The sequence below is a fragment of the Peromyscus californicus genome, unplaced genomic scaffold, assembly GCF_007827085.1.
Source record: "Peromyscus californicus insignis strain IS unplaced genomic scaffold, ASM782708v3 Scaffold_14__1_contigs__length_90479793_seg_2, whole genome shotgun sequence".
Lineage (NCBI taxonomy): Eukaryota > Metazoa > Chordata > Mammalia > Rodentia > Cricetidae > Peromyscus > Peromyscus californicus.
Window position 1 is genome coordinate 57,096,149 of NW_026294436.1, and position 72,089 is coordinate 57,168,237.

The 72,089-nt window shown below is 42.5% G+C and overlaps 1 protein-coding gene across 1 annotated transcript; it reads left to right on the top strand.

The window, feature by feature from the left end:
- The first annotated feature begins 22,762 nt into the window (after positions 1-22,762).
- Slamf1 (signaling lymphocytic activation molecule family member 1) lies at positions 22,763-56,568 on the top strand. The gene is made up of 7 exons (XM_052736636.1): positions 22,763-22,838; positions 31,301-31,639; positions 33,428-33,700; positions 43,849-43,965; positions 47,960-48,033; positions 54,236-54,331; positions 55,599-56,568. Exons 1-7 carry the CDS (start codon positions 22,763-22,765, stop codon positions 55,647-55,649), a joined length of 1,026 nt encoding a protein of 341 aa, XP_052592596.1. The 3' UTR covers positions 55,650-56,568.
- The last annotated feature ends 15,521 nt before the right edge of the window (positions 56,569-72,089 follow it).

The following is a 72,089-nucleotide window of genomic DNA, read 5'->3' on the forward strand; positions in this document are numbered from 1 at the left end:
AGCTTCCCTCACAAATGAACATTTCTTCTACAAGGAGTTTTAAAATGTTGTTAACGGAGGGCCTTGTAAGATAGACCAGAGTGTAAAGGTGCTTGACATCAAGTCTAATGACTTGTGTTTGATTCCTGGGGCACACGTGACAAAAGGCAAGAACTGACTCCCACGAGTTGTTCTCTGACTACCATGTACACCAGGGCTAGTGCACACGTGAATAAATAAATTTATTTTTTTAATTATCAACTGAAATGTCAGAAAGTCAGTTTGGAGCCTTACTTGGGTAAAGTCTCTCTAGCTAACTTTTCTAATCAGAGATATCCCTTTGATGAGAAAACAAAGGTCATTCTCTATGAATAAAGCCACTCTTGACCTTTCTAAAGCTTTCCTGTTTTAGCCCATAAACTCAGTCTGCCCTGATCCATCAAGGAGGTCACCAGTGACATGACACACACATATTCTTTAGCCTGAGTATCTATTAAGAGCTTCTAATCTGGAAATACCCCCTCTCTCTGACACTCTTCATCTCCACTTCTTCATCAGAAAGGAATCAAAATGAAGAGTACGGAGAACCTTCTGTCAAGAGTACAAAGGAGGAAAGGATAAGAGAGTTTTTCTGGGACAAATGAAAACATAGAATAGACAGGATGTCTTAGTTAGGGTTTCTATTGCTGTGAAAGGACACCATGACCATGGCAACTCTTATAAAGGAGAACATTTACTTGAGTGTCTTACGTTTTCAGAGGTTTATTCCACTATTATCATGGTGAGACATGGCGACATGTAGGCAGACATGGTGCTGGAGCAGGAGCTGAGAGTTAATACATCTTGTGATTTTCAGAAAGTGGTCTGTCTCACTGGGAGTAGCTTGAGCATAGGAGACCTCAAAGCACACCCCCACAGTGACACACTTTTTCTAATGAGGCCACACCTACTCCATCAAAGCCACACCTCCTAGTAGTGCCATTCCCTATGAGCTTATGGGGGCCAATTATATTCAAACTACCACATAGGATATGCAAATAAACATGCTAATGGGACCTATATGTTATCAAGTCCAGACTCTGGTACCAGAAAAATTCCACAAAGGTCCTCACAGGGCCACTGGCTTCCAGGACACTTTTAGGAGCCCCAGGTTTACGGCAGTGATTTTTCTCTATCTTCCAGAAGCAATCAGCTATTGGTTGTGGAGAAGGTTTCTCACAATAGAAACAACTTTCAATCTCCCAGATGCAAGTTACCTTTGGGGCCTTCACAGGAAAGTGTCCTTCTTACACACAGTTAATGCCAGAAACCAAAAAGGCACTCTTCTGAACACTCTGAGGTGATGACTGAAACGCTCTTATTTCCAAGAGGTGGTTCTCAAATGATCAAGTCATACCCCACCCTAGGTACCAAACCTGTAATGAGTCTTACCTCAAAACCGTACTCTTTTTCCTTATTAGAGTTATGAGGCCAATAACAAGACTGAGCACTAATTGGACAGTGAAAAAGATGAAAAGTATCAGCTCAGGCCTGCCAAGGTCAAGTTCTCAGCACAAAGAAGATTTATTTGCCCCAGAGGGACAGAGGGTAGGGATAAGGACAAAGACAGGAGATAGAGGATGAGGGAAAAGGGGGTGAGAACAAGGGGGAGGGGGCAGGGGGATTTGTCCTGGAGGACAGAAGACCGTCTCTGGACAGAGGGGAGACAGATGTAGCACATAGGAAAACAGCAGTTTATAAAGGAACAAGAGGAAACCCCATGTTAGGATGAGGCATTTAATTTTAATTGGGCATGATAATTAGGTGAGACAAATGGAGCTTTTGATGGCTGAACTTCAATACTTTGATAGCTATACCTTGGTCGTTGGCCTCAGGAGGAGGAAGTAGCCAAATAAGGGAATAGACCTAATAATGGTTTTTAGCAAGGCAGAGGGAACGGGAGAGAAGGGCAAGGCCTGCCAGAGCCACATGCTATTGGGCTAGTGTCCCTTCAGAAGATGTTTATTCCTAGCCAAGAACAGGAGATGTCGAAGGCAAACGTATAAGTCAGCTTCTCCATTACTGTCATTCTTTATTGAAATATTACATACTGCAATAGTGACAGGAAGCTCCATTTTGTGCAAGGCACCCATTCTAAATTCCTGAAAGACAGTCTCCTGGCAGCTCTGACTCCTTGCCCTCCCCCAGGACTGTAAAACCATCATGAAATGATTAGCCAGAAGGACTTACACAAGCAAAGCCTTATGACGAGTTTTGGGAGTGTAGAGGGGGAATAGACTGTTGGTAAAGAGGAAAGCAACGTGGACTAAATGTGCCGGTGCCACTGGGGCAGGTGTAGAAGCACGCAGAGTGTCTGAAGGTGACCTGCAGCTTGTTACAATACTGAAATGCACGCCCTGACCAACTTGACACTGCCTGTTTTTCCTCTTTCAATTTAGCGACTATCCTAAATATTCACACCAAAGTTGTGGATAAAGGGCCATGATATACATAAAGTTCAATAGTTTAGGAAAAATATGCATATACCTTAGGATGATCAATCTTGATGATCAACTTTGTAGTATTTAGACAAAACCCCTGTGTCCTTGAGGGATTTACCAGTGGGCAACACCATCCTGTCTGGGATCCTGGACTAACCCAGAAAGAGAGAGTGAATGCAGTTTCAGTATTCATCTCTGTGTTTCCTGTCTGTGGATACAATGTAACCAGCTCCTTCATGCTACAGCTTCCTTAGCTGAGGCTCTCCTGCCACCATGCCTGCCCCAGGATGATGGACTGCACCCTTAAACTGGAAGCTCAAGTAAGTCCTTCTTTCAGGTTGTTTTTGTCAAGCCTTTTCTCACAGCAAAGGCAAAAGTAACTAAATGTATGTTTACACATGTATAAACATATACATATCCACATGCATGCGTAATATACAACAGAGAATTAAAATGAAACAAAGCATTAAAAAACAGGTATTCAGTCATAGCCAACTCACAGATTTGTAGATAGGTTATAAAGTGGACTTTTGCCGTTGTTGATTTTTTTTGTTTTTGATATTACTTAAAATGGGGTATTGAAATAAGGGTCTTATGTAGCTCCAGATAGCTTTAAATTTACTATAGCTGAAGCTGGACTTGAACTTCTGATCCTTGTGTCTTTACCTCTTAAGTGCTGGAATTACATGTGTGTGCCACCATGTCTTGGTGTAAGGGTGTTTTCTATGTAACTTTCTTAATATTCTCAAAGTTTGACATTATTTTTAAGTCAAAAGGTAGAAAGACAAACTCATGAATGATCTGTCTTGATGACTTCTCACTGATGAGCCTTTGAAATGAGGCTGTGTTCCCATGCACCATGGCCGCCTCTTTACCCATATAGGACTCTCCTTTTATAGACCCTTGGGCTCTCAGGACACGTAATCATCTCCAACTGAACACCCATTAAACCATCAACTAGGAGATGATAGATTAGTTTTCTGTTAATTCAGTCGAGCAAAGTCCGGGCATAGTGGCATGAGTCTGTGCCCTCATCTGTCCAAGAGGTGCAAGCAGAAGAATTACAGGCATGTGCCACCTGGATGACATAGGGAGAATCTTCCTCTGTTGGGGGAGGAGGTTAAGCTGGAACAAGGAGAGAAAGGGGAGAAGAGGGAAATGGAACAAAGCATCCACCAGTAGGAAGCTAGCAGGGTTGTCTGGAATGTGTGCATATTATAGAAAGGCTTCAAAATAGGGACTGAGATGTTCAACAATGGCTATCTGCATGCTGGAGAGGCTGAGAACCCAGGAGGTGCTCAGCCTGTGAGTATGGACTCCTCAGCAGTCCCAATCTGTTACTGAAGATTCCTGGATTGTCCTAATCTTCAGCCTATGTTGGAAGGCTGAAGAAGCTGGAGTCAGGTATTAGTTGGAAAATGGTGGTGGCAACAAGGAGAATAGACACACGAGCAAGGAGCAACGCCAGGCAAGCCAGCATGCACCAGGATTTCTTTTGCTGGACTTTTAAATATTCAAACCACTCACTGGAAGGTCCACCCATTCAAGGGAAGAGTCCTTTTCTTTCAGTTATTTCTTCTTGGAAATGCCTTGGAGATTGGTCCAGAGGGTTGGTTGATTCCAGATCTCATCAAGTTGACCGTCAAGATTAGCCACCAGAAGTAGCAAATAAACAAGGTTCTGCCCCATCTCTTTCCCTTCTAAAGAGCAGGAGCTCCTCTCTCAGCCTTGCCATCTCTGGCAGAGAGCAGGAACAGAGCAGAAGGACCTTTCTAAAGCACAGGTTCACTTACCACATGGTCATGCTTGAAACCTTGAGACATAAGTTCTTTAGAGAGCCTAAGCTTCCGACAGCTCCTTGCATGACTAGGCTTCTGTGGGTTTCTCCTTTCTCATTTCTAGCTTAGACCCTCCCTTTAACTAAATGCTGCGACTTTCCTGTGTTCGCAATTCCTTAGAACTCACATGTGCCTTTGTTCAAGCTTTTGCACTTCCAGGAATCCCCTCCTCCTCATTACCGATCTGATAAACTCTTACTCATTTGTTAAGACTCAAAGTAATTATTCTCCAAAACTGAGAAACATTTCTTAGGAGAAAGAGACTCACTTTCTCCGATACATCAACTTTTTATACCTATTATATGACAAAGATGACTGTTGAAGACAAGACTTGGAAATCAATAGGGAAGCCCACAAAATTTATATTTCTCTATATTTCCTTCAATCTTGGAAAACCATGACAGAGAAATGACTTGCCCAAGGCCATTAAGCTAGTTACCAGCAGAGCTGAGGCTAGAGGTCAAGGATAATTCCTCCTTTTACTGACACCCACTGGTCATCCCCTGAATCACAGGAGTACCCTGGATTCTCTTAAATCCTAGAACTTTATGGGGCTTGCTAGGATGACAAGATCGTCAAGTTCACTGGCTTCTTGAGAAAGCTCCAGAACAGGCACGTTGATCTCCAGGCTTATACCTAATGCTTGGAATGGTACTAGAAACCTCTAGGAGGTTGCATAACATAGACTCAATGGCATATAGGAGTCAGACAATTTGGTCTTTATCCTCCAAAACTGCCATTTACCAATTGTAAAACTAGGGGCAAAAAAACTTTCCTTGTGTGGAAAACATGTGAATGATCTTTTTATGGATCTTAAGTGGGAAGACCCCACTAAATCATGCAATGCAAGATCTAGCCTACAGCAAATGCTTAACTAGTATGTTGCCTTCTTCTATCCCAGACAGCTACTTTCTTTCTTCCTGGTTCAGGACTTCAATGTGACTAACTCAAGACGAGCTCCAAGTGAAAAATAAGACAGAATTGACTGCGTGATTTCTGTACCCCAAATCATTTCTTTCAATATTTTTGCTTTGATCAATCTTCCCAATCATATCAGAGGACTTAGCACAAAGCCCATGGTTGTGACCTGAACAACAGAGACATTGCTCTTAGAGGAAGTGGAGAGAGGTAAGATGCAAATTTGGTGGCTAAATTGGATTTCCCTGGGTCTGATGACTTCCACAATGCCTCTAAAATATAATTCCAGTGATGATGTTTATAGAAGGTACCAACCTTACCCACAAAGAATAGGTATGATTATTGCATCCATTTAACAAACACATTTAGCAATATTCTGTGTCAGACATTGTTACACTGGCAAACATAAAGATAAGTAGAAGAAAGGAGATAGAGAAAAGGGAACTTAACCAGGAGCTGGGTACACTTGGCTTAAACCCAAGAGATCTGGTTTCTGGTCACGACTTTGCAAAAAACAGACCTCGTGGTAAGTCCCTTAAAGGTATTAACATCAAGTCTTAGTTTTTTCAGAGTGAGATGGGAGAACTAAAAAAAAAAGTGAATTTTATGATTGTTGTATTTTTGGGGGTTGTTTCTAGATTATTCTTCTCCTCTTAAAGACAGTTTATATATGCAAATGCTTCTTGGAACCTTCCATCTAGACAAACTGTAAATACTTCCACTAAACATATCTCAAACTAACAACTGACCTTGTAGTCCCTGCTCCCAATTTTGCCCTAAACTTTTCTCTACTTCTACGTTTCCTTTCTCAGAGAAGGGCATCATCATTTGCCAGGAGACTAAACCTCACATCTAAAGATCATAGTGTTCAGGTTATCATCCTTCATGTTTAACACCCAAATAGACTTCAAATCCTGCTGCCAGATCCAAAGGAATCTCAAATTCCCCAAACTCTAAGAGGCAGTTCAAATGTCCAGAAATGAGCCCATGGACTATAGGAGGATTTCTGGTGGTTAGATGAAAGCAGGCATTCCTCAGGAACTGGTAAAGTTGGTTCCCATCAACCAAAAGGAATCATTTCCCTTACCTCTGGCAAAAAGGGGCATATGGCTCTCCAAATAACATATACCTGTAGCATCTATTAGAATATCGAGGTCCATGCTGGCTTCCAGACTCCCCAAGTCCCTACTCACAAGTTCTTGTCACACAGTTCAAAGCTCCCACACCGGTCTCCTGGACGTTCGCTCCCTGCAGCTACTCATTCTTCTTATAACCCTGCTATTCACACTATGGTTTCTCTGCGTTCCGCCCCTGCCTCTCTCACTATATGCCCTCTACTCTCTATACCCGACTCTTCTTCCCTCTCTCACAGATAGCCCTGGCCATGCCCAGTCTGCTGGCCATGTTCATTCTGCTTCATTCTCTCTCTGCTCTGGACTCTTCTAGATGCCTCTGGATATTTTCTCCCTCTTAGACACAATAAAAGCTCTCACCTTACCCATACCATGGAGTGGCCATGCCTGCAGTTTCCTTTCTGTGCTCCCTTGCATACACCTGCCAGGTCTACATACTAAAGAACTCTCTTGTGGACAGCTTCTCCCACCCAACGGCCACTTTTTGAGTTAGGTCAATAATTCTTCCAGTGTAGATAACATTATTTCTCCCGGATTTTAGTTCTATGTAAATCTCTATCACTGTAGCCAAAGTAATTTCTCTAAAGCAAAGTCATGTCCAAAGGAAACTCTTCTCCCCCAGATTCTGGTGGTTAGACAAAGGCCAGCACTGCTCAGGGACTGAGGGAGCTCATTCCCCTCTAACAAAGGAGCCAGTTCCCTGATCCCTGGCAGAAGGGACAAATGGCTGTCTGTGGTGCCTATTAGCACATCAATGCTCATGCTGGCCTCTGGTCCCCTGTGGTATCACAAGTACTTAGTTCTTCTCATCTCCTTCCCAGCTGTAAACCTCTCCAGCTCAGGAGCTCCTCTCCACCACAGCTACTCCTTATAACCCTGCTAACCCTAATAACCCTCTCTCTTTTGCTCCTCTATCTTAGTCCTTTTCTCTCTTTGTCTTCCTCTCTCATTCTCTCCCTCTCTCTTTCCTCTCTTGGCCAGGCTCAATCTGTTGGCCATGTACAGTCTACTACCTTCTCTCTCTGCTCTGGACTTTTCCAGATAGCTCTGGCTGTTCTCTCCCTCATAGTTACAATTTTAAAAAAAAAAAAAAAAAACCTTCCACTTAACCATACCTTGGGGCAGTCCTGTTGTCAGTTTATACATCTGGTGCTGAAACTTTCAGCTTATACAAAAATATGAACAAGTCACTCACCTGCTTAACCTTTTTGGTGGCTCCCACCAAGGAATGAATGGATTTTTGTTTTGTTTTTTGTTTTTTGGGTTTTGTTTGTTTGTTTGTTTGTTTGTTTGTTTGTTTTTGGTTTTGGGTTTTTTTTTTTTTTTTTGGTTTTTCGAGACAGGGTTTCTCTGTGTAGCTTTGCGCCTTTCCTGGAACTCACTTGGTAGTCCAGGCTGGCCTCGAGCTCACAGAGATCCGCCTGGCTCTGCCTCCCGAGTGCTGGGATTAAAGGCGTGCGCCACCACCGCCCGGCTTGGTTTTGGTTTTTTGAGACAGGGTTTCGCTGTGTAGCTTTGCGCCTTTCCTGGAACTCGCTTGGTAGCCCAGGCTGGCCTCAAACTCACAGAGATCCGCTTGCCTCTGCCTCCCAAGTTCTGGGATTAAAGGTGTGTGCTGTGTTGAACTATTTGTAAACAAAATAGAGTTTTGATCTGGTGTGAGAAAAAGACACTGCTTACCATGAGAAGACCTCTATCAAAAACAGAGACAAGGAAACTAGCAATAAAATGATGTATTTTATACACTGTTGGTTTAATACTTCTACCCCCAAACTATGTGCGATATCTTAGGCCACACTCTCAAACAATAGAGTCTGGAATGAAGATTTGTTCACGAATGATAGAGAACACAACTGCTCCAAGGTGTGGTGGAGGAGAAGATTTTTGTTGTAGATAAGAGGGACATCTGGACAGCCAGAGGCATCTGGAAGAGTCCGGAGCAGGGAGAAAAAGTGGTACTGAGCTGGGCCACATGAGGAGAGAGGGAAGGGAGAGAGAGGGGGCAAGAGAGAGAGAGAAACAGGGCAGGAGAGATGGGGGCAGGAGAGATGGGGCAGGAGAGATGGGGGCAAGCAGACCAAGAGAGCAAAGAGAACAAAGAGCCGAGGGAGCTCTTGACTGAAATAGCAGGGTTGTGTAGGAATGAGTAGCTGAGGGAAGGGAAGTGCCTGGGCTGGGGAGGTTTAGGGTAATGGGTGGATGAGAAGGGCTAAGAGGAGACAGGATGTCAGCAGCTTGAGCTCTGTATCAGGTACTTGCTATGCTGAAAGAGTCTGAGGCCAAACATGACAGTATGCAGGAAGTTTATTGAAGGATTGCTGGAAATCCAGCCACTGCCTGTGGTTTAAGAAGGAAGGCCTGAGCAGAAGTGGGATTTTGGATTCAGTCGCAGTAAAGGCTTCTGTTCACTTCCACATGTCTGCTCCAAACGGAGAGGACTAGACTTGTTTTATCCACCAACTGACTAGTTTCTAGATGTGGGTTGGTCTCAGTAAAGAACTGCTTGAAGGCATCCCTAGAGAAGGATTCAGCTGATAACTGTCAGTCACTGAGACTGCAGCATTGGGGAACATTTGTTTTGGTCCTGAGTGGGGTTCTGAGCAGCACATCCACTAGATGAGCTGATGTGTGCACCATTTCATAGGTAAGAAAACAGTCTCACACCAGCCCTGTGACTTAGCCTAGCTCACGCAAGTCCCTGGGCTCCTAATTTGTAGACATCTGCACGCTTTGGTGGCCACACTTACCTCTAAAATTGAAACTTTAGTAGTGTAAGTTTTTTATTACAAGGAGCACAAACTTAGACCTTCAGGTGCTTTGAGTGGCAATGTACATTTTCACCCACATTGATCACTCAAGGAACAATTAAAACTATACAAAGATCTCAAGGACTTTGTTTTTCTGTTGGTTTAGCAGCTGCACATGAATCTACTGATATCTTCATTATCGTCTGTGGTCCCACGGTCCCTCAGTCAGTGCCCTGCCAGCCATTCAGGCTGTGGTCTGGCGGGACTCTGGCCATGATATGTAGGTTTAAATTAAGTCTCTATCATTCTATTTATTGATAAGACTCAGGAGTCAAAGGCTGGGATAAAAAATGCTAGCCCAGAGAGGCTGAGTAGCAACTAGCTGACCTTGCTTTGACCAAAGACATCACAAGAGAAGCATCTCTTCCCTCGTCCTAGAACCAAGAGGAAGTCCAGACTCTAGTCTCTGCTCTTTCCTTCCTGTGTATCTTCTCTATCCAAATTGCTGGCTTCTTTATGGCCAATTCCAGTCAGCTAGTCACCGGCTCTGCCCTCTGATTCAAGGTATAACTTTATTAGGCAGTCTTGGGAGTGTCAGAGCACAACCAACATATCCCACAACAGGACTTTGGAAAACAGACAGTGGATGTAGGGTCTGTGGGCCTGTGACATGTAACCCAGGGCAAAGAGAGCAGGGTTATGTGAATGGCCCAAGATGTCTTCTTAGAAGACTATGAAATAGGCATCAGTTTCAGTCCTTGGCCAGTGACAAAACATGGCCTGAGAGGTTTTTCAAAGGACTTGGTGAGGCGAAGAAGAAAGAAGTGAGAGACAGCCTAAAGTCCGTATTATGTGCTTCCTACAAAGACAGGGAAGACTAAAAGAAATTGAGAGTCAAAAGATCCCCAATGATAAGTAGATTAGGACACAAGGCCCCGAGTCCAGAAAGGGCTGCGCTCGAACAAGAGCAGAGTCACAGCTGTTCTCTTACCCAGGGCTCCTAGCTGACCTTCTTGTCCCCAAACATCGAAGACCCTGATACTTCTCCTTGCGGCCTGTAGTCTAGGCCAGTTTGATAGGAAGTGGAAGAGTTTGTATCAAACTGCTGATGCTGATATTTATTTACTATATGATGTCAGGCAAGTTACCGAACCCTGTAAACCTCAGTTTGCTCGGCTATGAATTGGAGGTAACACATTTTAGACCCAGAGCAAGGCTAGGGGAAAAGATAGTCCTAATGAAGGAGGAGTTCTCATAGCCTTTTAGCCCTAGCACACCCGTGTGAGCAAAGACCCAAGATCTTATAATAGTCTTGTATTTTTCAGGACTCCATAAATAATATAGGAACCAATGTGATTGCCTGTCTTTTTTCCAGCCCTGTGTACCAGTGTATGGCTTTCCTCGTGTTTGATTCTACCTTCTAGGAGAAGTCAATGATTTGGGGTGTAGAAGGAATATCTGTGCAGAAATCTCCACAGGAGGGAAAGCCAAAAGACAGCTGGATCTCTAGGTGCCAAGTGAGTGCTTGGTATCTAATAGCCCAGACACCAGGGCCTAAATAAGAGGGCTCAACATTCCAGATGCCTTTATCCATGTTCTGTCATCAGACTTCAGGCCAATGGGACATCGTTCTTAACAACAATAAAACAGAAGAGATTTTGTTTTTCAGCTGGAAGGGAGGTAATGGTTGAAACAGTTCACACTATGAAGCTCTAACTGTCTGGGTACTCTCTATGTAGACCAGCCTAATCTAGAACTTGAAGTTATTCTCCTGCCTCTGCCCTGACCCCCCCACCCCAAGTGCTGGGATTATACAGGCATGTGTTACCACTCCAGGCTTGAGGCTTCTTAACTGATTCACTCCTAGAAACAGTTTTTGAGATAAGACCTCTTTCTGGTTACTTTGCTTTTATTATTTTTCTCAGTAAGACAAGGCTTAGGAAAATGTTTGAGTGTGATCTTTATTTAAAAAAAAAAAAAACTATAGTGAATATCTTCTATCACTTCATATTTACACAATTTCATGATCTTCATTTAATCCTCTTTCCAAAAGGATAATGAACATAATATTATGTTTTTCCTTGTTGAGGTAGGGTCTCATAAACTCATGATGGCCTTTATTTACACATCCAAGAACGACCTTGCACTTCTGATTCTCCTGCCTCTACCTTCAGAGTGCTGGGTTACAGGTGTGGGTGTGCTCCACCACCTCAAGTTTGTGGGGTGCTGAGGATCAAACCCCAGCTTTGTGAATGCTAGACAAGCACTTGCCAACTAGCTACATCTCCAATCCTGCACATAATCCTCTTTGAGATTTTTTTCATAAAACTAAGCAACAGCATGTAATACATTTTTGTGTGTGTTCTGCTAAATAAAATGAACATAAAAGTGTGTGTGCACAAGTTACAAATTATATAAACTGACAACGTGACCACTCCATGGTATGTTTAAGGGGAAGGTTTTTATTGTAGATATGAGAGAGAGAGAACAGCCAGAGGTATCTAGAAGAGTCCAGGAAAGAGAGCCAAAGAAGCAGACTGGATATGGCCAGGACTGTCTGTGAGAGAGAGGAAAATAGCAGGATGTAGTGGGTAGCCATTCCAACCTTGATCTGGAAGTTCCAACCCCCATTGATATGGTGGTATTTTATTTGTACTGAAATGTGATTTTAATTGTATGTTAATAAATAAAGTTGCCCAGGGGTCAGAGCTATTAGAGCCATAGCAAAAGCTGGGTGGTGGTGGTGCATGCCTTTAATCCCAGTACTTGGTAGGCAGAGCTAGGTAGATCTCTGTGTGTTCAAGGATACAGCCAACAGACAGTGACGAGGCAGTCATGTGGTTGGTTTTACAACCAATGAGAAGGCAGAACAGAAAGTCTATATAAAGACAAACAGACAGGAAGTAGGTCTCTTTTGGAGAGCTCTCTTGGCTGAAGAGGCTAGCTGCAGCAGGCGGGTAAGGCTCTTAGCTCTGATCTCTTGGCTTTCTTCTTTGCATTGGTTCTCTGTTTCTTATTTAATAAGACGGTCCATTACATCTACACATTGAGGCTTTGGTAACTGTCACGCCTACAAGGCAGGGCCAAGAGAGGACCCTAAAGACCCGAGATCCAGATGAGCTGTCTCTCTTGGTTCCTGGACCCTGGACGCTGGAGGTAGACTAAGCACAGTTCTCCAGAGAACACCGCCGGACGGTGCCACGCCTTTCCCAGACCCTGCAACCTACCTATCCCTTCATTTGTAAGTTATGCCACTAAATAAACCTCCCTTTTAACTACGTGGAGTGGCCTTAATAATTTCACCAATAGCAGGACATGGGCAATAGAGAGCAAACATCCTAAGAGAAGCAGAGCAGAGAGAGAACATAGTGAGAATAGCAGAGTTAGAAGGAGAATGAGTAGCTGCGAAGAGAGAAGCCTGTGAGCTGGAGAAAGTTCAGGCGAGGGGAGGTTAGACTTCCTTTTGGAGTTTGGGGAATTGGACTTTCCATTGGACCTAACTCAAATCTGTTTCTGGAATGAGTAGTACAGTGAGGTCTCCATCTCCTCAAGTGCTCCCTGGTAAGGGGTACTTCTTGCAAAGACTTTTACCCTAGCACTGGTATCTTGACTATGAATATTATTTAATGATAGAATAACTACCAGACATCTAATTATAATGATACAGGCCACATCCAAAAGGTACCCCATCTCCCCTCAAAAAAAGGAAGGCCCACTGACTCCATCCAAAATTGAGTCTAGGCCCAGCTCCACTTAGACTATAGGGAGATGGCTGGTGGTTAGATGACAGCCAGCATTCCTCAGGAGCTTGTGAAACTGGGTCTCATCCGCCAAAAGGAGGCATCCCCCTTACCTCTGGCAGAAAGGACATACGGCTCCACTGATATATTCCTGTGGCTATATATCAAAGCCCATGGTGGTCTCCAGGCTCCCTCAGTTCCTACCCACAAGTACTTGTTACATGCTTCAAAGTTCATGCTAGCTTCCTCAGGCTTCCCTCATCCCAGATACCCATCTGTCCCACCTATCTGTCCCCATCTATCTGTTCTCTTCATGATGTCAAGGGTTTTTTCCCCTCCCACTGCTATTCTCACTGATCTCTCTCTCTCTCTCTCTCTCTCTCTCTCTCTCTCTCTCTCTCTCTCTCTCTCCCTCCCCTCCCCCCACTCTTGCTCTCTTGCTTGCTATCCCATATTCTCTGGCTATTCTCCCTTTTCCCACAGATAGCCCTGGCCTTGTCCAATCAGTTTTTTAAGAAAAACCTTTGCTCTGGATATTTCCTCTTTAACTACAATAAAAACCTTCCCTTTAGCTGTACTACGGAGCAGCCATTTCCGCTTCCTTACTTCACCTCTCACATGCAGTATTCAGAATCGTTTACTGACTTGAAAGTTCACGGTATTGCAAGAGGATAAATCGAAGTGAACAAACCTCTTACGGGTGGTTTACAATTAAACTATCCTTGCAATTTATACCCTTGTGATTTTGGCGTTGACTCCAAATCCCTCCCCATGTGAATTTTGTGAAATTGAACCAAGTATGGCCAAAATTAAGTTCATATTTTCACTCTGCTTTCAGTTTTTGGCTATGATTTGTATTTTTCTGTTCCTATTCTGTACTGATTTTTTTAAAAAACATGATAATCTTTTAGAAAAGTTTGAGTTCTTTATAACTGGAGTTTTAAACATGTAATCCATAAAAATCTATCTCCCTATGTTTAACTATTAAAAGTTCTTCAGCCGGGCAACGGTGGCACATGCCTATAATCCCAGCACACGGGAGGCAGAGCCAGGTGGGTCTCTGTGAGTTTGAGGCCAGCCTGGTCTACAGAGCAAGATCCAGGAAAGGCACCAAAACTACATGGAGACATCCTGTCTCGAAAAAAACAAAAAGAAAAAAGAAAAAAAGAAAAGAAAAAATTCTTGAGGATCCTTAGTGTACTTTTATTTCAGATTTCTGATGTAAGTTTGTTGTGCCTTCTTATAGAGAAGCCCAGGAATGACATTCATCTGAAAGATACCTGAAGCATTTTGCCATGTCTCTGAGACTGTCCCCTAGCTTGACCTCAAAGAAGTACTTCCTGTCCATAGCTAATTGCTGCTACTTGGGATTTTCACTTTCTCCCTTGTGTCCTCTTCTTGGAAACAATAGATCTAACGACTGCCAAATGAAAAATGGTTCCTGCCTGCAAAACACTATGCCTGACATCTTAATTGCATGAATGTTCTTGTGTTTTCCTAACAGTTCCAATATGGTTCTGCAGTTTAACTCTGCTGCTCATGAGGAAGGTGTGGCTGAGAATGATGAAACAGTTTTTGGAAGGTGGCATGATTTCTAAATGTAAGAGGAGAGTTTCCAATCCAAGCCTGTCTGGCTATGGAGCCAGATGCTGGACCAGTAAAATGGATTTGGAGGAGGCTCGCAAACTCGGAAACAAGTCATGACAAAGCTAGGAAATTATGGAGGATGATATTTTCTTAAAAAAAAAAAAGTTCTTCTAAGCTAATTGAATGATAGTATCCCTCAGGGCTCTCCAGGGCCAAACAACACTCTATAGAAATATTTATAATAGAAATATACACTGACTTTTGTGGTTTGGGAAGCTGAGAACTGCTGTGGTCTCGGTCAATAAGGTGGTGACCCAGCAAAGCCAGTAGTTAGTTCAGTTCCAACCTGAAAATCAAAGAATCTGGTGGTAGAAATCCAGTCTGAGAGTTTGCAAGGAGAATGAGTGTCCCAACTCAAGCAGTCAGGCAGGGTGCTACAGGGCTAAATCCTTTAGTCCTCTATAAGCCTTCCAGGGATGATGGCAGTCACAAAGTGGGGTGTCATGCACTTTGCTGACTCCACAGACTCCAATGCTCAGCTCATTCAGGAACCCTCACAACACATTCGGGCAGGGGTGGGGGTGGGTGTTAATCCATGTTCCCCATGCCATCGAACTGAGATAAAAATGAAACATCCTAGGATGGAACTCTAATCTTTCAAACCCCTAAAATCTTACCTGCTGAGATGGGTCAGCATGTAAGGGTACCCAACATCAAGGCTGACTATCTGAATTCAGTTCCTGGAACTCACATTGTACATTGAGAGAACCAACTCCAGCAAGTTATCCTTTGACCTCCACATACACGGCATCACCACACACACACACACACACACACACACACACACACACCTAAAACTTCAACTCCTGAATATTTTCTTTTAACTGGAAATGTTCTCTGATAGTCATCCAAGCTGATGATAAATTACTTCAGAGTGTTATACTTAAAACATTTTATAGATAAAGCATTGTATTTTAAACCAATTTTACGCTTCCCCTACCCCACAGTTAATGCTGGAGCATGCCAATGGATGGAAGGGAGGAGGTTATTGGATTTCTACCATTTCACTTTATCTGTGGTTATTTCCCACAGTTCATTTTGCTCTGTACAGAGAGACACCACTTAGAATTTCTCATTAAAACTTTGTAGACTACAGCTAAGCTTGCCAAACTACTGGGGTGTCCAAACTTTTACTCCTTGCCTGGACTCACTTCAGGTCAGACCACCTTATCAGCATGCAGTAGTCCCTACTTCAGATTATATAAATGACCCGCAAGCATCTCAGGGGGAGGCACTGAATGACCTCACAGAACCACCACTTCCCCTGCTGTCTCTCTCAGGAAGTAGCAGGGTAAGTAAAGACCTGAACTTCTCAGAGACAAAGGAATGAGTTCTGCTCCTCACTAGCATTTGCTGGAAGAACACTCAGCGGCTTTGTTCAAGAAAAGGAAACAGAAGTTTGAACTCTGTGTAGAGGGAAGAACAAGGCTGGCAGTAGTTATCCAGGTTTCTAGACTACTTTGCAAATATCACCATGTCCACCATTTGGTCTAAAAGTGTGGGGGATGGTCGTAGGAGGCAGTTTTGGGTGTTCAGAAATGATCTGAGGCCGGTGACTCAGCATCCACTGTCCCTGGTTCCTGAATTCCGTTCTTTCCTAGAAGGTGTAGCATGACATAGGCATTTCCCTTTCTCTAAGGACTGTTGCCAGTAACAAGCAGGCCCGAAAACTATGTGGTAAGGAGCACTAGGAAGCACCGTAACCCTAACAAGAATGATTCCAAAAGTGCCGTGTGGGGAGTCTGCCAGTCAAGTACTCTTGGATGAACAGGGAGAGGTCAGTCAGGCCAGTTGGCCCCCAGAGGGGAGGATCTCCACACCACATTTGGCTTTGATGGCAGGAGTATCAGTGAAAAAGAAAGATGCTCGGAGAGGAAGTCCACGGTGTCTCTCGATCCTCAAATGTTATTGTTCTGAACTGATTCTGAAGCTCTGGGGGAGGTACTGGTGTGAAAAACTCTGTGGTGAGGAACTTGGAGTGGGTCAACTCAGCCCCCATGGATGATATAAGGGCTGGGTGAAGCCTGGGCCTGGATCTGAGCCAGAGCCCCTCTCATCCAGTTTCTTAACAGCTCTCTCTTTATCACAACCCCCTGGGCCCCACCAAACACACACACACACACACACACACACACACACACACACACACACACACACACACACACACAGCCCAACAAGAAGGCTTTCTGGTTGACTGATCTGCTCAGCCCCCGTGTCAGATACCTGCCCCCTCTACTCCCATCACCCGAGGGCTTCCTCATCTTACCCAGCAGGGCATACACAGGGGTATTTTTTCCCAGTGTTTTCCCCGGGCCAGTTTTAGACTCTGCAATTACGTCTCCCAGGAGATGCTCAGAATTTGGGGAAATTTTGTACTTTCATTTTGTTTTTGTGGGTTTTTTTCTTATCCAAATAAATGTGCTCATCATGAGCCCCATTTGGCTTGGTGATCTGGCCCGCCCCTCAGTGACTCTTTTCTGCCAGGATAGCTTGTGTAATAGAGGACTTTTAGTTAGAGGTCATGTTGAAGATGGTCATTGACGGGGAAACCAGGATAGTCAGAGGCATGAGCCTCAGATACTGGCAGGCAGGCAACTTTGCCACTGGTAGCCGTGAAGTCTCAAGAGAAAGAGAGCGGGGGTAGCAAGTCTTAGAAGACAGTCTATCTTTGCATTCAAAAGATGGGGATTGGGAAGATGGCTCAGACAATAGGGGGCTTGTCATGCAAGCTTGGGAGCCTGAGTTTGGATCTCTGACACCCATATTAAAGTGAGGTGCAGTGTGCCAGTAACCCCAGTACAGGGAGCAGGGGAACAGAGACAGGCAGATCCCAGGGCCTTGCCAACCTGCCAATCTACTGAAACAATTAGCTCCTGGTCCAGTGAGAGACCCTATCTAAAAATATAAAGTGGACAGCTATAGAGGTATATACCTGACATGGATCTCTGGACTCCACTTGTATACACATGTGTGAGTGCACCTTCACACACATGCATGTACAACACACACACAACTAATTAAAAATAAATAATTGGAGATGATCTCACTGCAAAGCCCACTTGAAGTGTAGGAAAAGCTGTTTTCTGTACAGTCCTGATTGCTTTCAGGGTGAGGCATTATGTAGCCAAAGGGAAAGAAGTGATGCTGTGCCACAGATGGTGGAGACTAGGAACGGGAAACCATACCTATCCAAGATTCTCCCATTGCTCAACTAGAAGACATGTTAGATAGTAAGTTATTGACCGTCATGAGCCCAAAGATTGATGAGCATTCTTGCCTAGCATACTCTACTGGAAATGGTACAGTGAATAGAGAAAGCATAGTTGTACAGTTAGATGATCCAGGATTCTCTCTCTCTCTCTCTCTCTCTCTCTCTCTCTCTCTCTCTCTCTCTCTCTCTCTCTCTCTCTCTGTGTGTGTGTGTGTGTGTGTGTGTGTGTGTGTGTATGTGTGTGTGTAGAAACTCTTATACCTCTATCTATAAAATAGAAAATTCATATATGCTTCTTACTGTTTCGAAGATTTATGGAATAACATATATGGAGACCCTGGACCTGCAGGGACTTCAGTTAATGGCATTCCCTTCCTTTCTGCCTTCTGGAGTCTTCAAGGAATATTAAGTGTACTCTAGAAAAAGAGAAAACATCCTTTCTTTACCTAGAGTCTGGATACTTGGGTTTGGCTTAGATCCAACTTTATACCCTAACTAGCTGTCTGTTCCCAGGATTGCTGTGAAGATAAAATACCAGTAAATGTTTTGGCTTCAAAAAAATGACTTTGTGAATACAAGGTGTCCTCAACTGTATATCTTTCCTCGTTGGTCTGATCTGTTAGCATGAGCTCTCTACCACTGAAGGGGGCAGCTCTGTGCAGAGCTGCATAAATTCTGAAAACTTTGAATTAGCCACGTTGCCTATCTTAATCAGGATTTCTATTGCTGTGAAGAGACACCATGACCACAGCAACCCTTGTAAAGGAAAAACATTTAATTGGGGCTGGCTTATAGGTTAAGAGGTTTAGTCTATTATCATGGAAATAGTCCATGGCAGAAAGCATGGTGGCATGCAGACAGACATGGTGCTGGAGAAGGAGCTGAGAGTTCTTCCAGGTTAGCAGGTAGCAGGAAGACAGAGTGAGCCACTGGGCCTTGAGCTTCAAAAACCTCAAAGCCCACCCCCAGTGATACACTTCCTCCAACAAGGCCACATGTCCTAATCCCTTCAAATAATGTCACTCCCTATGAGCCTATGGGGACCATTTCTACTACCACATCATGCAAGGCCTTGTTAGCTTCCTGAGGCTGTTGTAACTTATCACAAGATCATAAGTTAAAACAACAGAAATCCATCCCGTCACATTTATGGAGGACAAAAAAAGTATGAAAATAAGGCACCAAGAAGAACAGGCCCCCTTAAAAGTTCTCCAAGAGATCCTGCTTCGTCTCCCCCAGCTTCTGGGGTTCTTGTGTGTTCCTTGGGTGTAATTGCATAAATCCAATACCTGCTATGTCTTGGTCTTGTGTTTTTTCTCTCTTCTGAAGATACTCTCATTAAATTTAGGGACCACTCTAGTTGAGTTATTGGGATTTTATTTATATTTACACTGAAAATCCCTATTCCAAGTAAGGCCATATTCTGATATTTCAAGGAAACAAGAATTTGACTTGGGACACTATTCAATTCACTTACATCTAAACCATCTGTGACTCAGTGTACATTGATGGACTTTAAAGATTGCCCTGAATAATCAACCCCTTCGTACTAAAACCCTGAATTACCTTGATGTCTGTCTGAAGAGAGAATCATGGGACTATAACAGGACTCCAGACCATAGTAGGCCCCCAGACTTTAGTACAACTGACTCCATGATGGAAGTACCATTCAGGCCATAAAACTCAGCATGTAGACAGCACCTCCTGCCAAAAAAAAACAAAAACAAAAATCCACCACAGTCCTATTATGGAAAAGTCACTAAATGTACTAACCTTGCTTTTTTTTTTTTTTGCTTCTGTAGATTCAATTCTGGCTAACTGTTCTAAGTATGTCAGCCCAGAACATGGTTTTTGTGCTCAGAAGCTTACCATGAGAAAGGCTCAGTGTTGCTCTGGGGTCCTGAACACATAGTATAGTCACAAGATGGCTAATAAAGGCTTTCTATTGGCTTAAACCCATGTCTGAGCAGTCTTTTTTTGGTGAATACCATACAACAGGGCATAAAGTAGAAATGTCTCAAGGTGAGGCTAGAGGAGGGTTAATTTCTAAACTTATCATTGCACCCATATATTAATGTGTCTCTCAACCCTTGTCTTAGTCTATGTTCTATTGCTATGAAAAGATACCATGACAGCTCTCATAGGAAAGCATTTAATGGGGGCTTGCTTACAGTTTTAGAGGTTTAGTTCATTATCAACATGGCAGGAAGCATGGCAACGTGCTGGCAGACATGATGATGGAGAAGGAGCTGAGAATTCAACATCTGGATACAAAGGCAGAAGGAAGAGGAAGCTACTGGGCCTGGCTTGGGCTTTTGAAACCTCAAAGCTCACCACCAGTGACATGCCTCCTCCAATAAGACCACACCTCCTAATCCCTCTAAAGTAGTGCCACCCCTTGATAACTAAGCATTCAAACTTACAAGCCTATGGGGCCATTCTTATTTAACCTCAACTATTATCAGAGAAACCTTTATACATATGGGTGACTAACACAGAGATCCCACAGCTGGCCAAGGTCCAGAGGGTAAGAGTTTGTAAAATGCTCATCTGTAAATGGAACATCTATACTGCACTCCCTCTTCCCAAAAGTGGGGGTGAGAGTGTTGCAGGATATTTGATCTCACTGTGAACCCTAAGATAGTGTTATTTACTGGAAAAACCTGTTTCTAGTTGTGGTGTGGCTTAGTCCCAGCATTCACCCTTAATACGAGAGCTTTCTGCTTGAATATTGTAAACAGGATTGAATGAAGTCAAGTATAGGTCAAGAGGCGGGGTAGGCAACCAGCTGACAGGAAGTGAATATAGGATTATTAAGAAAAAAAAAACGTAGAGAGTAAAGGGAGTCAGGAGGATGGAAAGAGAGATGCACAGGAAGTAGAAAGGAGGAACATTCAGTTTGAGGAGTCTGTTTTAAGATGGCAGGTAGAAGGAGGGAGGCTTCTGGGCCATAGGTTGAGGAGGAAGGTCAGCTGGGTATTTATCTGCCTTTCTGAGCTCTGACCCCAGCACCTGGCTCCCGAGTCTTTACTGGTAAAATTGAACAATTGAGATTTTGTTAAAAACAACAGGATAGAGTGTTCGAGCCAGAGGTGGTAGACAGCTGCAAGGAAACTGTCTTCAAGACGCAGCAGAGCAGCTGTACCCATATGAACTCATGGGGATTGTGCCATCATCCATAGAACCTGGACAAGCTCAAAGGAAACCAAATCTCAGCTTGGAGATGAGAGGAGGGCACAAAATCCCACCCCTGGCCACGGAAGTATTAATAGTTGTCAGCTTCTGGCAGAGGGCGGGACACTTTTCTCTGAGAGGGTAGTCCTTGGTAAGTCAACTGTGCTCCAGGGGAGACCACACATCCAAGGGTATTAGGTCAGCACAAAATGGTTTTGATGGTTTGAAAAAGAAAGGACATGGAGTTGGGTGAATGTCCTTGGAAGACTTGGGGGACATCAATATGATAAAAAAAAATCAAAATTTTTTAATGAGAAGAGGGTTCATTCTGGAAGAATGAAGTAAGTATTTGGAAGAAAGGGCGGGGACGGCAGAAGCACACTGGATGGAGCACACATTCCAGTAGCTCTGTAACTCAAAGATATGCATCATTTCTGAAAACTCCAATTTCATGGCCAGATGTGGTGGTGCACACACCTTTAATCTCAGCCCTTGGGAAACAGAACTAGGTGAGTTTGAGATCAGCCTGGTCTACATAGTGAGTACAGGTCAGCCAGAACTACATAGTGAGACTCTGTCCCAAAAAAAAAAAAAAAAAAAAAAAAATGGCAGGGGGAGAACGAAAGGAAGGAAGGAAGAAACTCTAATTTACATCATTTGCCAATTTCTGTGGTATTGACTCCAGATGTGGCAGATTTCTAGCTCCCACGGTGATGACACTGAGTGTAGAGCTGGGAACATACCATACCTAAGTCACCTCTATGAAGATGGATTCTGGAGGAAGGAGGAAGGCAAACAAAGAGGGCAAAGGACCAGTTTTCCTCCATCATCAGCTCTTTGTACCCTAAGGCCTTTGGGGAGACCAAGAGAAGAGCACCTGTGATTATGACAATGGATTCTAAAAGCATTAGCCTGGGGACCGGCAAGATGACTCGGTGGATAAGGGTACTTGCTGTACAGGCCTGGCAAATTCAGTTTAACAACTGGAGCCCACATAATAGAAGGAGAGAAGTGACTCCAGAGGGTTGTTCTTTGACCTCCACATGCACTACTGTGGCAGACACACACACACCACACACACACACACACACACACACACACACACACACACACACACACACATCTAGCCTCATCTTTCAAAATCTCCTTGTGAGCCCTGATCATAGATAGCATTTTCTAGTGTTCTGTTCATACAGTAAGTTCTTTCCATAGCGAAAACTTAAACATAAGTCATAAGTTGAAGGCAGCACAGAACTAGCTTGATTCTGCCACACTGTGCCCATCAGGGAAATGGGCTGTTGGTCCATTCTTGCTCGCCCCATCTGTCTGTGACTGTAGCTCCAGATTTGACTTGCAGAGGTGTTCAATGAGATCATGGAACAGGAAAAAAGTAGACATCCTATCATCTCATTGAAGGTTAGTTACAGAATTTGAGCTCTGAATGACCTCGTTTATAGGTGGTCTGTCCAAGGTCCGTGGTTTTTGAAGACCCAAGGAGAGTTACCAGACAGATCTACTCAGAGAACTTGTGACACTCATTTCCTGGAAACAGCTTAGAAAAAGGAGGGTTGGGGAGGGATCGCATTTCTGCCCCAAACCAGAGTTTAACAGAAGTGACTACACAGATCCTTTCCTGGCTCCCATGGGTCCAAACACCTGACTTAGGCTTCTCAAGAACAACGAAGTGATTAAAGCCTGATCAGATATGAGCAATCTTTGAGACTCAAGCAGAGAGGAAAAAAAAAAAAAACCCTGTTGAGACAGGAAGCTGGTGGTTCCTGATGTGTAAACTTGACGGCAGAGGCAGCATTGTCTGATCAGAGCCTCTCCGCGGGACAACCGTGAGCAGCTGCCCGGCTTCCAGCCAGGCACCGTGTCCCTCTCTTCTCTGGCTAATGGATCCCAACAGGTCCATTTCCTTGGGCATGCTTCTGTTTCTTTCTCTGACTTTGGAATTGAGCTACGGAACAGGTGAGTGTCCGTTTGTTTAAGGGTTTGAGTCCAGTGTTTAGAAGTTTGGAATCAGCAGAGCCTCGGGGATAGTGAAGAGATGGGTGGACTGGGGCTTGTAGTTCAGTCACCTCTTCCTTAAGGAGTGCCTCTGGGTTTCTACAGTGTCTTTCAAAGGGGAAGAAACTTCTGTATTCCTTGAGCCTCGCGTTCCAGGGATTCGCCCCATCGACACTAGTTACTAAGGAAACCAGAAGTCAAATCCACCTGCTACATCCATAATAAGCCTCTTGGTGTAAGGGACTCGGGCTGAAGTTCTGAGTGGTTGGTTTGGGGTGGGTACCTTCTGGCAAAAACCCAGGCTATGGAACAGAGCTCTAGGAGACTTGTCCTGCATCCCTGCTATTGAAAGTGACTTTCACACATCCACCAGCAGACAAAGAAGAACATGGTCCAGTGTAGAGCAGAGGTGGCAGAAGGAAACAGGTAGAAGTGAGAAACCTCAGACCTTTGGCCGACAACAGATGGTGGCTGAAGTGAGGTCACGCTTTCTTATAAGAGATGATTCCAAAGCAGTAAGAAGGGGAGAGGTTGGGAATTTTGGAACCCAGGGCTGGTTATAGAATGTGGAAAATGCAAATTGAAAAACTTAAGGTCAAAGAAGCGGCTACAGTGGGGTCCAAAATTAAAGGAGCCTGACTTCTCTCCCATCCCGCTTATTCTTCTTTTTTCCAAAGCAAGCTATTGCTTTCTACTTAGTGGATCAGAGCTAAAGGAAAAGATATTTGAGAGCAACAGCGCTAAGTGGAAGTGGAATGGGCAACTCCACCTTAGGATTTGATTAGATTGTGGGAGACAGCCTGGCGTGGAGAAGGCTTAGAAGGGGGATGGGGAAATCCTGAGGGCTACAGCGTTTTGGTCTTGGAGTTTCCATAACTGCAAATCCATTGTGGACTATTCTAAGAAAAGCCCTGGAATGTGCCAGGGATGTGGGGATGCTGTAAAAGGAATCTCTTGCTCAAGTCTCAGATGAGGAGGCCCTTGCTTAGCCCCACTTTGAGAGCTTAGATCACCAAACCAAGCATCTTTGTAGGTAGAGCTTGGCCTTCCTCACTGAATCCTGTCTGAACCCTGCCATTGCTGGGCTCCTTAGTGACTAATAACTATGCGATGAATTTCTGTTTTTCTCCCTGGCTAGCCTTGCCTGTGGCAGCTCAGGTGTAGCTGGCAAATGTTCTGCTTACGGGTGAGAGGTCATTTGTTAGTTAATGACAGCCCAGCCCCAGAACACTTGCATGTCACCCCACTTGGCAACTCTTCTTTCCTTGCATTCCATCTTCTAATATTGGTTCAATTTTTGTCAGTGTTCTATTTTTAATTGTGTACTCTTTTGTGAAACCCCAATAAAACCCAAATAGAAGTGCTTTGCAAATGAGACAGATCAGTCGTGTCAGAGCGACTCAACAAAGAAGCTTGATTCTTGTAAAAATCAGCACCTTCCCATTTCAGCTCAGTTTTCAGTTCCCAGTCAGAACTGTAAAAAGAAAAAAAAAAAAAAAAGTCCACATGTCCCTTCCCAACTAAAACCAATTCTCCTAAATGACAGTTGATTTATTTATATATCTTGAACATTCCATGCTTATTTTGTACAACTTCTATATAACATCTTGACTTAAACCCAAGAGCCATAGTGAAGAGTTACTATCTTTGGGTAAATAACTGCAAGGTAAACTTTATGCCTTTTTCTTCTCTGTTTTACTGGGAGTCGTCTTTAATCTCTTGCCCTTAAAGAAGGCAGACATATTGTGCTTATATCACAATGTTAATAATTATTAGACTCTTGGGAAGCTTCATATTCTTTACAATGGATACGACCTAGGCTGCTGTTTCTGTTGTGGTTATTGTGTATATTAATTTGTTCAACAATATCATTTTGTTGGTCTCTGATACTGCTTTCCCCCACATCACTCCTGCCAGAAGATTATGATCCTCATCTGCATAGACCATTAACTCCAATTCACAAATATTTTCATAACAAGTGCCTGAGGTTTCCATGAGTGCTTCAGTTAGATGTAAAATGCCAAGTTCATGTTCTGAAGAATACACACTGAAGACCAAATATATATTGTCACATTACAACTAGAAATCGGTTGGTTCAGATCATTCAATGTGTCAATAATCTTTTAATTTAGGCTTTATTTGTAGAACAATTTTAGGGCCGTATGTGAGTAGAGATTGCTCACATCCCCTGACCCTATATTTGCATAGCCTCATTATTAATATTGATGCTACAAGGATATATGTGTTATAATGAGTGACTCTCCAAAAATGAGGTGCTTTATTCTTCCATGTAGGTCCTTCCCACCCCCTCCATACATGTTGAGTAAGAGAGAAGAGACAAAGCCTGGGTTCTAGGCTTGAGCCAACCTAATGCAGCTATTGGCCCATTCTATGCCAATGTATTGATCCAGATACTTCTTCAAAAAAATTTAACCTCATGATCTAAAACCTCACCTTTCTTTATCTGCAGCATTGGGATAGAGTTCAAAGCATCAGGGATCTGATTATTTATACACTGCCTTTCAAAGATTCCATTCAGTACTGATCTACTGAGTGTATCTGACATGGCCAGGCAAGGTGTAGGGGTAGGTTGCAAAATGAGAAATCATAGCCTCTGAAAAGTACCTGACATAATGTCTGGTGGGTGAAAGCCATTTAAAAATTATTGTTGAATAAATAATAGTAGAAAATATTATATATTTGCTTTATACAAGACATCATGCTAAGTGTTTTATCATTTAATTATCACACCAACCCTATGACATTATTGTCACCATCATTAGTACTATTACAACTTTGTAAATGAGGAAAGATAAGTAGAGTAGATTAACAGTCTCTCTACACTCTAGACATGTCAGTGAATAAAACTGGATAAGCTTCTGTTTGAGAAATGGGAAGAATGATACAGTGTATCTAGGTCCCATGAGGAAAACTAGACTATAATATCTATAATTAAAATGTATATGTTGAGTTGAATTGGAACTAATTGAAGTATAGACTGTTTCAAAAGGTGAGAGGAATTGATAAATTACAGGAGAACATAGAAAGTACATACGGAGTGAAATTTAGAAAGTAGATAGAAACTTTATTTAGCGTACAGGTTTTATTTTAACCTTTTTGTTTTGTAGAGGAGAGGTGCAGTTGCATGTGTGCCTCTAAAACTTCAACAGAACAAAGGACATTAGAATGAAGATAGCTTCTTTCTATAACCCTTGCTGGAGACAACATCGCTGCCTGTTGTTGTGTGTCTTTCAAATACATAGGTTGGATTCTGCTAGGGTTGGGAAAGAGTATTTTAGATGGAGATACAAATACAGACCTAAAGTGATGTAAGTGGAATGGCAAAGGGTCTGTTGTAGCCAAAAACCAAGGGTTTGTGACTGAAGACCTTCTAAATACTCACCTGGAAAGTGGGGACAAATACTGTCTCTCATCCCATGTAGGAATGCTACAGACATAAAATGGAATTCATTTTGATTGTGGAAAGAGAAGAACTTAGACTTATCTCATCATTCATTCATTCATTCATCCCATTTCATTTCACTCATTCGCTTTGATGACAAGGATTTCCTGGCCTCTCATTGTGTCCCAGGTACCTGTTAGAATACCACAATGAGTAAAAGACAATCCCTCTTCTTGAAAGCTTATAACTGTGTGAGAACGACAAGTACTAAACTAGTTGAAATTGTGATGAGTGGTGTAATGAAGTGATGCAAAGTAAGATGGAAGCATGCAGTTGGAAAGCTAACTGGAGCCCCGAGTCCAGGAAGTCTTCCCTCAGAAAAACAAGTCAAGCTGAAGAAGACCTGAAGAGCGGAAGGAATTGGCCGAGCAAAGGGTGGTCCAGGCTTTTAGGCTGAGAAATGCTGGGTGCAAACAGACTGAGCAACAAAGACCCAGCACTCTCAGCTCTGTGGAATAGGGATTTAACTGATATTTAGGTTAAAAATAAGCCTTAGACAAGCTGTTTTTCCTTCCTGAGTTTGCATTTACAACTAGAACTTTGAAGCCTGTGAAACTTATCTCTTTTCTACAAAAAAAGAAAAGAAGGAAGGGAAAGAGAGAAAGAGAGGAAAAAAGAAAGAAAGAGAGAGAAAGAAAGATAGAAAGAAAGGAAGAAAGAAAGAAAGAAAAAGAAAGAGAAAGGAAGGAAGAAAGAAAGAAAGAAAGAAAGAAAGAAAGAAAGAAAGAAAGAAAGAAAGAAAGAAAGAAGAGATGTAGCAAGATGCTAAAAGCATCTATAAAATATCAGAATAAAGCCAAAAATAAAGTTCTGAGGTAGAATCCCACCTTGTGAAAGGGTTAGCTAAATCCTGCAAATTTGTTCACTTGCCTATATGAATCACTCCACCTTCAAAGTAGAGTTACCCATGAAGGAAAGTGAGTTGGTGTGAAGAACATAAATGTTTCCTCCCAGCCTCTTCTAGTAAACAGGGCTGACTGAATCACAGGCTCGCTGGAAAACCCTCATCAGGCAGTAGGATGTTTCAGGAACAGACAGTCTACTTGAAGGGCTTTACAGCCCCACTTGTGTTTCCATTTGTGCTTGGGTGGAGATGACCTCAAGCACCCCTCCAGACTCAGCAGTCATGGGAGCAATTACATCATCATCCTTTGTGTATTTGGGTGTTAGGGTCTCCTCCTGGTGAAGTTCTGGTTCCATTCCTTGTGCATGCAAGCTGTGAAGTCTGTCTTCGTCTGCCCCATTTCTATCCGTTCACCCTTTCTCCTCTTACCCACTATCATTGATTGATTTGTTTATTTGGCTACTTCCTACTACCAATTCTGTACTCTGAAAGTACAAAACAGCCTACTGGGTCATGTGGTAGGAAAAGTTGTATGGGAGGCATTTGGAGAGGGAGGTATTAACAGTCTTGGAGTGGGTAAATTTCCCCCATTTCCCCCTTCTTCTCCATATCAAAATTAGTTTAAAATGTCAACAGAAGCAATTCGGTTTTGAAAAATCTCATATCTCTTTCAGAAATGGCATTTAGAGAGGTGTTCCCCAAAATGTACATACATTCAAAGGTCCATGTACGGCTCTCAGTCTTCCTTCCTTCATTTACGTATATTTAGAACTCAAGAGGTCACTATCTTGGGTACATTTTTACAATTCAGGTGTGAAGCCATCAGAGGAACTGTGTCATCTGGAATTGTCAGACATTCATGAGTGTAACTGGAAGAAAGTCCAATGTGCTTCCCAATGTACCCATGTAAAAACAGTACTAAACAGTAAAATAGTAAAAATAAGAGTCTTCTTCCATCTGAGCAACAGGGTGAGCACTCTGTTTTTTTGTTGTTGTTGTTGTTGTTTTTTTTTTTTTTTTGTTTTTTTTTTTTGTTTTTTTTTTTTTTTTTTTTTTTTTTTTTGGTTTTTCGAGACAGGGTTTCTCTGTGTAGTTTTGGTGCCTCTCCTGGAACTCACTTGGTAGCCCAGGCTGGCCTCGAACTCACAGAAATCCGCCTGACTCTGCCTCCCGAGTGCTGGGATTAAAGGCGTGCGCCACCACCGCCCGGCGAGCACTCTGTTTTAAGAGGAAATATTAGCAATGCCCAAAAGACCAACTTCCTTGTCACCTACCCCACTTTCCTGTAACAACCATGCCTCAAACACACTCATCCTGACTTTAGCCCATGGAGACTGCATCTTCTTTTTCCCTGACATTATTAGTCTTTAATTAATTTGGGCTGGGTCATTTAGTAGGTAGTGTGGGGATTTCAAGGCATGTTAATGTCAAGAATATTTTGGGCAGTTTACCCAATTTTCCAGTAGCTCTGCTTTACCACAGTGGAGAAGGGGTCCCTTCTAGACAGGCCCATCACAGAAGCAGGTGTTTTCATTTTACTCTTTTCAATCTCTTATCAGCTAGAACAATCTATGCTCATCGAGTCATGTGCTCCTACCATGAACATTAACTTAGGGTTAAATTCAGTTATATACATGTTAGGCTAAGCTAAATAAAAGGTTTGCCAAGGTCATATGGCTTTCAGCACTTGTCAACTGAACAGATATTTATTTCAGAGTCTCTCTGTGCCAAACACTGTTTCAGGCTGTCAGACATAAGCAGTGGTGTAAGGTTCTTTCTCTGGAAAAGACGGTCTTCAAGTGGAGCAGACAGCAATAAAATGAATAAATGTGCACTATGCCACCAGGCAGCCACAGCAAGAGCAATGGGCAGAGGGGCTGTCCTAGATACTCTGTCAGAGGAGGCCTCTCAGAGGAAAGAGTTCTCTGAGCAGGCGCCTAAAATAAAGTGAGGAACTGGGCAGTTAAGGATATAAGGGAAGAGATTTCCAGAGAGGAACAGCACACGCAAAGGCCCAGAGGCAGGAGAGTTTTTGATGAGGTTAAGGAACAGGAAGCCATCTGACCATAGTTCTATGACAGTCCAAGAGTGGGCAGGGAATGGATTTGGAGCAAAGCCAGGTTTTCAGGAGCAGAGTCAAGGACTGTGAACTTTGTGAGTGCTAGAAAGCTCTGGAAGATTAAAAGTGATAGAAGAAAAAAAACCAATAAATTAGACATGGTTTTAAAGGATCTCTCTGTCCATGGTACAAATGCCAGGAGATTAGTTGGGAGACGGTGGTAGCAGTGGTAGGAAGGAATGGCATAGGAAGTGATTCTGCGTCAGACCCACATGGAAATTAGAGCCAGCAGGACTTCCTGTCAACCAAATGTAGAGTGTGAGAAAGGACAGACTCAAGGATGCGCCCATGCTGTGGCCTGAGAAACTGGACAAATGGTCATGTTTGAAGAGAAAGTTCTTTGCTAAAGTCAGAAGCCATGTAAAACTCTAAGTGCTCCTCTATGGAGGCAGTAGAGGATTAGGCAGTGAAAGGATTAGCCAACATATGTAACTGTAACTACTGCAGAGATGTGTCAAACTGTTCAGCTAAATGAGAAATTGAATAGGTGTAAATAAGGAAGAGAAGGAAGCCTGAGCCTAGGCATAGTCTGATATTTAGATATCTGAAAAAAACAGAAGTTTCCCCCAAGGAAACTAAGAATGATAAAAAGAAAAAATAGCAAGTCATGGAAGTGTAGTATCTCAGGGACCAAATACAGACAGTGTTTGAAGGAGAGATGATGAACTATGTCGAGTGTTCCTGAGAAACACTCAAGGCAATGATGGAGAATTAATTGACTTGGCTCTGTATAACAGACTGATCTTAGCAGGTGTGATCCAATGAGAATTTGGGAAGAATATTTGGATGGGCACAGGGGAATTGTGTCAAGAAGTTAAAGCAGAAAACATAAATAGACATGCAAGAAGCTTCCAAAAAGAAAATGAAAATGGCCAAGTGGCAGAGGATTGGCCTGAGATGAGAGGAGAGGTTTTTTGTTTTTTGATTTTTTTTGGTTTTTTGTTGTTGTTGTCTTGGGGTTTTTTGTTTTGTATTGTTTTGTTTTGTTTTGTTTTTAGATGAGGGCAATTAAGTGTTTGTATGTATATGTCGGTGAAAGAAATCCAGAAGGCAGCTGATAATGCAGGGGGTTGGATTACAGAGGCAAAACCTGAAAGCATGGGATTGTTCCTTGAGGGGAGAGGCTAGCCTTGGATAAGAAACACGGACCATTCCTCCAGGTAGATAGATCCATTGGGATTTCCATAGATTGAAATTTGCTTTTTATTTCTTCTATGTTTTTTTCAGTGAAACCAAAAGGGCAGCCACCCCTGAGAGAGGAGGCAGAAAGGCAGGCTGTGGGTTTGAGCAAAGCAGAGGTATTAAATCGTCAGCACTAGAGTCCCTTATAGTGGTTTGAAAGGCTTTTGAGTTTTCGTGGTTTTTTTTTTAAACCCCCCCCCCCACTCCTCCTTTGTTCTTGTTGGTTCAGCTTTTTTTTTTTTAAAGAGAAATAAAATAATCTCTTGCCCTCACCGTTATTAATTATCTCAGATATTTTTGGAGAACGAGGATTCCAGTTTGGATACGAAGCATGCCACCTCCCTAATTTTCACAGTCCTCAGACCCGTCTCTGTTTCTTATCACCTGGCTTGGTGCTTCTGGAACCATGGTCCCCTGGGCTCCTTTTCACTGTTATCCACTCTTCACTGTGCATACTGAGTGCTGGCAAGAGCCTTGGTAGAGAAATTATAGACCGAGGTTCTAGTCCTGGCTCTGCCTCTTACTAACTCGACTTTCAGGAAGTCATTTACCTTGCCTTCTGTGCCTTCACTGTTAAGTCTGAGTTGACAGAACCCTGCTGTAAGCAATTCTAGGATTTCCACTGGATGCTTTGAAATACTGACGTTGTGGTTAGGGTCCTGGTGGTAGTCCTTGTAGACCACCACCTGGTAATTTGAGATCGTTCAACAGGAGAGGCGAGCCTCAGGCCTGTCTGTCATTTTCTGTCCTCTACACAATGTATGTATTCTCCAGGTCTTTCATCATAAGGCGTTATCGTCCCTTCCTTCCCACAGGTGGAGATGTGATGAACTGCCAGGTGATTAACAGGCAGCTAGGAAACGACACTTGGATGCCCCTGACAAATGAACAGATACATAAAAGCGTCAACAAAAGCATCCGCATCCTTGTCACGAAGGGCACGTCTTTAGGAAGCAAAACCAACAAGAAAATAGTGTCTTTTGATTTTGCTAAAGGAGGCTATCCAGATCACCTGGAAGATGGTTACCAGTTTCAACCAGAAAACCTGAGCCTGAGGATCCTGGGAAACAGGACCGAGAGTGAAGGATGGTACTTTGTGAATTTGGAGGAGAATGTGGCAGTTCAGCAATTCTGCATGCAGCTGAAGCTTTATGGTAAAAATGGGAGTTTTCACACTTCACATAGGGGGCTTAGAAGACTTAGGCCTTTCTCAGAAGTAGGGTGTCTGTAATTGGAAACAACTTGAAATATCTGGTCCAACGAGTATTTAAGCTTAAGGGAAGCATTTTGACAGGCTGATACTATTTGTTTGTTTGTTTGTTTGTTTGTCTGTTTGTTTGTTTTTATTTATCTTCCAAACTGCACATCGGTGGAGGCTGATTTGATTCCTGTTTTGAAAAGAAGAGAGCCCACTATGTGGGAGCTGAAGAGCTGGCTTTCACCTCTAACAGGCTTAGTTTGCATATCAATTTTTTAAAAAGTGTTGGTTTTTTTTTTTCCTATCAAGCCCGAAAGTACAAAGTTTGAATACAACTGAACAAACCTAACTTCTCTTTCATCACCAGGGACCCCGACTCCAGGGGCAAGTGGTTTTGCACGTGCCTACCCATATTTGTGTAGGATGTTTGCTGAAGCAGAGGTTCTGAGTGAAAGAGCTGACATTCCACCCACAGCCACTCACCAAGCCCAGAGCCCTGGGGGAGGCTTCCACCTACATGGTGAAAGAAACACCTTTTTTTTCTCATTTGAACCAGGATCTGGTGATGTAGCTGTTTAGTGGTGGGACTGTAGAAGCTACATCTACCTGAGCCCAGCACTTTCCTGGGCCCCTTTAACCTCTGCTTCTGTCCTTGAGACGCCTAGGATTCCTGTCCCTTAGGCCCTGAGGCTCATCTGCCTTCCAAGACTTCCTGATGTCTGTGCCGACTTCACAGCCAGCATTTCATTGAAACCTTCAGTTACCTAGGAGAGAAACAGAAACGTCTCGACTCTCTCCTGTCCCAGAGTTTCCCTCCTGCAAACAGAGAGTGCAGAATTCCCATAGCCCTCTGCTGAGTGTGCATGGAGGCCGCACATCATGAGTGTGTGTGTTTAATAACATATGTATGTCATATAATTGTCCCTTTGTTCTTATAAGTTTATTGACTTTGTCACACCTTATATACTCCACTGGGTACTTTGGGAAGTGTGGTCTCTGCAACCATGACTTTCTTTGCTGAGAGAAAGGGGCAGGCTGATTTCAGAATCTGACTAAGTTACTTAACTCAGCTTGGCCACTTAGAAGTTTTCTCATCCACAAAATGGGAATGATTATTTTTAGTTATAATTATTGACAGGATTAAAGGAGATGGATATGAAATGCCAGCAGTGTGCTGGTCCTACAGTAGCTGTAATAAGCATGACCTTTTTTTACCTTGCCTATCTCATGACTTTAGAATTGTATGGATTGATAGGGCCTGTGGCTATGATTGAAAACCTACCACTGCCTTAGACCCACAAAGCCCTTGTTACACACACACACACACACACACACACACACACACACACACAGAGGCACGATGAAATCCTACCACTGAAAACTCATGCTTCTAGCTCTAGGAGATTTACTTTAAGCCAATCAAAACCTATCTTATTCCTGATAGAATATGGCAGAACAGTCTAGATGGTAAACATCAGGAGAGACTGGTAGGACCCTAATGGTATTAGCAGAAAGGAACTAAAAACCAAATGCCTCTCTGTTCTATCTCAAGAGGGTCCTGGAAAGAGCAGAGAGGGGTGAGGGATGATGTGAACAACAGTTTTCCACAAGAGACAACTCACACTTAAGACTTCTCAGTGAGGGGAAAAGGCCATTTGTCTAGACTTTGTTTTGATGAATAAACCAGTCAATAGTTCCGGGAGTTTTGTTTCAGTGATGGCTCCCTTGCTCCTCCTCCTGACAGAGCAGGTCTCCACCCCAGAGATTAAAGTGCTAAACAAAACCCAGGAGAACGAGAATGGGACCTGCAGCTTGATATTAGCCTGCACGGTGAACAAAGGGGACCATGTGGCCTACAGCTGGAGCGACGAGGCAGGCACCCATCTGCTGAGCCGAGCCAACCACTCCCATCTCCTATACATCACTCTCAGTAACCAGCATTACGACAGCATCTACAACTGCACCGCCAGCAATCCTGTCAGCAGTCGCTCTCAGACCTTCGATGTCCGGCAGGAGTGCGGGCTAGAGTCCTCAGGTGAGTACTCATGGCAGCTAGGGCACCTCATCAACAGCAAATCCAATACTCACTGCTTCCATCACCAGCCCTTGTCAATGATACCTGTTTTCTTTATATTGTCAAAGCCTCCAGGCACATTCAACAAAGGTGCTTTCATGTTGGCCCCAGGGGCATTGTATTACATTTGGTTCGCAGTTGAGGAACAAATAGGAAAGGAAAAAAACCAAAGCAGAATCAGAACTCAGGTCTTCAAGGGAAAACCCTTCTCCATGCTGTCTGCCCTAGATCCATCCTACAATGATGTCTGGGAAGGGGAATGCAGGTTGCAGGTCCTAGCTTCCAAACCCATGCTCCATTGTGGTGAGACAGTTCTATGCCATCAGTAAGTACTTACGCTGCAAGAGAAGGGAGGAGATATGATGTGTGATCTCTGCACCTCAGCAATGCATTGTAAATATAAGACATGAGACATTTACTTGTGTTATATAGGCTATAAGGGAGGGGCTTATGTTGTGAATGGATTGTGAATCTTCTAGCCAGTTAGAGGACCAGAGGAATCAGAGTGAGAGGTAAGCTAAGCCCTGGAGTGTGAAACCAAGGAACGATAATGAAGTGATAGCACTCTTTATCAGCAAGGCACTTTTAACTGTATCATCCCTTTGGTTCACCATAAATTTTCCAGATGGGTGCTATTACCAGCTTCATTGTACATATGAGGAACTTGAAGTTCACAGAATTTAAGTATCTTCCTCAAGTTTCTTCAACTTCAAATAGTGAAGTTAATGCCTAAACCTAAATATTTTGAGTAGGTCTTCTCTTTTCCTAGATAGAAGGCATGCTTGTTCTGTTGGAAGAGAGTGCTGATTAAGTAAGTCCATCTAACCAGGAAACAGAATAGATAGATCACTGCCCTCTTGTGCCAGACTGTGTCTCTGTCACAGGAAGGTTTGGGGAGAGCCCTGAAAGGCATTACTTACTCCCTGACATTCTCCTAGCTCGGGAAGGGAGCAAGAGTCATTCCAAGGAGACTCCCACTCACACAGACTCAGTGTCTGTTGACACACCAGATGGGCAGGGACAAAGGAAAGGGGACTGTATATACGTTATACCTTCAGCATAGCACTTCCTGTAACAGAGACTCCCCACCCCCAGAGGATTCTCAGATAGGAAATACCTCTGCTGTACCCCAGCATATTCCTTTGAGTTCTTTTTTATGAACCTAATGCAGTCGTGTCATAGAAAGAGTCAACCGTTTCTACTTTCTAAATGTGGCCCACAAACCATGTGTAGGCTGTTCTCTATGTCTCTCCCTGCCCACAGTCATTCAGGGCATCCTGGAAAAAAAAAAAAAAACAAGAAAACAGTGCTGTATAGTAGGAAGCTTCCAGAATGGGGTCCCAGGGGGCTCTTTCTAATTAGTGGAGTAAAAAGTCCAGCTTTCTCTGAGACTTTGTTCTTCATCTACAACTGACAGCTTTGATGGTTCACTATGTACTGGCTACATGGCACATCATTGCCCTCACAGCAATAAAATGATGTAGACAGTGTTAACATCTTCACACTATGGATGAAGTGAGGAAAAAACCCTATGAAGTGTTTAAGATCAAAGACAGAGCCAGTGAGAGAACTGAGCTGTCTGGTGCTGAAATCTTCATAGGTGTTCATGGAAGAGTGAATCCACTTAAAATACCTTAAAAATCACAATGAAAAACTGGCTGCTTTTCCTTGGAGATGAGGGAAAAATACTCATTGTGCCAGCCCAGCTCTCTTTGGTTGTAAAAACCTGTTTAGGGACAGGGCAGCCAATTTTTTACCTTGACCTATCTCAAAAATTGGATGTGGGGGTGGGAACTCCTTTCATGCTTCAAGATAGCTTGGCAACAAGCATCTAACTACTGCACAATAAAATCTTGGTAAGACATAAAGCTTACACCTACGAGGATGAAGTATGACTAGTGTGACTAAGTATGAAGCAGGCTTCTGTGAGATATGGAGGGACACAAAGTGGCAAAACATGGTGCCCTGAGTAGACCACCAACTACTACTACCAAGACCTCGTTCAGTCAGTAAAGCTATTAGACATGAGGAAGCCACTGTCTTCCCTTGGGCCTCTGTTTCACCATCTGCCAAACAAAGGGTAATAACTGCTGCTTCTTCCTGAGGTGGCATTTATGATTCAGTTCATGAGTGTGTCAACAAGAAGCGTTAATAAGAGCTGCTGGGGAATCTTAGTTTGCTAGAGGTATTGATGACATAAACTGGGTGCTTTGGGAATTATTGTCTCAATGTTCTGAAGTCTAGAAGTTCAAGATCAAGGTGTTGTCAGCTTTGATTTCTCCTGGACCTCTCCTTGACTTGCAGATGGCCTTTCTCCTCTGTCTGTACATCCCTGGTGCCTCTCTCCCTTCCCTCTTTTGATACGGACACCAGTCAAGTTAAATGAGGGCCATACTCGTGACCTTGTTTGAACTTAATTACCTTCATAACAACTTGTTCCCACATATCATCCCATGAGGCTTAGAGGTTCAATGTATGAGTTGGTGGGTGTAGTAATTAAGTCATAGCACCCTACTTTTAACTTGATTCTCTTTATAAAGCTCCCATATCTGATGGAAGTTACATCCTTAGGACTTCCAAATATAGATTTTAAGAGAACACAGTTTAACTCACAGTTCAAATAAAAGTTCCTCCACCTCCAAAGATGGAGGAGGTTATCGCCAATTCAAGCCAGACACACAGGCATTTTGTAGCATGACCTTTCTTCTACATAGGGCTGTAGAGGAAATTACCTAAATTACTGAAAACCCACTTTCATTGGTCTATCACAGTGGTTCTCAACTTTCCTAATGCTGTGACCCTTTAATACAGTTCCTCATGTTGTGGTGCCCTCAACCATAAAATTGTTTATTTTTACACTTTGTAAGTGTAGTTTTGTTACTGTTATAAATTGTACTGTAAATATCTGTGTTTTCCAATGGTCTTAGGTGACCCCTGTGAACGGGGTCACAGGTTGAGAACCTGTGGTCTATCACTTTGTGTTTGCAAATGGAAGTTGCTAATTTTTAAAGTGCTGTGTTTGCTTTGATAAAACATCTATTGAGGTTTTACCGTGTTCCAGCATCATGCAAGGTACTGAGCATACAAAGATGGAAAGAGAGAGATGCAATCTTTGTCCTTAAGGAGAAAACTCTGTAAATAGACAATTATCCTAGATCACATGGTATGTGTGAGAGGTTATAAAACCAAAATATGTGCAAGATAGTAAAGAAAGGGAATAAAGAGCGTTGGCTCGTCAAGCATGTGGATTTGAGGAAAGAGCAGAAGTTACTCAAACTCACTGACAACAGACATCCTAAGCAGAGGGAAAAGCAAGAATGTGCCGCATTCTACTACACCATCTTGCAGGTAACAGGGCGATCGGAACTGACAGTTTTAGATGGGAAAGGGCTCCGTTGTCTTTGCATTTCAAAGGGAAAGTGCAGTGGTGTAGAGAAGAGACTAGGGTCAGCAAGAGGCAGAAGAGAAAGGGACTAGGTATAGGAGGACATTATGACAGTAATCCATCCAATGTGCTGAGGCCAAGGTCAAAGCAGCAACTGTTAGTGCAACCAAGACTTCTTACACAGTGTACACCAAGGGAAGCCTCAGCCCTGGAATGAAACTGTATGGTAGGCTGAGGGTTCATCAGATGTTCCATCAGTAAGTCAGAAGAGTTACTTTGAAGACATTTTTTCCACTTTGATTAATGAAAATACATGCATGAACACATTTGTTCCTTGAAAAGAAGTTTCAGTGACATTTGTCTAGGCTCTCAGTCATATAATCATCCATGTTCCAATTGCCATTTAAGAATTTCATACACCTTCAATGTCCATCATAATGAAGTCTCTTATGGTAAGGCCTAAATTCTTGGGCCGTATAACATCCTTTATCTAGGTCATGTGAAGCACATTAATGTGGTTTGACAGTAGATCCTGTGTGGGACTTGCTGCTGTCCTTAATCAGTATGTTTTGAAAGTATTATGTCTGTACGAGGATGATTGATTCAAAATCTTAAAAATTCAGCTAAAAGGGAATGCCCCTGGAAGCCCACACTAAAAGGAAAAACTTTCTCAAGAAATTGGTAAATTGCTGGCTCAGTGGAACAAAGGGCTGACACTTGAGATCCAGAGTGTCTCCCACCCTGGTCTAGCAAAGCCTCATTTTCATAGTCACCTAGATGTTCCGTGTCCATGGTCCTCTCCATTGTCATCCCCATCTCGAAAACCTGACAGCCAGAGTGAAAGAACAGAGGTTAGATACTTCTCATTGGCCAAACATGTTACAAGGAAAGCTAGGAAATACACTTATCAGCAGCTGGGCAGCTGTGTGTCCAGAGTCAGCTTGTAGTGCCAAGAAAGAATGGGAGGATAGATGACTAGTTCCCTCTGCAATACTATCTGGGCGGAACAGGCTGATGTGAGGGGTGTTCCCAGAAGGTGTGGGTTCCATAAAAACTTTTTCTTGGAGGCTCCCAGATGTTAAGTTAGTATCCTCTCCCCAGCCCCGGTTCTCACTGGAAACTACCACCAAAAATGCATCTCTTGAAGATTGCCGACTTCTTCAAGGAGCCCTGCTCCATGCCAGTAACCTTGCTGACAAAACCACATGAAAGGCAGGAAAGAGATCCGGTACCCTCAGACCGTTATGTGAGCATCTCAGAGGCTCCTGGATGAACTACAGTTATTTCTTGGGTTCTGTTTTGTTTTCTTTTTATCTTCTTTAAATAACACGATTTGAGGACTTGAAGGGAGAGAAGCTTTTGTGTCGCTGTGACGACAGATTTTTCAGAGACAAAAAGGGGAAGGAGATGGCCAGCATTTTCCTTGGAGGTGTGGCTCTGCGCAGGGTTTCTTACCGCTAATACTTTTCGTACAGTTAACTGCACAGCTAATAGTGGAGGGCTTCAGGGTGGAGACTCATGCCAAGCACTGGCTCCTCTAAATGGTACAGGTGTTTTCAGTCAGCCCACTTAACTGCCTCTAAGGGGTTTCTGCAGGGGGGGAAGCATCATAACTCTGGTTCAAAGAAAGAAAGTGAGAGAGAGAGAGAGAGAAGAGAAGAGAAGAGAAGAAGAGAAAAGGGAAGGGAAGGGAAGGGAAACAAGAAAGAGGAAAAAAAAGTTGAGGTAATATTGCTTTGTGAATGAAGGGCTTGTGTAGCCAAGGACAAGTTTTATCTGGTTTCTGAGAACCACCATACTGAGAGGCCTCACTACATGAATGAACAAAAGGAGAGAGAGTGGGATCTTTCGGTTTGGAAATAGGAGCACAGGTGGTGTGTTTCGAGCAAACACACTCTTTCCAGCTTCATGCTATCACAAAGCTATATCAAGGAGGTCATTGGTACTTCTTTTGACTCCTGTCTCAGGGCATTCAGAAAGTGACCCAGCATGCTTTCTGAGACCTTCGTATATTTAGCACTCTGATAATTTTTAACAAAAGTATACACGCCAGCTCTCTAAGATCCATTCATATTCAATAATTTAAGTTCCTCAAATGTATATGGAGTGACTTCCTGTCCAATATCTGATGGGATGGGGGGAGGGGTTAGAAAAAGAATAGGCAAAGAGGACTACCTTTAGAGATTGCCAACCTAAGCAGGACTTCTGTAAATTACTAGATGAAAAACAAAACATCATTTTAAAGAGACTACTACTAAAATTTCTCTTTGGAGGATACACAGTACTTAAAACATGCTTTAATAGCAATGTTAGAAGACAGACAATGAGCCCCTCCCCCAAGGAACATTGATGTAGCTGGGATGCTCTGAGGAAGGGGAAGATATTGTTCATGTAGAAACAGAGCAACTGAGGGAACCAGCGCAGGCCTCTAACCCTAGCACTGGGGAAGCTGAGACGGGGGACCACAAGGCTATACAGCACGTTCTAGGCCAGCCTAGCCTCTCGACAAAACAAAACAAACAAACCAAATAAAAAAGAGGAAAATAGAAAGGTCTGAGCTTATCAGGTGGTGGGTGGAAGCTCCCCATTTCACAGGAGAGTCTGCCCCTTAAGTCCCTTCAGATCCTCCACAGAAGATTGGAACACATAGATTCTTGGTGTAGAGTTCTTCCATCTTGCCTTTGCTTGATGTAGAAACTGAGGGAGGGATCAATCCTCCCATGAGAACAGCACAGAGAAAGACAAGTCGAGAAATAGGAACAAGGCCTCGGAGGACCACAAGGAAAACATTTCCAGAAACTGGAAACTGTGCACAACCTGACCCCCACAAGCTAGATAAGCAGCATTGTGTCCATATTTATCTGAACTCCTCAGGGCTTCAAGTCCTTGATAGTTTCTATATAAATATCATGATTAGCAAATAGCACCAAGTGGGTGAGCATTAAGTAGAGGCACCTTGGGGCCTGCTACTCAGGTGGGAAAACCAAGCCATAACCAAATGATAGGATGGGACTCAGCACCTCTGGGCTTCAAGGAGGAGAACACTTTTGCACTTGAGAGCAAATTCATTTTCTTTAAGAACTTACTGATGATGTGTGTGCCAAGTACATTCACTGATCATGTGATGGATTCTAGACATTGCTCTGAACACTTTATTCACATTATTGTGCTGGATCATCAGAACAACCCTCTGAACTAAATACTTTTATGCTCACGTTATTGATGATGAAACAGGCCTTGGAGAGTATGAAGGACTCTCTGAGACACACGGTTATGAATTAGCACACATGGAGTTGACTCCATCTGTCTGGTTTCTAATACCATCAGTTAAAATGGTTTGCACTGCAAAGACGATGGTGGGAAACACAGGTTCTACCCTATGTGATGTTCTACCCTATGTGATGTTCTACCCTATGTGATGTTCTACCCTATGTGATGTTCTACCCTATGTGATGTTCTACCCTATGATGTGATGTTCTACCCTATGTGATGTTCTACCCTATGTGATGTTCTACCCTATGTGATGTTCTACCCTATGTGATGTTCTACCCTATGTGATGTTCTACCCTATGATGTGATGTTCTACCCTATGTGATGTTCTACCCTATGTGACGTAAACTACACGTGACGCTGAAGTCTTGAGGAGAGGACAGAGTGAGGCTGGAATGTTCAGGAAAGGTGACACTGAGGAAGGAAGAGTGGCCTGAGCATAGGGCCTGAGCAGGTGTGGTGGACCGCTGAAGCCTCGTCAGGAACGGGGGTATAGTGTGGAAGGAAGATGGTGCAGAGGTAGGCTGACCTTAGCTCTCCCAGGCACCAGAGTCGGTAGCTACTTTCCTCGTGGGACTCCCATCTCCAGGGACTGTCACAAACCTCAAAATCTACAGTTCTCACCTTCCCAGCTGTGCCACTGACATCTTCTGGAATGCTTTATATACTTGTTTCCCCAGTGTGAAATGAGTAGGTTGGGCAAACTAAGCATTCTATACAGTTGCTTTAAGTTTTTTTTAAGCCAATAGTTTTATTTTTTTTTAATTCACCAATATACATATTTTAAAAGGCAAAGGGAAAAATTAGAATTGATAAAAATATCTTTCAGGATGATGGCCAGATTGCCTCTCATAGCTGACAGAAGCTGGTCATTTATGTCACGAGATACAGGCAGCAGGCTGATTTCCTCCTCCTGAGATCCTGGGAAGACACAGGCCTGGTGTTACCACACTAGGGGCCTCAGTCATGTGCCTGTAGTTGTTGACTTGCGTGAGTAGGTGGGCAGCAAGGCTGCCAGCAGAAGGCCCCGGGGAAGTGAGAAAGGTAGATTTGGCAGGCAAAGTCCCCAGGAAAGTCTGTCATCTGTTATTCTCCAGTCTCAGAGGCATCACCTTGGTTTTTGGTCTTTTTGTAAATCTCGTGTGAAATTTAGAAGAGACATTATCTTTGGAAATGATATAAATGGTTGAGGTGTTTGGTCTTAAGTCAGCTTTTGTTATAGACTTCCTCAAGATACATATGTTAGAAGAAGAAAGAGGAACTCTCTCAAAATAGGAAGTGCTACTATCACGATTTGCTGGATCAGTACCATGGTTTGTGAAAGAAGCTTAGGCTGCTGCCCCTGCTTTTCTCCTTGGACTAGGGAGTTTTCTCTGTGTGTCCCTAGTACTGACAGCAAAACATCTGAGCCAATTAGACTTCCGGTCAGACATACATGCACACATACATGCACACATACATACATACATACATACATACATACATACACACATGCTCATACACACACAGAGGGTTCTCAGCCATCGTGTACCATTCAGGGTGTCATGCAGACTGAGCGGCTCATAGCTGCCTTCACACTCTATGTGTTATACAAAGCCAACTCTCTGCTTACCCACGTTTCTTTTTTTTTTTTTTTTTTTTAATAGCAAGTCTCTTTTTTTTTAATTTTTTTTTTATTTATTATGTGTACAGTGTTCTGCCTGCATGTATGCCTGCATGCCAGAAGAGGGCACCAGATCTCATTACAGATGGTTGTGAGCCACCATGTGGTTGCTGGGAATTGAACTCAGGACCTCTGGAAGAACAGCCAGTGCTCTTAACCGCTGAGCCATCTCTCCAGCCCTTACCCACGTTTCTTCATTCACTCATTTATTCATTTTTAAGGCAGGGTCTCACTCCACAGCCCGGGCTGCCCTTGAACTTCCAGCCCTCCTATTTCAGCCTTCTGAGTGGTGGAACGAGAGACGTGAACCACCACACCTAGGTCCTCTCCTTTTGGGCTCAAGGCTGTTGAAGTTGGTATTTGGCAGGGTCAAAACAGAGTTTACTTGAGGAAGAGAATCTGTCATTGCTATGAGATTCCTTGTGATTCGCTGTATGGAGAGTCTAGGAAGAAAAGAATTCTTTCAAGACCAGAGAGAAACTACTGAGTAGCTGCCGGGCTGGAGACTTTTATCAGTTCCATAGGATATCTGTCTATATTCTCGTGAGTTCTATAAACATTGTGTCTGCAATCACTCTGTTCCTTCCTAACCCGCTTAGTTCTTCCTTTCAACTTCTGTCGTATCCCTCGAAGGTTCAACAACCAGGACGTTTGTTTATTTGTATCTATTTGTACTTCTGGGTAGGATGTTTTTAAACACGCTTTTCTTTCACAATAACTTTTATAAAGTGTCGCTACGTGTTTGTGTTAATGCCTGTTATTGCGTTTGTTTCTTTGGTAACTCTAGAACTTGGTGTCACTACTTAGAAACCTGGTGCTTCAAATGGGACCTCACTGCTCGCTCCAAGTCCAGGAGTCTCTCTGACTCCCAGGCAGCTTATCTTTAGTAGTCAGCCTCCTATTCCTCTCCTATTCCTGGCTCTAGTTCCTCATATTCTTCATGCCGTTTCCTTGCTTATAAAATGGAAATAATAAAAGCACCCACCCCTTAGCATTGTTCTGATTAAATACATTACTGTACAGGATTCACTATTTAAAGCGTCTGACTGTAAGGACTTAGCAACTGGCCCCTACTATGTTAGTGAGCCGTATATCTTGGTGATTGAGACAAAGGCTTTATTCACTCTTTTCCAAAGTGGTGTTCTTGATTGAAAAGGATTCAGCATCGTGGCTAGAGGAGAGAAAGCTACAGATTTTGGCTCTATGATTTCAAGCCTCAGTTAGCTTTGCCAATTTAAAAGATGACAACAACTGACAGGAAAAGCTATATGCTTTTCTTTTAGTTCGGGGTCTGGTGGGTTCAACACAGTCATTTGCATTTAAAGGCAATAATAGCATTATTGTATTTATTTTTTGAAGAAGAAAAGCAGATTTCTTCCTCCCAGTTGTCTCATGGGAGTAGTTTGGGGGCATGGGGACAAGCACACGGGACCATCACATCCCTTTTACCAAAAATGGATGCATAATACTTCAGAAGTTTAAAAATGGAGAAGCAGGGCAAGAGGTTGATTTAGGAGGGAGAAGACAAGTTAATTTTAGACAAGTAGTTGTTAAAGAGAAAATAAAGCTTCTTATTTAGAAACATCTTTATGAAATTAGAAATGTGAAAGTCAGGGATAGTAAGTGAGGTGAGGGTAATCTTAATGGTCTAAAGCTGGTCTCTAAAGCCATGTAAACAAATGTCTCCCTGGGGCGGCCGATACGGAAACAGAGCACGAGGTGCAGTCTTCTCACTTCTGGGTGGGGTATTTTTAAACCCACTGTGCATCTGAGATTGTCCTTTGACTTTTCTTTCAGAATCAAGCTCATGGATGCTATACACTGCTGTACCGTTAGTGGTCATGATCATCATCATGATTTCCACGGCAGTAATAATGCTGAAAAAACAAGGTAGGTCTGGCAAAAAGGGATTCTTACTGGGCTTCCAGTGGTAAGCAGAATAGATCTTATACAAGCACCGGTCGCTCTCACTGTAAGCACAGACTCAACGTCACTACAGTTTTCTGCCTGGGGCCCCCTGTAAAAAATACTGATTCAATACATCCTTGCTCAGTTCTACCCAGTTCTAGTCTGTTGAGCCCCTATACCAGGTTAAGGGAATCAGTAGAGGAAAGAGCCACAAGTGTCTAATGTAGAAGACATTATGCAGATAATTTAAATTCAGCACTGAGGTTTGACTTATACAGAAGTCTAATGGAATCGAAACAGGAGGCACACTCTACTGATACTAGAGAAGAGAATTCAGAGAACTCTTGGATACACGAAACCTGTTCCAGGGTGGACTAACAGCAGTAAGGCTGTGGTTCCAAGTTTAAATGCTTGATCTTTCTTCCAAATTGTCCTATGATTCACTGTTTCAGGGCCATGTGAACCCTCAGCCATACTGACTCCCACTCTCCCATCTGGGTCAGAGCATCCTGACTCAAACACCCTGGTTGGCCTTCCCTTGGGGAGCAACAGAACACTACGCTTGTCTCATCACCAAGCTGACAGACGCTAGCTCATGTCGTTCTCAAGCAGATCAGTGTGATCCACACACAGTCTTCTTAGAAAAGCCCTTACCTCAGCACATTGAGGTTGGTTTTGCTTATATAAGATGTGGAGCACAGCACAGAAGCCTACCTCTATCTCATTTCCTCCATCGATGAGTTCACCGAGACAGTGGGGGAGGGGCGTGTTATTCAGATAAAACTTCTGTTGAGAACTTAGGGTCTGGGAATGGATCCACTTAGTTTTCTTTATAAGAAAAGAGTGAGAAATGAGGCTAAGAAAACAGATGAAGTTTCCCACATTAGCCTAGCTAGCGAAGGTATGCTATCCTTCCACACACATTCCTCACTGCATTCTGCTCAGCACATGGCTGAGCTGTGAGGGAGCAGTACTTCCCTTCCCACCCAAGCCCACTTCCCCCACCCTCAAAACACACCCCCAGCTTTTCCAGGTACCATTTACACCTTGTAACCCAGTGCCATACAAACCTACACCAAAAATCTACATTTAGCTGCTGTGCCCGCCACAAAATATTGCTCAAGAGATTCTGTTGGCAACGTGTAGTGGTGTCTTCTCCAGAATGCTGCCTGGCTCTGAAGAGTTTTCTGGCAGGTTCATCTCCAGGAGAATACACTAGTCACAAGTGTGGACACTGGGCAGTGTGCAATGAGACAAGTCTAGACTAACAGCTGTTTGCAAGTCTGAGGCAGGACGATCACTCCAGCCTGTGGATTCTGCATCAGCCCTGAGCAACATAGTAAGACCCCATCCCCAAATAAACAAATGAATACATGGGACTTAGACAACATCCAAATGCAGATTTTGCCACCAGTGAGCTGCGTAACCAAGCAAACTTTCCACGTTCTGCAAAGTGAGGATATTAGGCCTTTTGTGGTATTGCAGAAAACACACAGTGGTTTTCCTGGATGTTACACATGAATACACATATGTCTTTAGATAAATAAATCTCTTGATGTTAGTGGGTCAGTGTTTAAGTCTTAAGCCCCACAGGGGACTATCCCAGGAGATTCTAGAAACAGTACTTACAGCAGGTTTAAAGTACTTGAAGTTATGGTCACATTAGACAATTTGTTGCTTCATGTGAGAGCTAAAAAACAAAAAACAAAAATGGTTTCTGCTCTGGTTTTACAACTACAGTATGTAAAGAACCTCACTGAGATGATTTAACCTGTTCAATGCAACAAAGCAAATGCTAATGCTAGCTCTAAGGCTAAGCTCTAGGGCTCAGATCTTTTTCATTATATCCAAAGACTTGGCTGACTTCGAGTCAAGTTGAGCAGGCTCCTCAAAATCTGTTTCTGTACTGAAAAGGAGGAGAAAGAGAGGGAGGGAGGGAGGGAGGGAGGGAGGGAGGGAGGGAGGGAGGAAGGGAGGGAGGCAGGGGGAGAGGGGGGGCATCTGAATTATCTTGATTCAGTGGTCTTTTTGATTATTGGGACAGTCCTACCCATCCTAAACTTCACCCTGATCTGGCCTGCAAGATTGAAAGTTCTTGGAGTCTAGTCTCAATTTGTATCCCAGGCTGCACCTAGGAGGAGGCTGGGCAAGCAGGTCTCACTTTGAACACTAGTGGATCTGAAATCAAAGACTAGTATCTCACAGAAATATTTTGCACCCTTCTACTACCCCAGCTGTTTCTGAGAACCTGAGAGCCCCACGCTCCAATTTTTCTTTTTCTCTTTCTCTCTGTCTCTGCTGTCTCTGTCTCTCTGTCTTTGTCTCTGTCTCTATCTCTCTGTCTCTCTCTGTCTCTCTGTCTCTCTCTCTCTCTCTCTCTCTCTCTCTCTCTCTCTCTCTCTCTCTCTCTCTCTCTCTCTCACACACACACACACACTAGTGAGATTAGAACCATCAGGCATGCCATACCCACTGAGGAAAATCACACTGATTTCATTATAGTTCCTTGAACTTTCCCAGAAACTGTCCATCATTTCCTCACCAAGAACCACACCCTCAATCAGCACCTCCACCACACTCACATTACCAGACTAGGTATTTCTCCTCCAAATCAAAGTGAATTATTAGAGCTATTCTCTCAGTGGTGTGCTTCCCAGCTTTTGAAGAGGAGAAATGAATTAAAGTTAAGCAAGTTTGTCCTAAAGTCTATGGTTTCTTCTGGGCTAAGCTTCCATGGTCTCGGCCTAGATCTTGCCACAGTCCCTTGAAGGTCCTGTGCGGGTCAGTCCCTTCTTTTCCCCATCCTCACCCATGCGTGATGCATCCAAGGGAAGTGGTTCAGCGTTAGAAAAGGTGAAGAGGGCCACTGTAGCATCATGAAGAGCCTTCTGAACACATTTGAAGTGACAAGGTCAAGTTATAGCGACACATGAGTAGAATGGCACCATTTGTGTAAAAAAGAGGAAAACCTATAACTTAAATCCCATATCTAAAACTGTGTCATCCAATATTTAATTGAACTACTATTAAGTGGCCGTTTCTCGATTTCACTTGTCACACAGTTCAAGAGCTCACCACTTGTGGCTATTAGTCTATGCAGAGGGAACATTTATGTCTTCACAGAAAGTGCTCTATTGCCCAGAGATGGACATACGGAAAACTTTTTTAATCGGTTACTTCTGGGAATGAAATGGAGTTAGTTAATGAAGAAGAAGTTATATGTTATAACCTAATGTATTTCTATCTAACTTGAATTTTTATGATGAGGAGTTTATCATTTAAAAAGGAAAACTGAAATGTCAGCTAAAAACTAAACTGTTTCACAACTCGTCAATTTACAGAGGGCCCAGGCTCTGGGCTGGTTTTCTAGACTGTGAACAGAAGAATGACACCACTGAACTGTTTTCCAGACACTTCCAAGTGGATCATCCCACCTACAGCACCATCCCACACACACTAGCAAGCCCTCCAGAAATAGGGAGATGAGAGAGCTGTGAGTGAAGCAACATGTTACCAGATGGAGAATAAGAGAAGCGCTATAAATAGCCAGCAGTGGCCTCAGAAAACCTAGAACCCTGTTAGGGGAGCAGAAACACACAAAAATAGAGATTAAAGTAACTGAATTGTACAGCGATTAAATAGCACCCAAAGCCGGGAGTCGCAGCACATCCTGGACATTTGCTGTCTGCTAGTGTAACTGGTGTAAACGCTTTGCAAGTATTATCTCATTTGTTTCTACAATAGTCTTATGAGGAAGGCATTTCGAATTCTGTTTAATGGTAGGGACACAGGTCTAGGCAGATGAAGTAACCAATCCAATGCTATAAACAAGTGCATAGAGGCTGGGAACTAGCGCATCCTTCTTGTGGCAGTGCTGGGGGAAGTAAGTAGAAAGGGGAGAGGAGAGGCCAGACAGGACTGAGCTGGAGGCTCACACTGAGGACTAGAGGAAGGTAACCACTGTGCTTTTTTACAGGTAAAAAAAACCACTGCCAGCCACCAGCGGAAGAAAAGAGCCTAACTATTTATGCCCAAGTACAGAAATCAGGGGTAAGTTCTATGCTCTTCTTGGGGCTTTCTACCATAGTTCCTACAGGATTCCTGACTGGGCCACCTTGAACACATCCATGGTTCTGCAGGGGTTCTAGAGTAGATGGAATTAGGGAAGCAGAAGTCAAGAATAAGAGCTCCCCTAAAAGTTATTGAACCTGTATCACTAGAACCCTATATTGTTTGAAATAATGGAAAACACTGGGCAATCTGGGTCATGTGCTTCTTCCTAATAATGAGATGAAGTTTGTAAACACATGACCGTGGACTCTTTGAAGCTCTGGCATTCTAGGAGTCTATACTACATGTCCTCAGACTCCCTTCCTGAAGGGTGCAGGCTTGGGGAAGAAGGGGAGGTGTGAAAGGGCTATTGTGTGGCATGCTGACCTGATCCAAATGAAGGGATCTGCATAGTACAATCAGAAGGAGAAACGGAGGCTCTTGAGGATTCCAGTCAGTGCAGGGTTCAAACGAAAGGTGACATGTTGAGTAGAACGGAGAGAGAAACAAAACTGAGGTAGCGTGACCACTGAACTAAGAAGGGAGTGATGGGAAAACATGAGACATGATGGAGTCAGGGAACAGACATGTTAGCAGTACGAGATAGGGAGTCTACAGGATCCTCATTAAATACTGCTGTCTTCCAGACATAGTTAGTTTTAGGGGATTTTTAAGCTCATAATTGGGCCATTTGGGATGGTGGGGGAAACATATCCTTGAGTAAAGGTTATGAGGGTAAAGGTAATTGCATAATAATACATTCATAAATTCATTTCTGAGGACCAGAAGGCAGTCCTGGGCAGATCTCTTTTTGCTGACTGTGATGGCCTGATGGGTTTATTACATCATTGCCTTAGTTAGGGTTTTCTTGCCGTGAAGAGACACCATGACCACAGCAACTCTAATAAAGGAAAACATTTCATTGAGGCTAGCTTATAGTTCAGAGGTTTAGTCCATTATCATCATAGTGGGACATGGCGGCATGTAGGTGGACATGAAGCAGGAAAAGATCTACATCTTGATCTGCAGGCAATAGGAGTGGTCTGTCTCACTGGGCGTGACTTGAGCATATATGAGACCTCAAAGCCTGCCTCCACAATGACACACTTTCTCCAGCAAGGCCACACCTCCGAATAATGCCGCTCCATATGGGGGCTATTTTCTTTCAAATCACCACAATCATCATAGACTCCTATTAAGAACATACCTCCATGTAAAACCATGAGAACCCCCAATGGCACCCTCTCACCTAAATGTTTGCTTAGCTGAGACAGAGTGTGTCTTTTAGAATTTGCTTCTCAAGAATTACAAAATGAAAAAAGCTAGGATTGCATCAAACCTATTGACCTACTTGAGAAGGAATTGCGTCTTTCAATTTGAGTCTTCCACCGTAAAACGCCACCCACATGAAGCAACAGAACATGGCCAGTTCCTCCAGAAAACCTCTGTACCGCAACTCCCCGTCTCCTCCCCAGAGATAACCACTATCCTGGCTTCTAGAAATACGAATGATGTATTTCTTTTCTTGAGCCTCATAAAAATAGAGTCTGTCAGTATTTTTTCTGGCATCTGGTCATAAATTCATGCATGTCTTTGAACTCAGGATGTATATATTCTCATTGGTTTATCAATGTGTAAATATGCTGTTTTGCAATATATTTAATCCAGTTGCTTATTAATGAGCATCTGGCTATTTCCAGTTTAAGGTCATTATGAAAATTACAGTACTGAAATTCATATGAATGTCTTCTGGTGAATATGTGAATGTCTTCTGGTGAATATGTCTACATGTTTTTATTGGGCACATACCGAGAAGTAGATTTGCTGAATGATAGAGTATATGGATTCTCCAATTGACTGTTTAAGACCAAATTGTTCTTCAAAGTGGGTGTCAATTTACTTTTCTAGGAAATGAGTTTTAATAGTTGTACATGCTAGTCAAAATTTTTTACTATCAGCCCTTTTATTTTATCCATACTAATAGAGGGTCTTATTATGGCTTTGTTTTTCTGGTAACAACTTTTCATATGTTTATTGCCATATTAAAAACCACCCAACTTTCAAATCTCATACTCATTTGAGTTTTAGGCCTTTTTAACAAGTTAGTATAAACCAAAAAGCCATTTTAGAGTTAAGCCTTTTAGAGGTTAGATCCATATCGTATGTGGATTTCCTTTGTAATTTCTCAGCAAGACCTACCGATAAAGAACATTTCTTAATGTCATGCTAGAGCATTTTGGTAACCTCTTCCTTTACAGTTATTACTTCTTATAACCTGTTTGAGAAGTTTTTCTCAGTCCTAGGTAATAAAAATCTTCTTCTGGCATCCTCTTTCACATTTATTTATTATATACTTGGGAAATATTTTTGAGTTTGGTGTAAGAGGAGCCAAGTTTCATTTTTTTCCACACGGATATATTCTACTGGTCATTTGTTGCACAGAATATTCCCTGACTGCATGTCCTATTCATTTTAATTTGAGGGTACGTGTATGCACAGTTCTATTTGATGTTCTGTGTTCTGCTCCATTGTCCACTGGGCCAACTGTCTTGATTAGAGATATAAATTGTGATAACTGATAAAAATGAGTCTTCCCATTTGTTCTTTTTCTTCCAGAGTTCTTGGCCAATTCTAGTGCTTTGAAATATAGTTCGAAATCAGTTTGTTAAACCCCTCTTTCCAAATCTTGCTAGAATGGAAATTAGCACCAAATAGACCATTGAGGAGAGGAAATATCTTTATTATTTTGAATCTTTCTCTATCCTTTCTGTAAGTCTTATTTCTCTAAATGATGTTTTATAGTTTTCCAAATAAGACTGTATCATTCTAATTTGTTGATTGAAGTTTTATACCTTGGTATATTGTCAACATTACCTTTTTCAAAAATTTTTAGTTTCTAGCTATTTACTATTGACATACCTTTTTAAAAATATTAACTTTGTATTTGCAACACTGCTGAATTGATTCATAAGTTCTTGCATTTGTTTGCAGATGACTTTATTTTTTTCCTACACCACTGTATCATCTCTAAAGAGTTGGCTTTTCTTTTTTTGTTTATAAACCACATAGCCCTACCTGATTTCCTTTACCCTACTTCACTGGCTGGGCTTTCACACGTGGTGGTGAACAGAAGTAATGACACAGACATTCCTGTAAAACTCCAGATTTAAAAGGAAAGACTTTACTACGCCATCATTAAGCATACAGTTTGCTGAAGTTTTCCTAGTGAGCTTTTTTACCGCTTTAGACATATTGTCAGGGCCTAGAGATTACTCAAGGGTTAGGAGTGTATACTGTTTTTGTAGAGCACTTGGGTTCAGGTCCCAGTCTGGTAGCTTACATCCACCTGCCACACCAGCTCCAGGGGATGTGATGCCCTCTTTTGGCCTCTGCAGGCACTTGCTCTCATGTATGTGAACCTCCACACAGTCAGCATTCCCCCCAACACACATATAATTAAAAATAAAGTAAATTGAAAGTAATATTATCAGGCTAGGCATGGAAGTCCGTGCCTGTAATCTTAGCAGTTAGGAGGCAGTGGCAAGAAGATGGCAAATTCAAGGCTAGCCTGGTCTACGTAAAAAGTTTCAAATCAACACGGGCTACCTACCTGCCTCAAAAATTAAATGGAGAGAGAGAGAGAGAGAGAGAGAGAGAGAGAGAGAGAGAGAGAGAGAGAGAGAGAGAGAACTCAGTGCTAAAGTGCTTGCTGGCAGTTTCAGTGCTGGAAGAGACAGGTGGGGCACAATTGTCTTCTATTCTTGGTCTGCTAGACAGTTTATCACAAGCTGATGTCCTGTATTATCAACACTCTTCTTGCACCTGTTGAGATGTTGAGATGACCTTCTGATTGGTTTTCCCTCATTTATCTGCCCCTGTAGGAGTCAAACCTATTTTGCACTCCTGGAGTAGAACAAATTTAGTTGGTCCTTTAAAATATTGCTGGATTTTGTCTCCCTAACATTTTGTTCAAAGTGTGCCTTACACACACACACACACACACACACACACACACACACACACACACACACACACTTAGTTTCTGGGTGAAAGTGGCCTGTCATCCTTCTTCCTCATAACGACTCCGTGAGGTTTTGATATCGTGATTATGCTAACCTTACCAACGGATGAGGCTGTGCTCTTTAGGTTGGACTGCCATAGCAAATCACTACAAACAATGTGGTCTAAACAACAAGAATTTCGTTTACTTCAGTTCTGGAGATCACAAATCCAAAATGAAAGTGACATACTGGCAGGCCCCCAAACCCTCTGAGATCTCTTGGGATAAGCCTTTACCTCAGTGTGATCTGGCGGCTCCAAACTTGAGCAGCTGTTGGTTTGTGGTTGCACCACCCTTTCTGCCTCCATCTTCAGGCAACTTTCCTGTCTGGGCCTCTGCCTTCTCCTTTCCATCTCTTAGGACATCCTTCCTCCTCTGAATGTGGGTCCACTCTGACTCAGTCACCTCACCTTGACGTTCTGACCTTACGTATCTTATCTACACCTCTGCCTCGGCCTTAAGGCCACACAGTGGCACACCCTGACTCTGGTGGCATGTATCTTTTGGTGGCTGCAATTCAGCTCACCAACAGATGTGTTTTCTCTCTGTGACTCTCTGGAAATGTTTGGGTGGGATTGATCATATTTCTCCCCTTCTATATTTGGTAGAACTTATTGGTGAAAGTCTCTGAGATTGGAGTTTCTTTGATGGAGGATTTTTTCATTATATTTTTATCGTTCAACTTTATTCTGCATTGCACTAGTATTTAAATAACTATTTTCTCTATTTTTTAGTGGCTATCCTAGAAATTATAAAATACATACCTGACTTCTTTGTTTCTAGTTTTTGTTTGTTTGTTTGTTTTTGGTTTTGTGGGTTTTTTTATTGATGTTTTGTTTTTTGAGACAGGGTTTCTAGCCTTGTCTGTCCTAGAACTAGCTGTGTAGATTAGGTTGGCCTCAAACTTACAGGAATTCACCTGCCTCTGTCTCCCAAATGCTGGGATTAAAGGCATACACCACCACTGTCCAGCACAGCCCTGACTTACTAACATACAATTGCTCCTTTTATTCCTTAGACTCCAGTACAAGTCTTTAACTACACTATACTTTTTTATCTTGATTTATGTTCTATTTTTATTGTTTTTTTATTTATATGTATTTTAAATATATAAGACATTATTGCTTTACATATCAATATGTACAGACTTACCCACATCCTTACAATTTCCTTCATTTTTAATTCCAGCACTCAGAAGGCAGAGGCAGGTGGATCTCTAGAGTTTGAGGCCAACTTTATCTACATTGGGAGTTCCAGTCCAGCCAAGGCTACACAGTGAGACCATGTCTCAAAAAGCAAAAACAGAACATAATAACATAGAACATTAAACAATTGTTGGTTATCTAGCAGGAACCACTCCAGGACTCATCATGGCTCCTACCTTACACTGTTATTTCAATGGTTTCCATTCACAAAGAGTAGCAAAAATAAGTTATATACCTAATGTAGCTCCAATGTGGTATCCCTGAAATGTGAAAATCAGTGCCTCTAACTGAAGACATGAGAAACAGAAATGTGCTACGATGTTAAAATTGTGTTTAAAGTAATTCCTTGTACCTAGATAAAAATCTTAAAGGGAAATTCAACAGCATTTTTTTTTTTAGTGATGTTTTAGTACAGGTGATTTTTAGTACAATCTTCTTTGTAAAATTTCCCAGTTGAATTAGAACATATAAGTTATTTACCCCACCTTTCATCCCTACATTTACATCTGGTCACCCTAAAATTCTCCCAACCAAGGGGAGAAGCAAAGGGTGCATCTGTGAATAAAAGTTGATTAATAAACTGTTTCCATCTACTCTTCACCTGTCTCATCCCCAATCAAAAATTTTTCATTAAATTACATTTTTCTACAAACTGTGGTATCCAAAAAATGTACAACGAGTGGGATGAACATCTCTTTTCTGAAATGCTAACAAGGGATGCAGTTGCCTTGGAAGGTTGTAAGCCCCAAGATGTCATTCTGGGAGTGGCTAGCGAAGTGGACTCCGGGGAAGTTTGGGAGAATTCTCATCAGGGAGGAAGTCACAGCAGGCAACTAAGGAGCTTCTGAACTTGAACTGCTTTTCCAGCTGGATGGGGAAAGGTGGATGGGACCCAGCTTTTTGCTCAACTAATTTGTTCTCTTTGCTTCTCTTGTAGCCTCCAGAGAAGAAACTTGATGACGCCCTGACAGACCAGGACCCCTGCACAACCATTTATGTGGCTGCCACAGAGCCTGCCCCAGAGTCTGTCCAGGTGAGCATCTCTGCCCCTCCTCACTGGATGTCTGGTGAGAGGCAGAGAAGAAGGGGATGAAGGTTTTTGTTGTTGCTTATTTATTTTAGGGTAGAGATGAAGTGAATCCTATTGGTGAGCTGTGGACTAGGAGCATAGTCTAGACCACACAAGCAGCAAGGAATAGCTTGGAGCCATGGTTAGTTAGGACTTGTACAAAAATCCTTCATTCGGCCTCACAGGCTGTGAGCCACTATCCACTGACTAGTGTTTCTCTGAGAGTCATCAAAGGATTATATCTAAAACACCTGGTATGCTTGTTAAAAAAAAAGCAATGAACAGGTACCACTTCTCTCATCCACATTTGGATCTCACTAGCCCCTATAAGAACTCAATAATTTAGACCTCTTTTGACTTCCCAAACTGTACCCCAGGACTGACAGCAAGTAGGAAAAGAGGAAGACGGAGAGGGAGAAAAGAATTGCTGAAGAATATTCAATGACGGGTATTTTGATTGTCAGCTTGATTGGATTAAGAGTCACCTAAGAAATTGGTAAAGCACACCTTTGAGTGTGTCTGTGAGGACATTACCAGGGGCAATAGATGGTGAGGGTTCTTACCTGATTAACGGGTTCCTGATCCATGATGTACTACTCATAATACAATCATACTGTTAGGAAGTGGTGAGTCCTAGCTGGAGGGAGGAGCCTACACATTGTGTCCTTGAAAGAAGATATATGTTGCTCTGGTCTCTTTTGGTATCCCTCTTTACTGTTTCCTATCTGCCATGATGTGAGCTCTCTTGTCTTTTTTTTTTCCCTCTGACTCTCCTTGCCCTATGGGAGGTCTGTTATATTCCTGTAACCAAAATATGTGAGTGAACAACTTGAAGGGAGATTATTTTTGGCTTCCAGTTTCAGAAGATTTGGTCTATCTTGGGGAAAATGTGGCAGAGCATGGCATGGCGAATGTCCTGATTTAAGTGAGTTTCTTCCAAAGGAGAAGGAAGAGAAGGGAGGGCAGGTCAAGGCCAGTCTTCAGGTAACTGGGGAAAATCTCTCATTTCCCTGATGGCACACTTATGCTTGGAAGACAGATATAGCCCCATTTGCAGGTAGCCACTTGGAGACCTGAGTGCTGGCTTTAGTAATGCCCAGACTGTGATAGACTCTAAGCATAAAGCTATGAACTCTAAGCCTTCCCTTTTCTCAGGGAATGCTGCTTCGTTCATTGCCTGTGAACCTCTCCTCTCCATTCCTTCACTCATGAACTTCTGCTTTGCCCACAGGAACCAAACCCCACCACAGTTTATGCCAGTGTGACACTACCAGAGAGCTGACCCCCAGAGACCCAATGAAAGGACTTTGTCAAGGAAGAAGAAAAGATCAACGTACACACTGAACTTGGCCCTCGGTTCCAAGCTCTCTGTGACAGACACCGCACATCTGTACCCTTCTCCAAACAATTCCCTGGTGATAGATCTGCACAGGCGCACCTGTGAAGTAGACAAGGAAGTGGGGCTTCCCAAGCAGTCAGCCTGCTCTGCAGCTGACACAGACATGGAACAGAGATCCCTTGATACAGCGTTCCACCTTGTCTGTAGCAGATGAAGTAGATGATGGGAGTTCAGACATCTCACTCTATGCTGGGCTGGATAACAAAACCCAAAGACAAAAAGCCAGGACATGAAACATCTGTCGCAGATGGCTGAGCACAAGGCACAAAGTCTGGAGATGTTTCCATTTTTGGCTCTCTGTACTTTACTCTAGAAGCTGATCTTGATCACCTCAAGACCTGATCAAGCCTCTGTGCCTCAGTTTCTCTCTCACTCTCTGGATGAAGAGGGAGTGAAACCAAGTGGGAAGAAGAATGAATTCTTTGTTGCCTGAGGCCATTTTATAAAAGAACCAGTATTTTATTTGCAAAACTCAAGTTAGTAAGTCAATAGACTGAAGATGACTTTGGAATCGAAAGCTTTGAACAACAGGACGGAAACCATCCAAGGTTCTTTAGAATGTAGTTCTCAGCAAACAGCCTTCTGTTTGCATCAAAGTAGCAAATGTTTGGTAATGCTGTGATAAAGTAACCTGGGATACTCAGAGGAACTTGTCCCATGGAGGTTTTTCACTTCTCCAAAGGACTTTTGAACCTAAGTTCTCTGTTTACTCCCTTGAGGAAAAAAAAAACAACCCTGGATCCTCAAGATTCTCCCTCCACTTGTTCTAAGCCCATTTTACAACCCAGGCCTCTTGTGGAACTGTAGGTCTACCAGGCACTTCCTATTCACTGTATACCTCTTCATACTAAATTTATCTTCAAATAGAAAATTAAATTATTTTGATTCAACAGTTTCAAACGATTGGATGTACAATCACTTAGATAACAAGTTGTAGGCAGAAAAAGTCTTTCTATGTAAAGTCCTATTTTCTTCATGTTGTCTGCCCTCAGAGAGGCCATCTTTCAACTTATTGTCCTTCTTGCACAACTTTGGCAAATGTTTTAAGAAATAACTATTGTGGAGCTGGGGAGGGGTCTCAGTGGATAGCAGTACTTGCCTTGCAAACAGCAGGATCTGGGTTCAAACTCCTAGCATCCATGTAAAAAGATGGGCATGACTGAATGTGCCTGTAACACCGCGACAGACAGGCCCTAAGACCTCGCTGGTTAGGGGGCCCAACCTGTCATAAATGTCAAGTCCCCTGAGAGTGACAGAGGAAGACACTAACATCCTCCTGTGATGTTTTCAAGCACACCCACCTACACACTCACATGCATGCACTACACACACACACACACACACACACACACACACACACACACACACACACTACATACACCTACACATGCATTTTAAAAAAAACCTATTGTATTATTGCATAACAAAGAACACCAACTGCCCAGCTCAAAACTCTGATGTCCCATTGCCCTGTACCTTTCTGTATTTAGACAATTTACAGTGTAAGTCCTGTTGCTCCATGTTTCCTATTTTGTGGTACTAACTTCTATAAAGGGGTTTCTAATTATAATCAACAAAAGCTAACTTTGGATTTTTTATGTAAAAAAGCTATTAAAAACATGTCAGTTTGGTTCAAATAACTACTAGGATATTCTGAAAAACCTTCTATATTAGTTAGGGTTCTCTAGGGTAACAGCTTATAGAATGAATATATATAATATATATATAGGATTTTATAGAGAGAGAGATATGATTTATTAGAATGACTTACAGATTGCTGTCCAGCTAATCCAACAATAGTTGGCTGTGAACATAAAGTCCAAGAATCCAGTAGTTGCTCAGTCCACAAGGTTAGATGTCTCAGCTGGTCCTCAGTAGATGTTGGAATCCTGAAGTAGGCTCTAATGTCAGTGAAGGAATGGATGTGTTAGCAAAGAGAGGGTAAGCAGGCAAAGAGCAACAGTTTCCTTCTGCCATGTCCTTATTCAGGCTGCCAGCAACAGGTGTGGCCCAGATTAAAGTTGTGTCTTCCCACCTCAAGATCTGGATCAAAGGCACGTGTCTTCCCACTTCAGATCTGCATCAGAGGTGTCTGTCTTCTTACCTCAAAGGTCCAGACCAGAAGTGGATTCACCCAAGCAAAAATAATCTCTGATAGGTGTGCCCTCCATTTCTGGATTGTAGTTCAATCCAAATGTAGTCAAGTTAACAACCAGAATAGCCATCACACTCCTTTGAAAGTAAAGAGGATAGAGGAAGAATAGGCTGTGGTTAGGGCCATAGGTAAAATTGCAAAGCTACTCTAGGGATTGCAAAGTTACACGGGGTGCCGCTATCTTATGACCATTGTCTACAACACTGGGCATAGACCGCTGCCTTCTGCTCCTGCTGCACTAGCAACATGATAATAGTAGTTGTTCTTGCTGCATTGTCCACCACCAAAATGACTGCTCTCTCCTTCATCTTTTCATCTCTAGCTTCTAATTCAAAGTTTGACACTTCAGAGTGGCCAACCCTAGCTCACACGTCCTCATCTCACACCTCCAAAGGAGGTTACAAATTTGCTATCTGGAAGCTTCTACTCGTATAGTGGCTGGTAAACTCTACCTTTTATGAATTAGAAAGTTCCCCAAACAGAAGGGAGGCTTAGATGCCAGACAGACCAAAATATATTCACTATATGCCCTTGTATAATCTTAGACCAAAGAATTACATGAATTGGTTGAAAATGCCCTATTTGTACAACATATTTTGAGTGTATTCATCTCAACTGCCTTTCTACAATTCCCCTAGGAACCCACCAACCCATTTTCCTTCTGACTCAATGCCCTCTTTTTTATTACTGAATTTAGTTAGTGCTTACCATGTGAGAATGGGTGTGGAGTCATCCACTGAGGCCTTGGGCAACCTATCAGCAGCCACATGAGCTAAGGAAAAGTAACTGCTCCTTTAGTAGCCATCAACTGTCAATAACTCATCAGCTAAAGATGGAGCTTTGGGAGATCCCTCTCCCCATGGTAGAATTTTGACTGGTTTGATCTTGTTCAGGTCTTATGCAGACAATCACAACTGCTTGTGAGTCAATGTGTGCATCAACCATATTATGTCTGGAAGACTAGCTGTCTATTCTGAAAACCATGGAGCTACTCAGAATGGGGGTGTATGAAGTCTTCATTTACTGCAATTCAGATGACCCTAGAAGATCAGTTCCTAACACTTGGGCTTTTCCTATGGCTGAATTTTACCTGATGGAGAGGCAGACACCGAGAAGGAGATTCCATTCCCAAACTTTCCTGAATCCCTAGACTCCAGACCTCGCTGAGGATGGTGGCTATGTCTTAGAGGCATTCTTTTTAGCCACCCATCCAACAGTGCTTGGCCTTTCCCCCCCTGAAATCCCACACCTGGCTTGCAGGGGGAAAGGAAGAGAACCCTTTCCAGTACTACACTTGTGTGCTTCAGTCTTCCCAGAATGGCCCTGAGTAAGTCAAACTCACCTTTCCCTCAGGCTGACTGCATTAAAGCAAAGGCTACTGTGACAGAATTCCCCATGTTGCTCTTCCAAGGTTGTTTCCTTTTGACCAAGATCATCTGATTTCTGCAGAAGTCAGAAGGAACAGACCCATTCTCGGTTTTAAGAGGCTGATGCTCTGATGCCTGGGTGGAGTCCTCAGCTTCTTTTGGAGTAGCATAGCCTGTGTATGATGGTTACAGGGTGCAAATGTTGGCTGGGAAGACACTGGTGCTCATCCCTCCCCCCTAAAATTTATGGTTCTCCTACTTTAAAAAAAATTCTTTCTATGCATCCCATGTCAGCTTTGAACTCCCAGTCCCCTGATTCCACCTTCCAGTTGCTGGGATTACAGGTGTGTGTTTATAGTTCTACTTTTGGGAGATTAATAAAATATAGTTAATCCACCAAGAGAGGCTCACTTCAGTCTTACCTGTCTTAGTATGGCAGTGTGTGTGGACATGTTTCACAGCCCATGTCTCCGTAGCCTTGTCTGTGAACACCCAAGGTGGCTGCTTTGTTAGGATGAGTCGTGAGGCTTTTTCTTCCCCAAGAGAGTGGACAAGAGTGAGCCCAGGGCCTCTCCCTCTGCTAAAACCCAGGATCCACCCTCCTTAGAGAGTAGAACTCTGTCTAAAGAGCATTTGGTTTTTATCACTGCCACAGTAATCCCCTTCTCTGAATTCCCCCCTCCCATGCTAAATTCCCCTTGTAGAGAAATCTGGAGCCAGATTTCTTGACTGACATTTGGGGCTGGGCAAATTCTTGTCACTATGGATTGTTCTGCTTATTTAACAGCATCCTTGTGCTCTACCCACTAACTGCCAGTAGCACGTCCTCTATTCCCCCCTTCTCTACAAGTGAAGGTACTATTCAAAGGTAGGGCACTGCCTATGGTCTGAGGCCCTGAATTTGAACCCTAGCAATGAAAAAAATCAGTGACCCCAGATATTACTAGATTTTGCCAAGTGGGCAAAATATCCAGTTGAGAACCACTGACCCCTGGACCTTTACTTAGCTTCTAATAAACTAAACACACTGTATTAGTCAGGGTTCTCTAGTGCAACAGAATTTATAGACTGAATCTCTCTATACATATAGAAGGGTGGTTTATTAAAATGACTTACAGACTGTGGTCCAGCTAATCTGTCAATGGCCGGCTGTGAATAGAAAGGTCTAAGAATATTCTTGACAACCAAGAACAGACATCACAAGTCCACCTTTGTCAACTTGACACACAATTATATCTACTTTTTCTGATTAATTTTCAAATTAAAACAGTAACCAGGTCATTAGAGTGCCTAAACACAATATAACATGTACAATCCCAAATACACTATACATTTAACCAGGTCATAATTATGACTAACATGATATAATTATTCTTCATACAACTACAGATACATTACAAATCTAGAACAGGTGGCAATGTCCCTTGAGGTACATTCTTTTAGTATCTCAAACTTAAATATGATAACTATTGATATTCTCTTAAATGATGTTACATCGCATGATAAAGAAATTGAGGAAAGAAAACACAAATATCTGTACAAATGCAATCTTAACAAAATACAACAGAAACACTCATGTCAACTTCAAACAGCATCCCTATCTGCCACTGACACCTCAAGTACCATTGTGTCTGCTGGATTATATGGTCCAAATGATGGAGCAGCCTGCACAGCAGCCTGGACCGGTTGAAGAGCCTTCTCCTATTCCAGGCCCACACAAAGCTAGCAGCTAACTGAGTCATTTGGTATATGGGCTAGAGAAACACACCCTAGTGAGGAATGTGCTTTCTCCAGAATCCAAATAGGCCACTAAACATTGTGCTTCTTTCTTGGTAGTGGATGGGTCCAGGTGCAATAACTTATCCTTTACCTCAAAAGGAATATTCTTGCATACCCTACACCACTGGACTTCAAATAATTTCACTGAGGTAGAAGGCCCTTGAATTTGGGTTGGATTTGTTTCCCATCCTCTGATTCACATACTGGTTACCAATGAGGTCAAAGTGGTAGCTACCTCCTGCTCACTTGGTCCAATCTGCATATTGTTATCAGTATAGTGCACCAATGTGATATTTTATAGAAGAGACAGATGATTAAGATCCCTAAGTTATGACACAGGGATGGAGAGTTAATATATCTCTGAGGCAAAACAGTAAAGGTATACTGCTGGCCTTGCCAACTGTAAGCAAATTGCTTCTGGTGGTCATTATGGACAGGTACTGAGAAAAAGGCATTTGCCAGATCGATAGCTGCATACCATGTTCCAGGAGATGTGTTCATTTGCTCAAGTAAGGACACCACATCCGGCACAGCAGTTGCTCAGAGTCACTGCCTGATTGAGTTTTCGACCATCAACTGTCTTCTGCACTGGCCAGATAGGAGAGTTAAGGGAGACGTGGCGGAAGCCACCACCCGCTTTCATCATTCAAGTCCTTGATGGTGGCACTCGTTTCTGCAGTTCCTCCAGGGATGCCATACTGGTTTTGGTTCACTATCTTTCTTGGTAGAAGCAACTCTAAAGGCTTCCATTTAACCTTTTCCAACCGTAATGGCCCTTACTCCACAGGTCAGGGAGGAGACTAGGGAATTCTGCCAACTTCTAAGTATATCTATCCAAATTATACATTCTGGTCCTGGAGAAATAACCACAGGATGAGTCTGGGACATACTGGACCTACCATAAATCAGACTTCAGCCAAAGCTCCATTAACCACCTGACCTTGATAATCCCCTGCTTTAACTGGAGGGCCACAATGTTTCTTGGGATCTTCTGGGATCAGCATCAATTTAGAACCAGTATCCAATAGACCTCATAAAGTCTGATTGTTTCCTTTCCCCCAGTGTATAGTTACCCTTGTAAAAGGCTGTGGGTCCCTCTGGGGAAGGACTGGAGAAAGAGTAACTGTAAAACTTTTAGGTGTTTACCAAGGTCCTTCCTCAGGAGAACCTATCTGTCCCTCATTCAAAAGGTTCTGAATTTGCAAACTGGCTCAAGTCTGGAAACTGATTCATGGGGCAAGATTCTCTTTTGCCATGATCCGATGTAGCTTTTCTTTCATTTGTTTGAGAATTTTTCCACTTATGCGGATTAAGCAAAAAAATCAGCAGGCTTCTTATCTATTTCATGCTTGGGAGCACCATAATTGATTAGCGGGTACCAAATGTCCAGATGAGTCATGCCACCATAAAACTCACTTCGCCTGTGCTGACCAATACTGGTTAGGCCATTATGAACATGGCTTTGTCTATGCTACCCATGGTGATGACTACGGTCACCCTGTCCTTGTCAATTCAGTGCTGCCACCTGGCCCCTGCTACCTCAGGGCCCAGTGAACCCCACTGCATTTAACTCATCCAACTGAGCAACAGCACCTCCAACCCTAAGGGCTGGCACAAAAGAAAGAGCCACAGCAAAACTCCTCAACTGTGCTGGTGCCCCTCTCACCATTTTGTATCTTATAGGATCAGTGAAGGCCTTGTCTTCTGGACCTTCCCAGTGTGGAGGATTAGGTTTTACACAGCATATTCACTCTAGCATTGCTATTTTCCAGAGCCATAAAATCCCCTCATCAATACTAAACCAAGGGAAGCAGGCATCTCCAGCTCCTTTTCAGTAGGCCATCTTTTGACAAATACTTCAGTCAACCATTCAAACACATTGTTTGGCATCTTTTTTTTTTTTAACTGTGGGAGCTTCCATATTAAACTTAGAACCTCTACTCAGAGGTCCCGTATCAATAAACTCAGCCTGATCTAGTTTTATGTTTCTTCCACAATTACCCTACACCCTTAAAATCCATTCCCACTCATTTCTCCAGACTTCTGCTTGAATTAGTAAACTTATTAAGCTCTTCAGTAGCACACTGCACCTCCTCATGAGTCTACTTTCTACCTCCCTTCTAGGAGCCTCTGTGTCTTAAGTCTGATTGGAGGTCTAAAGGCAACTATTGGTAGGCCTTGAAGGACATCAATATTGTCTTCCTGGAATTTCCTGCAGAGAAAGTCACCATTGGCTTAGTAGATAATGAAGGGTTCATTTCCTTAGTCAGAGGTGAGAAGGGCAATATTTCAAGGGGTGGGAGTGATGGTACTACTTAAGTGAGATAAACCCTTGAGAATCTGAAGGTTCGAAGTTCTCAGCTTCAATAGGACCCTCCCACACATCCCCATCCTGTGTGACAGGATCTCATTCTGTACCAATTACTGTCCTTGCTTTAGCTGCTGATACACTCCGAGGATGGGACTTGAATTTTTGCCAATCTTATCATGAGGGCGATGGCTTGATTTTCTGTAACTTGAGCTCTGTGGCTGCTGGAGAGAATATTCTTTTCCAGGACACACTTAGAAAGGTTCTCAACCTGTGGGCCAAGACCCCCAAAGACCATTGGAAAACACAGATATTTACATTACAATTCATAACAATAGCAAAATTGCAATTAGGAAGTAACAATGAAAATAATTTTATGGTTAGAGGGTCACAACAGTATAAGGAACTGTATTAAAGGGTCTCGTCATTAGGAAGGTTCAGAAACACTGCTTTAGATTGTTTATATGCATCTGGAGCTGGTCACTTTTTATCATTAAGTTCATTATTGTCTTTCACCATATTCTGAGATGCTGGAAGCTGATTAATTTTATCACAGAGCTCTTCCCTATCTTTTGTCACTTTATCCAGAGATGCTAAGAACAACCAACCAGAGTCATCACGTTCCTTATCTTCCCACAAACTGTCAAAAGCTTCGTATACAGTGTCACCAAATTCACTGCCACTCCCGACTGGTGAAACCAGGATATCAAGTGCATTTTTTATCTCCTTAAGTTTGTAATATACTTCCCATCATGGGTTTTCATTACTAAGAGGTTTTGGTAGCTGTAGATGTTGGTGAATTGAAAATCCTATTCCAGATACCTAAAAGATTGTTTCTTATACTTCTATTGTTCTAGAACCACTTCTGGTACCAAAATTTGTATTAGTTAGAGTTCTCTAGAGTGAAAGATCTTATAGAATGAATATATATAATATAAATATTATACATATATTTATATAACATAAATATTATATGTATAACATAAACATTATATTATGTTATATATTACATATACCTATTACACACTATAATAATTATTATGTTATATTAGAATACAAAATATACTGCATATATATTATATATTACAATATTATATACAATATTATATAATATGTTTGTATTATAAATATTATTTATGTTATATAAATATGTTACTTACATTTATATATTATTTACTTTTAATATTTAGGAACTTTATTTAAATTATGTGAATATATATAATCCTTATATGATTTATTAGAATGACTTACAGGCTGTGGCCCAGCTAACCCAACAATGGATGGCTGTGAACAGAAAGTCTAAGAATCCAGTAGTTGCTCAATCCACAAGGTCGGATGTCTCAGCTGGTCTTTAGTAGGTGCTGAAGAAGTAGAGTCTAATTCCCCATGAAGGAATGAACTTGCCAGCAAGATGAGCACAAGCAGACAAAGAGCAAAAGCTTCCATGTCCTTAATGGTTTCTAGCAGAAGGTGTGGCCCAGATTAAAGGTGTGTCTTCTTTCCTCAAGATCTGGATTAAAGGCATGTCTTTTCCCAGATTGAAAGATGTGAATTAAAGGTGTGTGTGTGTGTGTGTGTGTGTGTGTGTGTGTGTGTTCCTAACTCAAAAATCCATATTAGAAGTAGATTTTCCTACTTAAATTAAGCAAAAATTTCCTCACAAGTGTGCCCTCCATCTGAAGGCTTTAGTTCCAGATGTAGTCGACACCAAGAACAGCTATCATACACACTTTCACTATTACCAGGGTTCTCAAAGTACTAAAAGTATCCAGATACCTTTAAAAAAAAGAAAAAGAAAAGAGAAAAAAAGAAAAATCAATGCTCAAAACAAGTTCTATACATTGTCCACAAGAGGGTAGTGTGACAAAACCATCTAACCCACCTCAGTGGTTCCAACATTGTCTCTCCTCTGCGTGTAAAGGATGTGGACTCATTCATGTACTTGCCAACAGTGTAACTAGGTTCACCTTAGCTCAAAACACTTACAAGCTCTAAGGAGCTGCCCCCTCCATAGCAGATGAGAAGGCCTAATGCGGGTTAGTGACCGGTCTAAGCATCGTTAGCTGCAGTAAGTTATTCACTGAAGAATCCTAGTTGTACTCAATAAATTCACTCACTAACACAGAGTTTCTGAGTTCCTCCTACGGGTTAGAGCTTGTCGCAATGGATTGTTCTGCTTGGTTAACAGCATCCTTGTGCTCTGTCCACTAGGTGTCAGTAGCTCTATGAGTGAAGATACTGTTCAAAGTTAGGGCCACGCCTATGGTGTGAGGCTCTGAATTTGAACCCCAGAAAGTAAAACAGCCACGTGGCACTTAACAATGAGGAGAATTTCTTAGAAATGCATAATTAGTTAATTTCACTATTGTTCAACCATCTTTTTTTTTTTTTTTTTTTTTTTGGTTTTTCGAGACAGGGTTTCTCTGTGTAGCTTTGTGCCTTTTCCTGGAACTCACTTGGTAGCCCAGGCTGGCCTCGAACTCACAGAGATTCGCCTGGCTCTGCCTCCCAAGTGCTGGGATTAAAGGCGTGCGCCACCACCGCCCGGCTTGTTCAACCATCTTAAAATATGCTTTCACAAGCCTAAATGGTATAGTTGACTACATGTCTGTGGTATGTGTGTGTATAATATATATGTTTTAGCTTATTATTCCTCAGTTCATACTTAACAAAATTATAGATTAGATCACACACAAGGGAAAAACGATGCACTCTAAACACAGGATAGATGAGTGTCGGTTGCTGTGCTCTACATGCTGTTGGACTATTGATAGCAAAACTGCTTAACAAGTGTAAGACAAAAATATTAGAACAATGAACAAAAATTATAGCATATAAACACATTAGTTAGCATCAAACTCATCAACTATTGTGTGCTACATGTGTATATGTTCTATAGGACTGACAATGTGGTAAGTATGATTGCACCAAGATCACTGCAAATGTGTAAGGAATGCACTGTGCTACTATTTATGGGAGTGATAGGAATTTTTCAGCCTTCTTGTAATCTTATGGGGACACTGCTGTTTATGCAGTTGCTTAATTAAAACCTTGTTATGAAATATGTTAAATGGGTCATTGCAAGGAGTTCAACGTATTATCTACTGGGACCCATTGAAAAATAAAAGTGTATATCGATAATGTTCACACAAAGACCATAGCTACAAGGTGTGGTCACTTTAATGCTAGAGGAAGTATGGGATCCTAGCTAAGCAGATGGGAAGTACACCCAACTCAGACTTCAGAAGTCAAGAAGGTAAGATTATTTTATGTGAAAAGTTTGGTCTGACTACAGAAATGCAGAGAAAATTAATGAAATACCAAAGATGAGGTTCTGTGCCATAGAATAAGAAATAGAACCACTATGTTACATTCCCTTTGTTATGAAATCACTTGAAATCACAGAAAATAAGGAAAATTCTAAAGAAGATAAAATAGTCACCTGTAATGGAAACTGCCAAAGGACACTGATGTGGTCACAGATCATAAAGAGACTGGGATTGCGTGACATGATTTGGAAGAGGAGGAAATGAAACAGGAGACTTAAAAATCAGTAGAGATTGTTGGGTCAAATGAATAGTAGCACATTTTCAAATTTCTTACCTTTATTTACTTATTTCTTCTTCAAAGATCTTCAAGGCTCATGAATCGAACATTTTGCTTTACACAGGTATAGATAGTCAGGGTTTGAGGTGATCACAGGGGCAGTCAGTGTCAGTCTATGGCCAGACCAAATTCCTTGGTCTTCTCCACAACATCTCCGACATCATTGCTTCTGGTGGAGAGGAGACATTCACACTCCAGTAGCCCTGAGTCCATCACTGATGTGTACCAAATTCGATGGGCTCAGCTAACGGTGAGGGCAAAGCCAATGAGCACAAGTAGAAGATTTAAAAGTACAGATAGAGCTTGAGAGATGGCTCAGTGGTTAAGAGCACTGGCTGCTCATCCAGACGACCCAGGTTCAATTTCCAACACCCACATAGCAGTTCACAATTGTCTGTAACTCCAGTTCCAGGGGGGTTGGATATCGTCACACAGACATATATGTAGGCAAAACACCAATGTTCACAAAATAAATAGATCATTTTTAAAAAGAATGGAGACAGGTTTAACAAATAAGGAGAATAGAGATGTTCCCAAATCAAAGGTCTTCTGGAACAAAGAAAGTGGGGGAACTTACATGTGTTCATATAGGAAAGACTCATTGTCATATGTAGAGGTGGGTGTACTTCTGAGCATACTCGGTGTGTGGTCAGAGATCAAAATATTTTTTAATGGTAAATATAAATGTCTCTGGGCAGAGAATTCAGTATTATAACTGAACACTCCCATATAAAGTTTATGGGAGTGTTTGGTTGTGTTTGTTGTTGTTGTTGTTTTTACTAGAATGGATAAGTTGTTTATTAGTCCCTGAAGGTGGTAGTTGTTCTTTGTGGTCAGCTCTGTATCGCGGGACAGTGGTCAGCTGCTCCCTAGTCATTCTGCCTTAGCCCAGGGAAAACTGCTGTCAGGGCAGAGCATGCAGACTACTCTCCACAGAGAGAGAGGAACTGATGAGTGTAGAGCAGAAGGTCATAGAACTAGGCCTGCTTCTGGGGCTGCAACACCCCGACAGTATCCTAGTCACTTTGGAAACACTGAGGGCAGTGGGAGAAATGAGCCAGGAAGCACAGGTGGAAAGCTGCTGCTATATATGTGCATAATCACACCCGCAACCTGCTAACCTGCATCTACCCCGTTCTTCTGCTTAGAGTGGAATAAAATGAAAATCAGTCCTCCTTCCATCTTTAAATTCTTGGAATATTTCAAAACATTTTTTCATTATTCCTATTTCCATTTCTTTAATTATTCCACTTTTATTTATACTTAACACATTTCTCCTCCTAGAAGTTTTGCCAATGTGTGTGTGTGTGTGTGTGACTCAGGGTAAGAGGATCTTGCAACTGCCTCCCAGAGAGGTCAGGAGAGGGGTGACGTGATTTTAAAATTCTGGTGTTTCTTGGTGTGCTCTTCCATCTCTGCATAAAACCTATTGGCAACCTGCTTGAGAATTTGACTTAATGTGGCTTCAGAGGCTTCTAGGCTTACCTGCTGGCTGGTATAGTAGCAGAACAATCCTTTACTGCCAACTTTGGGAGAGAAAACTCAGGAATAAGCTGGTCTTGGTGCTACTTTTAGCCTAGAAGAAGTTTACATCAATTGGGGTGGGGGGTATCTAGAAGGTCTTAATAGTTGGGTGTAATAGCACACACCTTTAATCCTAGCACTCTGGAGGAAGAACTCTGTGAGTTCAAGACCAACCTGGTCTAATTAGCAAGTTCCAAGACAGCCAGGGTTAAATAGTGAGACCCTGTCTCAGAAAATAAAAAAGAAAGATATTTGCAAAGTGTCAAAGTCAATGGCGAAGGATAGACTAAAACAGAAACTATGAATGTGTGTGTTGTGTGTGTGAATGAGAGAGAGAGAGAGAGAGAGAGAGAGAGAGAGAGAGAGAGAGAGAGAGAGAAGGGGAGGGGAGGGGAGGGGAGGGGAGGGGAGGGAGGGAGGGAGGGAGGGCAGGAAAGACAATGTAGTCCAGTAGTCCAGGCTAGCCTTGAACAGGCTCCTGAGTATTAGATTATAGGCATGTACCACCATATCTGGCTTAAGAATATCTTATGAAATATCTGTTCGGGAGAGTTGGCTCAGTGGATTAAAGCATGCTTGCTACACAAGTATGAGAATCAGAGTTCTGACCCCCAACACTCACATGAAAAAGCTGGGTGGACATGGTGGCCTCCCTGTAACCCCAACACTGGGGAGACTGACAGGATCCTCATGGCAAGCCAACTAGCTTTATGAGCTGAACTGGTGAGTTCTAGTTTTAGCGAGAGGCCTGGCCTCAGTAAATAAAGTGGTCAGAAATCAAGGAAAAAGACGCATGCATGCAAACACGTGCATACGCGCGCACACACACACACACACACACACACACACACACACACACACACACACACGGACAGATCATCTCAATCACTTAAACAAGCAGTGGAAGTCTTAGCATTCTTTGGAGCCTAACCCTGACTCTACGTAGGCATCTTTCATGAGGCAGAGTCATTTCATTTGTATTGACTTCTCTGGTTTCTCTCCCACTCCACCCCTCACTTACTCCAATTCAGAGTAAGAACCGCCTTATGTGTTTGCAACGACAACTGAGCAGGCTCCACTCAGTCCTTGTGTACTGTCTTAGAGCCACCTGCATAAATTCTTGTCTACTCACTACAGCTCACAAGGACAGATTATACTCATGCTGGGAGTCTCGAGCTTGTGCCTTTATGAACTAGTCCTTCCTCCCCTAGTGCCCCTTTACCCACCTCATCTTCTTCATTATAATGATAATGATAGTCAATGCTTACCTAGAGCAGGAGTTCTCAACCTTCCTGATGCTGCAACCCTTTAATAGAGTTTCTCATGTTGTGGTGACCACAACCACAAAATTATTTTTGTTGCTACTTCATAACTGTAATTTTGCTACTGTTATGAATCATAATGTAAATAGCTGGTATCCAGGATATTTGATAAGCCACTCCTGAGAAAGGGTCATTTGACCAAAGGGGTCATGGTCATAGGTTGATAACCACTGACCTAGAAATTTCCAAGTGCTAGGCATGGTACTGAGAGCCAACCACATATGCCTTCACCTAAAGTCTTATTTGACAAACATATTTATTAATAATGGAGCTGAAACTTTTTTCTACCTATGTGATTCTTCTAATTCAAAGTCAATTCCAAACTCAGGAAGAGTAAGGAAGGCATCACTTAATGCTCCTTCGGTCCCTGAAACCGACACTGCCTAATGGGTTAACTTGTCCTTTACAAATTTGGTATTTATTTTCTTTCTCTTTGCCAGGTATTCTAAATTCTTAAGAAAAGTCTTATCCAAGTTCTCAAGATAATCACTATTGTTCCAGGACAACAGAATAAGAAAAGTGTCCTTAAGAACTCCTAATTCGCCGGGCGGTGGTGGCGCACGCCTTTAATCCCAGCACTCGGGAGGCAGAGCCAGGCCGATCTCTGTGAGTTCGAGGCCAGCCTGGACTACCAAGTGAGTTCCAGGAAAGGCGCAAAGCTACACAGAGAAACCCTGTCTCGAAAAACCAAAAAAAAAAAAAAAAAAAAAAAAAGAACTCCTAATTCATAGTATTTCTTTAAATGTATAGAACCGAAAAAATCTGATGATCTTCAGATAACGTTAGCATGAACACTGAAGACGTAGACACTGCAGGATTAGCAATTATTCTGGTGGCCGCTCATCAGTTGCTAAAGACATATTTGTTTAAATTTCCTATAGAAGCTCATTTCTTGAGGGCATTAGCTGAGGTGGTACTTAGGACTTAACCTTAGAGCAACAGCAAAGCTACTGAACACTCAAGTTCCTATCCAAACGTTATCCACCCTTTCCTTGGGCTTCCTCCCAACAACAGTTTCTCGTGTTCCACATGTTATAATAACGCTTCCTAGAGTTTGCTTGTTCTTGCCTAGTTATTAATAATAATCTAATTCCTCTTACACATGAAAAGTTTCAAATATTTGACAATAATTGTCATTGCTATGTGACTCAATATCATGAATAATTGTGAGCTTCTCAAATTTCATGTCTTCCCTTCTTAAAATGCTCTTTTAAGAGCTAACCAGATAACTCCTAAGGCTTTCCTCTCCCTTAAAATTCTATTGTATCTCTGTTTAACTATCCAATACATGTACAGATCCCCTACATGTCTTTTCATCATCCCTTATTTTCTAAACACATTCTGCTTGCCAATGTCTCTCAAAATTTACTGTTTAAGACTGAATTGTATCTCAAATGTAAAATGTGCTCAATTTTAGGAGGTCATGGAATGTTTAGGAAGTAGAGACTAGCAAGATAAAGTGGTCCATTAGAGGCAGGCATCAGGAAATATAACCCATCCTTGCTTCTAGCCTAAGACCAATAAATATATCAGGAAAAAAAATGAGACACTCCAGTCATGTGCTTTGTCACCATAAACCCTGCCATGATTTTCCCACCATGATGGACTGTGATTTCTCAAACTATGAGCCAAAATAAATTCTGCCATCTCAAATTGTTTCTGTAATATTCTGTGACTGAAATGGGAAAGGAAAATAATAGGGGAAATTGGTACCAAGAGTGGGGTTGTTGCTGTGATAAGCTTAATGAGTAAAACTGGTAGAAGATCAAAAGACTACAAAGCTAATTGTAGTGTTCCAGCTTTGGCCTTGAAGCACTGCCCCTAGTGAGGCAGCAGGTAACTTCCACACCTGTCTATGACCTGCCCCTGGGACGTGGCTGAGATGGGACCCATTAAGACCGAGATGCGTACATGCTAACTCTCTTGGTTCATTGTGATACTGGATGCTGGATGCTGGATTGCAGACCAAGTCAGAGTTCTCCAGAGAACCATGCTGTACTGCACCTCACCTCTCTTGGATCCTGTAACCGACCCCTTTACTGGTTGTAAGTTACCCCCAAATAAACCTCTTTTAACTACCAGATAAACTATGTGGAATTGCATTATTAATTGCCACTTTATCTGGTGCCCACGTGAGGCAAATTCCTGACCCTCCTGGGACCCAGCGCTTCACAAATGTGCAGGGACTACGCCCTTCCCCCCTCCCAACTTACCGGGACCAGTTACAGCACTGCCGCTGGGTTTACCTAGAGAGATGGAGAA

Excerpts from the sequence above, each read along its gene's own strand:
- Slamf1 (XM_052736636.1), top strand. The coding sequence starts at position 22,763 with ATGGATCCCAACAGGTCCATTTCCTTGGGCATGCTTCTGTTTCTTTCT. Across the intron at positions 33,701-43,848 it reads CTTCGATGTCCGGCAGGAGT|ATTGTCCTTTGACTTTTCTT; the intron begins GCGGGCTAGAGT and ends TGTGCATCTGAG. Across the intron at positions 43,966-47,959 it reads AATAATGCTGAAAAAACAAG|GTAAAAAAAACCACTGCCAG; the intron begins GTAGGTCTGGCA and ends GCTTTTTTACAG.